The sequence below is a fragment of the Cibotium barometz genome, chromosome 19, assembly GCF_041138505.1.
Source record: "Cibotium barometz isolate CiBa-2024 chromosome 19, ASM4113850v1, whole genome shotgun sequence".
NCBI classification, from domain to species: Eukaryota; Viridiplantae; Streptophyta; class Polypodiopsida; order Cyatheales; family Cibotiaceae; genus Cibotium; species Cibotium barometz.
Window position 1 is genome coordinate 16,543,604 of NC_141064.1, and position 72,089 is coordinate 16,615,692.

General features: G+C 39.9%; 1 protein-coding gene and 1 pseudogene across 1 annotated transcript; both read right to left on the minus strand.

Moving 5' to 3' along the window:
* Nucleotides 1–28,241: 28,241 nt before the first annotated feature.
* On the minus strand, nt 28,242–32,485 carry LOC147628272 (uncharacterized). The gene is made up of 2 exons (XM_086813344.1): nt 29,188–32,485; nt 28,242–28,959 (listed from the first exon to the last, which is right to left on the minus strand). The coding sequence occupies exons 1-2, from the start codon at nt 31,811–31,813 to the stop codon at nt 28,559–28,561; spliced, it is 3,027 nt and encodes a 1,008-aa protein (XP_086669470.1). The 5' UTR covers nt 31,814–32,485; the 3' UTR covers nt 28,242–28,558.
* A 39,480-nt stretch (nt 32,486–71,965) lies between these two features.
* The window catches only part of LOC147628273 (PTI1-like tyrosine-protein kinase At3g15890), a 7,773-nt pseudogene continuing 7,649 nt past the window's right edge, over nt 71,966–72,089 (minus strand).

The window sequence follows — 72,089 nt, forward strand, 5'->3', positions numbered from 1 at the left end:
AAGGATTTCACTCCTGCTCTGCAGACAACCTCAGTCCCGACAGCAGAAGATAGAAGGGGCAATGGTTCGGAGGAGAAGGATCACCAGAGGAGTCGAAGGTTTCCAGGTTCAATATTTGGAAGGGAATCTTTCTAGGTAGTCTAAGTCAATTACCTATTTTACTCGCAAAATGTGTTACTTGTTGGTAGAAGTCCAACTAGCCCTCTAATAGTGAATATATTCTAAATGTGTGTGCATGTGTGCATTGTGTGTGTGTGTGTGTGTGTGTGTGTGTGTGTGTGCATATGTGCATCGTGTGTGTTATTATGTGTGCATGTGTGTGTTATGTGTTATGTGTGTGTGTCCTCGCACGTGCGTGCGTGTGCACTGTGTGTTGTGTATGTGTGTGTGAATTGTGCGTTGTGTTGTGTTGTGTGTGGTGTTATGTTGTGTGCATGCATACGTGTGAAGTCTAGGGTGCTTCTTTCTTTCTTTTTCTTTTTCTTTTTCTTTTTCTGTGTTGTGTTGTGCGTATATGTACGTGTGAAGACAAAGGGTCTTCTTTCTTTCTTTTTATTTTTCTCTTTTTCTTAATTTAAAAAAAAAATCATAAATCATTCCCACGTATATATCAATAGAATTGATCAAGGTTGTTATGTTATATATGTACAAATAAGAATAATGCTCCCATGCTTACCTTGCGAGCTCATTGAGTAAATGTGGAAAATCTCTTGCTCATCCATGACCAAAGCTCGGAACACTACCACCCATTGACTTTGCTAGTGTGTGGTGCCTAATTGAGCCTTAGTCTTTCGGCTACTACTGGCAACAAGTTGGTGTTATAGCATGATGCTTGGGGGGGTAGTATGGGACCTTGGTGATTTCTTTGAGCCTTAGGATTGCTTGGCAGTGCCAATGGATTTTGTGCACGATTCTCTTAGGTATTCGTGACACGGGTAGCTCTACTTTGATGAAAGTAGAGATTGGTAGTTCCTCTTGAAACATGAGCCTTGGGATTGCTTAGTGGTGCCAATGGAGTTTGTGCGCGAATCTCTTGGGTTTTCATGACACGGGTAGCTCTACTTTGATAAAAGTGCAGATGGGTAGTTCCTCTTGAAACATAATGGTGCTTAGTGTGGCAATTACAGGTCCAACCATGGAGCTATGGAGGATGGAATCTCTCCATGGTTGAGGAGGAAGTACTCTTATCTTTATGTTATGTTGGTTGAGTAGAGAAGAAGAAGATAGAAGAAGTACTCTTATCTTTATGTTATGTTGGTTGAGTAGAGAAGAAGAAGATAGAAGAAAATTCAGCTATCCATCTCTCTTATGTCTTGCTCTCTCTTGTGTGTGTGTGTTTGCTTGCTAGGGTTTGAAGCTCTCCCTCTCCCCCACATTCTCTTTATGGTATCAGAGCCTGGTTTGTGTGAGAGCTAAGAAGGCAAGAAAAAGCAAAGAAGGAAGCGGTACTACATAGGTAAGAGCACCATCATCTCTTTCCCCTTCTTGGTTTAGGTACAACACCCCCTCAGTAGCTCTGGGAGCTACACATCTCCGATTGAGGAGCTATCTCGCGCGGGAGAAAGAGCGGAGCTACAGGGAAGGTATGATTTGCATTTTGGGTGTGTTACAGGCCCCGTTTTGTCAATGCAGGGTATTTTTGAAAGTTTTCTGGAAGTTCTGGTATGGAGAACTGTTTCTGCTCAAAAAGTTTAAGGTTGACGGTATGCATAAGGTATGTGAAGCATGCCAACTTGGTAAGCAGGCCAAACATGCTTTCTCACATGAAAAGCATGTCAGTGCAAGGCCATTGGATGTCATACATTTAGATGTATGGGGACCGACCAAGACTGCAATAATTGTAGGTTGCAGGTACTATGTTACATTCATTAATGATCACACTAGGAAAGTGTGGGTTTATTTCATGAAGGGAAAAAGTGAGGTGTTTGCTCACTTTCAGAGATTTAAAGCCTTGGTCGAGAAGGAAAAAGGCATGCAAATAAAATGCCTAAGATCAGATGGTGGGGGAGAATATTTCTCTAATGAGTTCAGTGATTTCCTAAGAAAGCAAGGAATCAAAGAGGTAGTTTACGTGTAGGTACACTCCATAACAGAATGGTGTAGGTACACTCCGTAACAGAATGGTGTTACAAAAAGGAAAAACATGCACATTTTAGAAGTGGCTCGTGCCTTGATAGTTGAAAAGAATATGCCACATTAATTTTGGGAAGAAGCAGTAGAGTAATTGCTATGTACATTATGAACAGGACACTCACTACATGTGTTCATGGTATGACTCCTGAATAGAAGTTTACAGGCATAAGACCGGATGTGTCACTTGAAAGTGTTTGGGTGTATTGTTGAGAGATGTAATTGTGGTGTTGTGTGTATGTGGGAAAGCACCCTAGAGGTGCAAGATATTGTGGCAAGATAAGAATGCCACATGTAATATTGTATGGTGTGTGAGTGTTGACCAAAAGAGTGGAAAAGGGAGTGTCACATGGATGATGATGTGTAAAGTGGGATAAGGCTAGAAAGCCTATATCATTGTATGGTTCATTTTGAGATATGCAATAGAATTAAGTGTTGAGTGTGCAATCTCTCTCTTTCTCTCATGGAGTTCTTAGTGTGGTTTAATCTACCTTAATTATGTTGCTTAATCTATGTCTATCACCATGATCAATCCCATTTTAGGATTGTTTAACTGTTAAACAATCCTAAAATGGGATTGATCATGTGATAGACATAGATTAAGCAATATAATTAAGGTAGATTAAACCACACTAAGAACTCCATAAGAGAGAGAGAGAGAGAGAGAGATTGCACACTCAACACTCAATTCTATTGCATATCTCAAAAAGTGAACCATACAATGATATAGGCTTTCTAGCCTTATCCCACTTTACACATCATCATCCATGTGGCACTCCCTTTTCCACTCTTTTGGTCAACACTCACACACCATTCAATATTACATATGGCATTCTCATCTTACCACAATCTCTTGCACCTTTAGGGTGCTTTCCCACATATACACAACACCACGATTACATCTCTCAACACCCTCTCTTAATCGAGGTATTCCACAACTCATCCATCATCCATCACCCATATCAATGTAGCATTGCACAAACGCAATCTCTACCTCTCAACACTCCCCTCAATGATACATTGGAGTGTCCACCATCAACCAATCATGTGTGCATGTGTCTACCATCTTTGACACCAAGTCCATTTTGAGCCAACTCGCTCACAGTGGAACCACTGAGTCCAATTTGAACGTAGAAGTTCGGGTGGGAACCAACCCATGGGAATGCACTTCACATGTGCATCGGTCATGCACATATCACAATAACCATTTCGAACTTCTCGCGGTGAGCTCGGGCATGTTGAAAGAACGGTAGAAGGGGAGGAGACACACACACAGGAGGTAATGTATATTGCAAACCCTAACCATAGAGGGAAGCCATGTCCACTCTCACACAATGCATAATGCACTAATCCATAATCCACACAACACACTATGAGTTGTGTCCACACTCTACTAACCCTAGCTAATGTCCACACACTATGACCAGCTGGACACGCGGTCATTTATGTCTCACACATGTTCCTACCTAATCTGCCAGCACATAGCATAGCTGGCTCACACTGACATCGAGCTTGAATCTCAACAGCCCCTCTCAAGCTCATGATGTACTGCCGATGAAGATGTAGATGAGCTTGGGATATCAAGACAGAACGGTAGAAGGGGAGGAGACACACACACAGGAGCAAACCCTAATGTATATTGCAAACCCTAACCATAGAGGGAAGCCATGTCCACTCTCACACAATGCATAATGCACTAATCCATAATCCACACAACACACTATGAGTTGTGTCCACACTCTACTAACCCTAGCTAATGTCCACACACTATGACCAGCTGGACACGCGGTCATTTATTTCTCACACATGTTCCTACCTAATTTGCCAGCACATAGCATAGCTGGCTCACACTGACATCGAGCTTGAATCTCAACAGCCCCTCTCAAGCTCATGATGTACTGCCGATGAAGATGTAGATGAGCTTGGGATATCAAGACTCTCAACACTCCCCCTCAAGCTCATCCCATGTACTCCCAACATAGTCCGGAAGTACTCAAACTTCTCCCTGCTAAGTGGCTTCGTAAAGATGTCTGCCACCTGCTCATCAGTCTTCACATACTGAAGATCAACTGTACCATCCAGCACCTTTTCTCTGACAAAGTGATAATGGACCTCTATGTGTTTGGTCCTCGCATGAAACACTGGATTCTTTGCCAACTGTATACTGCTCATGTTGTCACAATGAATGACAACTTTGCCATCAAGAGGCTCACATAAATCTGCCAAGAGACTCTTTAGCCAAACTGCCTCACAAGTAGCAATGGCTGCACCCCTGTACTCAGCCTTTGTACTGGATAAAGCAACTGTAGGTTGCTTCTTGCTACTCCAACTCATCACGGCACTTCCAAGTGTAAAAGCATATCCACTAGTAGACCTCCTGTCATATGCGCTACCTGCCCAATCAGCATCTGTGTAGCCATGTATGTCCAAGCTTTTACCACTCTCATAAAATAAACCATAATGTGCTGTGGTCTTCACATATCTCATGATGCGTCTCACTGCATCCAAATGTGGTTTCCTGGGGCTCTGCATAAACTGGCTGACTAGCCCCACAGCATAACTCAAATCCGGGCGTGTGATAGTCATGTATATGAGACTACCAACCATCTTCCTGTACATAGAAGGATCATCTAATTCCTCGCCATAATCAGCCCGCAACTTCACATTTTGCTCCAATGGTGTATTCATAGGCTTACACCCTGTCATGCCATACTTTGCCAACATATCCAATGCATATTGGCGCTGTACTAACCAAGTACCTGCATGATCTTTGACCACTTCAATTCCAAGAAAGTATCTCAACTCACCAAGGTCTTTCATGTCAAATTGCCCACTCAAAGCTTTCTTGACATGCATCACATCTGCACCATGATCACCTGTGATAATCAAGTCATCCACATAGATGACTAGTAAAACAATCCCATGCTCTGTCTTCTTCACATAGAGTGAAGAATCTGCTGTAGAAATCTGAAAACCAAGTGAGATAAGATATCTGCTCATCTTATCACTCCAAGCACGAGGTGCTTGCTTTAGACCATACAATGCCTTTTTCAATCTGCATACGTGAGTGGGATATCTAGGGTGTACATACCCTTCTGGCTGTGCCATATAAACCTCTTCTTGTAAGTCACCATTCAAAAATGCATTTTTAACATCCATCTGATGCATTTTTAACATCCATCTGATGCATTTCCCAGCCATTAGCTGCAGCCATAGCAATGACTGCTCTTACTGTGCCCATCTTAGCCACTGGACTAAACGTCTCATCATAGTCCAATCCTTGGGTCTGTGCATAACCCTTTGCTACCAATCTTGCTTTATGTCTTTCAATAGAACCATCAGATTTGCACTTCACTTTTGTAAACCCATTTATATCCAATAACATTTTTGTCTTTTGGTAGTGCAACCAAGTCCCATGTATCATTATGGACCAATGCATCCATCTCTACATCCATTGCTTTCTCCCATACATGCTCTCCAATAGCCTCTATATAGCATGTAGGTTCCACATGCTTCACCATAGATGTCATATATGCATAGTGCATAGCAAAATCTCTATATGTCAATCTGTCAACTGGATATCTGACTCTCTGGGATCTCCGCAATGCATGCGGGTCACTCTGTACACCTATAACTCTAGCATGTGGTGGCACATATCTATCCTGTCTAGCACCAGGTGTGCGTAAAACAGGTATGCCAAGCTCCTCATCCAAACTCTCAGAACTAGATGACTCATAACCTGTGATTCCAATTCCTTCGACCTTCTTCTTTCCTTTATCCATAGCACTACTCCCAGTGCTCACACTCTCATGCCTCAAACATCCTGACCATGGACGTACACTGCTACTCTCAGCTTCTGCTCTGCTTGCTCTGCTGGCCCAGACATAGTAGTAGAACTAGAACTTGCTTGTGGTGGCAAGTTCATAGGCACATCAGCCTCAAGTGACTCAATGACTCCCTCATCTTTTGCTTTGTACCAACTAGCAAGCTCATCAAACACCACATCTCGTGAGATGACCACTTGTCTAGTTTGTGGATTATAACATTTGTATGCCTTTCGATCCTGTGCATATCCAACAAATACACATTTCTCTGCCTTAGGATCCAACTTCCTTCTTCTTTCATCAGGCACATGTACATAAGCTATGCATCCAAAAACTTTGAGATGTCCAATGTCTGGCCTGTAACCTGTAAGCCGCATCTCTGGCGTGCTTCCATGAATGGCTGCTGTAGGTGTTTTGTTCAATATATACACTGCAGTAGCACATGCTTTTGCCCAATAGTAATCTGGCATGCTCTTTTCATTGAGCATCGCCCTTGCCACTTCACATATGACCCTATTCTTTCTCTCAGCCGCCACACCATTCTGCTGAGGTGTATACCTGCAAGTCAATTGTCTTCTTATTCCATGCTTCCTCAAGAAATGCTCAAAAGCCTTTGAGGTGTATTCACCACCTCCATCTGTTCTCAAACATTTAATCCAACAGCCATACTGCTTTTCTGCAAAAGCTTTGAAATCCATGAATTTTTCCAACACTTCACTCTTCTCTTTCAGAAAGTATATCCATGTCATCCTGCTAAAGTCATCAATGAATGTCACATAGTATAGTTTGCCTTTGATAGATGGGTTTTGTGCAGGATCCCATACATCACTATGTACGATCTCAAGTGGCCTGTCACTCATATTTCCTTCTCTAGGAAACCTCAACCTTGCCTACTTTCCAAACTGACAGGCTTCACAAACATGCATATGTCCATCATATTTGAACCTAGGCAATCCATTGACAATGCCTCTTGTTTGCATGTTCTTTAATCTCTGTATATTGACATGTCCAATCCTCTTATGCCACATATCTATGTCCTGTACTACATTTTTACTTTTGGAGAACATGGCTGATTTTAGCTCAGGAATTCCAGCATCCAGCTTAAACAATCTGCCTTCTTTCTTGCCTTTAGCAATCACTCTACATCCATGTTTGAAATCTTCAACGAAGCATCCATGCTCGTTGAAACGAACCTGTAATCCCTGTTCCACCATTTGACCAACTGAGGCCAAGCTCTTTGTGATAGAAGGCACGTACAATACATCAGACATGGACTTTGTTTGACCATTGTGCATGACCAATGGTACACTTCCAACATGTGTAATGACATGCTGGGTATCATCACCTGTTTTCACATAGCCTTTTACATCCATAGGCTTCATATGCTCAAACCATTCACCATGACATGTCATATGGTTTGATGCTCCTGAGTCCATATACCATGTGTCATCATTCTCAGCATTTGTCATCATAGAACCCACAACATGCTTCATGGCAAACAAATGATTTGCAGTACCATCATTGCTACTTGATGCATAATTTCCACCACCATGTTGTGCATAGTTTCCACCATAATGACCACCACGTTGTGCTCTACCCCCTCTCAAATCATTCTGTTTGCAGAAACAATCTCTCGCCATATGACCATATTTGCCACAATAATGGCATTCAACATCTTGCATAGAATTTTGTTAGCCTTGCCAACGTCCTCTTCCACGGGGGTTACCACGACCTCTTTGAGGTGCATATCCACGACCACCTCGAGCACCATATGAAGGCTGAAAATTCTGTTGTGGAGGCCTGTCCTGCCATCCACGACCATTACCACCACGTCCACGTGATGCGAATCTCCCCCTGCCTCTAAAACCTCTCTGCGAGTAAAAAGCCTGATTTCTGCCATCATCATGGCTAGTAGATGCATCCAGAAATGAATCACTGAGCTTGATTTCCTCAACCAACAAGAGTGAAACCAACTCATCAAAGTCGGGTAGACCTGTACTCCGAACTGAGATAGATGTATCAAAAGATTTGTATTCCTTGCCAAGACCACGCAAGGTAATATCCACCAAATCATCATCAGGCATGGGGGCATTTATTGTGGCCAATGCATCTGCAAACTTCTTTATTTCTTGCACATAGTCATGTATGCTCCTTTTATTCCTTTTCACATTATGTATCTGCTGTCGCAACTGAGACTTGCGAGCACTCATATCTGTATCAAACATCTTGACCAAAGTATCCCATGCATCTTTGGGATTCTCAGCATCCTGTATGTGTATGAGCATAGCATCAGAAATACATATAGACAGATAATGCAGCACTTTGAATGCTCTCTCTGACCATTGCTTATGAGCAATAAGCTGCTGCTGTGTAGGTTGTCGAGGTAGCTCAGGCTCTGGCTCAGCACCTGTAATGAGATTCCAAAATCCTTTTCCTTTCAAGAAACTCTTTATCCTGTACTTCCATGCCTGGAAGTTCTTCCTATCCAGCTTTTCACCAACAATCTGAACTGGATTATCCGACATGTTTGCTCAATGCATACACCTTCCGCACACTTCAAATCTATAAATGAGCCTTCCTCAGATACTCCAAGATAGCCAACAAACTCCAAATTTGATGTAGAAAATCAACCTGTAATCATCCAAGATGAACTGTCTCACGCAGTCCGGGATACCTTGTTTTGACACACCTTCCAAGGCTCCAAATCACAATGTAATGGTGCAATCAAGTATGGGCAACTTGCATTGTCACCTAATCAACCTCAATGTAGAGTGTCAACACCATCTGACATGTGTACATATCAATTTTTGAAAACCCCTTTCTCTGTTTTGGGAAAAACCAGAAAAACCAGTAGAAAATTTGCTCTAATTCCTTCAATATTTGTCCAAATTGAGCAACCAGGCATTCATTAGCTTAGCAATAGTGTCCATCAACTCCATGTAAGAGGAATTTGTCCAATTGTAAAAGACCAAATATTAATTGCTCAATTAAAATGCTCTGTTTCTCTGCAACCAGTGGACAGCCTGTTTTAATCAGCTCATTCCCAGCTCAATTAGGCATAATTGACCAAAAAAATCACATAGCCCTCTTCTCCAAAGTGTAAAGCATTCAATTGCTAAAGCAATTGTGAAAGATATCAAGTACCCAATGAGAAATCGATCTCCTCGTAGCCAAAAAGTATAAAATCTGCTCTGTTTCTCTGTTGCTGGCTGCGCCGCCTGCTGTAGGGGGGTTTAGGAGAGTTTGTGTCGATAATTGATGATGGTAATAAGTCCCCAAGATACCTAGGTACATGTGCAATCCACCAATGGTCAGATTTTAGCCAAAATCACACTCCAAATGCATCAATTTTGGGCTTCCTTCTCTCTGTTTTGTGAGAGCTCAAAAACCAGAGATTTTCATACATCAAAATGCTTCCAAAATTTGTTCAAGGCTTGCATATGGGTTGCCAATACATCCCTCTTTGTCAAATACATATGTCCTTTGCCAGATTTACATGTATTTCCACCATACATCAATGTTACCAAGCTTTAATGGAGAGCTTCCAAAAACCAAAATTTTTCTTTGCTTTGATTTGCTTTGATTTGCTTTGTTTTTGCCTGTATCACCTGCAATCCGCTCAAGGATGTTTAGAAGACCTTACCCGGTAGGCCAAGCTCTCAGATCTGATAGTAGTTGGTGTGCTCCAAGCTTCACAGCTCCAATGGCAAGCTTCACAGCTTCTCTTCACAGCTTCTTCTCCCTCTTCACTCACTCACTCATAAACCCTAATAAACAGCACAAGGCTCTGATACCATGTTGAAAGAACGGTAGAAGGGGAGGAGACACACACACAAGAGCAAACCCTAATGTATATTGCAAACCCTAACCATAGAGGGAAGCCATGTCCACTCTCACACAATGCATAATGCACTAATCCATAATCCACACAACACACTATGAGTTGTGTCCACACTCTACTAACCCTAGCTAATGTCCACACACTATGACCAGCTGGACACGCGGTCATTTATGTCTCACACATGTTCCTACCTAATCTGCCAGCACATAGCATAGCTGGCTCACACTGACATCGAGCTTGAATCTCAACAGCCCCTCTCAAGCTCATGATGTACTGCCGATGAAGATGTTGAAAGAACGGTAGAAGGGGAGGAGACACACACACAGGAGCAAACCCTAATGTATATTGCAAACCCTAACCATAGAGGGAAGCCATGTCCACTCTCACACAATGCATAATGCACTAATCCATAATCCACACAACACACTATGAGTTGTGTCCACACTCTACTAACCCTAGCTAATGTCCACACACTATGACCAGCTGGACACGCGGTCATTTATGTCTCACACATGTTCCTACCTAATCTGCCAGCACAGCATAGCTGGCTCACACTGACATCGAGCTTGAATCTCAACAGGGCAAGGCGACCCTCATACCAACGCGGGTGATTACAAAATATTCTTGTTTTGAGCACGTAGGCTCGGGGACGATTGCCAATCATCAATTGTGGGTGAAAATAAAAATTATACAAACCATTTTGGTCACAACCGGGCAGGGGACCCTCGATGTGTGTGTGAACATCTTCTTAAAAGCTTTGAAAATTGGTGTCTTCTCATATAATGCCTTTTAAAGGCATGTGAACAAGGCATATACCTTGGTGGTGTGAATGCACCCTTAATGAAGTGATTTCTAAAGGTATTTAAAAGACTTTTAAGAAAATATTATTTATTTATTTAAGAAAATATTATTTATTTATTTACTACGCTCAGTATGTGCTGCCTCCTCTGAAAACTGCGCTACTGTGCTTGGCGATTGCCAGACTTGCACATTGAAAGCACCTACCAACGCCATGCTGCTTTTGGGACCCGCATCACTCTTCTTCTTCACAAGCTTCTTACGCTACCAATTGTTGCAGCTCCCATGGCGACCTTACATGCAGCCGCCTTCTTCCAGGGCACCAAACTGCATCTGCTCTCTCTCTGTGTGTGTGTGTGTGTGTGTGTGTGTGTGTGTGTTCGGGCCATACCTACTTCTCCTTTAGGTTTGGGCCATGGTGGGTGGCCTGAACCACACCCACATATTTAGGGTGCTTTCCCACATACACACAACACCACGATTACATCTCTCAACACCCCCTCTTAATCGAGGTGTTCCAAAACTCACCCATCATCCATCACCCATATCAATGTAGCATTGCACAAATGCAATCGCTACCTCTCTCAACAGATTAAGCATTATAATTAATGTGGATTAAATCACACTAAGAACTTTATGAGAGAGAGAGAGAGAGAGAGAGATTGCACACTCAACACTAAGTAGCATCACAACCTTATGTGCATATGGTGATAATAGTAAAGAGCTCTCTGTGAACTACAGTAATGGCGATGAAGAGAGAAACGTACAGAGTAGTAAGGGAGGTGATATGAGGAGCATTTGAAGAAATCAGCTCATGTGCGATGAAGAAACAATGGAAATGGTTGGCCAAGCAGAAGGTTTTTGAACAACAGCGAAGTCCCACTACTCAAGACGGCATCAAAAGAGACGATAACGCCATGGAAGCTGCAAAAGAAGCAAGAAGCCATTGGCAACATTAAAGGTAAGCAAGGAAAACGCAGCACAAAGTTGGATCTGGGAAGAAAAGAATATAGCTTGCAGAGCAGGAGCCCAATTTGGTGATATCAGCGATTCTGTAAGAGATCATGTGTGCGAGTTATCCCAGCATTGCAAAGTTTAAGGAGCAACAGACAAAATTGGACAGGGTCTGCTGCAGTGCATTCAATGCATAGCAACGTGCACCGTGCAGGGCATTTCACAGAAAGAAAGAAAGAAAAAGTTTTTTTTTAAATCTAAGGTTCTTTAACCCTTAGAATTGAGGTTCATTCACACACATGCTTCTTTTGAAAGCCTTGTCCGCATGGTGTAAGGAGTTATAAATTTGGATTGGTTTTTGTTTTATGATGTAACAATAAAAGTTGCTTCACACGTGGGTCCGCTACCCGGTTTTGGCCAAAAAGGCTTTGTAATTTTTATTTTCACCCTCCATAAATAATGATGGGGAAATCGTCCCCGAGCCTGCGTGCTCAAAACGAAAAATTTTGTAATCACCCACTAGTATGAGGGTTGCTCTGCCCGAGCTCACCCCGAGAAGCTCGAAATGGTTGTCATGTCATGTGCGATGCACGTGTGAGGTGCATGCACATGGGTTGGTTCCCACCCGAACTTCTATGTTCAAATTGGACTCAGTGGTTCCGCTGTGAGCGAGTTGGCTCAAAATGGACTTGGTGTCTAAGATGGTAGACACGCGCACACATGATTGGTTGATGACTCCAATGTATCATTGAGGGGGAGTGTTGAGAGGTAGCAATTGCGTTTGTGCAATGCTAAATTGATATGGGTGATGGATGATGGGTGAGTTGTGGAACACCTCAATTAAGAAGGGGTGTATTTTTGAGTCCTTTTAAGAAGAGAGAAATTAATCGACTTTGGGCGGGCTTCTCATCTTCTGGGCAACGATTAATGTACTGCTTCATTCTATTTACACAATCTCTAACACTTTCATTCTCGCCTTGCTTGAAAGAGTAGATGTGTGCTACCGTGTCATGTTGAATTCCCATCAAGGAAAAAGCAGCAATGAATCTCTCTTCCAAAACTCGTAAAGAAGATTTGTCTGAAGCCTCTAATGCCTGAAACCAAGCAAGGGCCTTTCCCTCAAGAGTGAGTCCAAATCCTTCAATTTGAGTATGCTTATCAGCCACTTGCTCAGCTCGAACTGCTTGCCTAAATGCTGCTACATGGTCGTATGGATCTCCCAACCCTTCATACTTCTTTACCAGTTTCTGAAGAGTTGATGGCCTTACTTGTCTTGAATACTCATCATAGGGCCTACGGCCTCTCACTCTCAGTGGGAATTGTTCCTCTCTTTGGTAAGATGGTCCACATGCATCCAAAATTGGTGTGGGTCCCCTATTACCAGCCTCACCAAACCCCTCCAAAGATCTTGTCACCCGCATTTCAGGAGGTGCATTAATGGGAGGCCGAGTTGGCTCCCCTCTCCTCCGATTGTTTTAGTGAGAAAGATGTTGTGTGGTGTGACCTGTGGGTCACACATTTGGTGTAGGACGATATCTTGGTGCTAGAGTTGGGCTACTAGCAGTGGTCCACTTTGATGTTGAGGGTCCCTCCCTAGTGAACTCTCGTAGGGGAGGAGCAACAGTTTCTCCAAGAAAGGCTGTCTCTCCTGGTTTGGCTGTATTTGTCGAGAACACTTCCATGAATAATGGTTGTCTTTTCCACGTGAGTTCCCGAATCTCTTTCTAATCTAAGGTTCGGTATTCATTGGCCCATTTATCAATTATTCTGTTCATGTGTCCTGCAAGCTTCGCAACTACCACCACATGAGCTAGAGGAAGATCTAGCTGCGGCAATTTAGTTGTGGCATAATATCCCTCTAACGAGTCCTTATAGACCTCTTGAAGTGGGTCATCCTGTAAGACCTTTGTCACTGGAATTTGTCGTACAAACTCCCATTGGTTCTCAGCCCCCTGATCCATTTTGCTCTTGCCTTTCCTATCCCTTTCCAAATTTAGATCTACAAGAAGTAAATCATCTATGGATGGCTTTGAGGATTGGGCATTGGATGGTCCAGGCATGTCCGGCTCAATGAGCCAATCATCTCTAGACTCCCTTGCTCTGGAAAGTTTTGATAAGTCAAAGAACTCGATTTTAGAGAGCTCCCCTAATTTGTCTACATTTTCTGGATGGTAGGTGACTTCGTAGCGAACACCATCTCCACCCATGTACATGTTACCCTGGTCATTGACTAGAGGTGCTCTATCAAGTTCTGAGAAAATGTCTGCGATCTTAACAAGATACCGTTGTTGTGGATCCCTAAAGATCTCAGCTCCTTGAGCATTTGTGTAGACATATTGGAGTCTCACATTAAGTGTTAACCCCATGGTGTCGGCTTCAAATGGATTAAAAGATCTTGCGGGTGTCCTATTTGGGGCTACGGACTGACTATTTGACGGCCCTAGATTGTCCATGGACAATGAACTACTTGTTCTGGAGGAAAGGGTATCGGATTGGGATTCAGAAAGGATTTCAGCAATATCTGCCAAATTTCCTACTGATTGGGTCCCACTTTCCTGCGTAGGTACTCTAGAAGGTGCCCTAGGCCCTATGGCAGAATCTATAAGACGTCCCAACCGCAAGTGCATAACGTCAAATTTTTTTGGTTTTTTATGTGTTTTTGTTTTGTTTTGTTTTTGTTTTTGTTTTTGTTTTTGTTATATAAATATATATATATATATATATTTTTTAACCTACCTAATCACTAAATGCAACTAAAATGAGTATGTGTGGCGTAACTATCTATCCTATTTTTTATTATTATTTTTTTAATATGATTTTATGTTTTTACTTTTTTTTAAAATTACAAAAATTATGAATCACGCTAAAAAATACTAATTATGCACAATGTTACAAAAATTAAAAAAATGCAAGTTACACTAATTATGCAAAAAATTAAAAAAATGAAGAATTACAAAATATGCAAAAAAGTAGACTCCTAAAAAACACTTAATTTATAGATTTTTTTAATTTTTTTATATTTATATTTCTTTTCTTTTATTTTCTTTTATTTTCTTCTCCTTTTGTTGTTGTTGTTTTTTTTTCTTTTGTTTGTTTGTTTTTTTTTAAACTAATAAATTTCGTGCGAATTACAAAAAATATGAATCTACTAATTATGCACGCAATTACAAAAATTCTAAAAAAATAAAAATAAAAAATACAAGCTACTTTAATTATGCAAGATTTTACAAAAATTTAAAAAATGAACAACAGATTCAAAATACAAAAATAAAAATTGTTTTTCTTCTTTTTTTTCTCTTTTTCTCTTTTTTTTAAAATAAATTTAATTATTTTTCTTTTTTTTTCTTTTTCTTTTTTCTTCTTTTTTCTTTCTTTTTTTTTCTATCTCTTTTTCTCTTTTTTTTAAAAAAAGAAAAAATATTTTTTGTTGTTTTTTATATTTATTATTATTATTATTTATTTAAAAATACAAAAAACATGAAAAATTAATAAAAAATTAAAAATTAAAAAAATTAAAAATGCACTTACCTTATCCGCCGCCTCGCCGACTCCCGGATTCTTCGCTGGCGCGCACAGTCGTTTTCAATGCACCGCCTCTGCTTCACGTTCCCACCTTCTCTTCGGATGAGGCGCCTCCTCTTTATTCTTCACTCGCCTTGCTCCTTCGCCAGCTCATCCGCAGCGAGGCTCTCCACATCGGCCAACTTCACGCTGCCGCTCGCCTGCTGACTTCTTCCACTCCAACTGCCGACGCCCCCCACTGTGGCGCTTCTACAGCTACTGCTCTCTGTCGCCTTCCACTCCAACAGCACTCCGTCGCCTTCCTCTCTATGCCGACGCCCCAACAGTCCTTCCACTCCCTTCAGCTGCCGACGCCCCAACTTCCGCCTCCAGCAACGCTGGCCGCCCACAGCTGCAACACCTTCGCTCGGCCACCTTTCAGTCGGCCGCCCCCACTTTCGTCTCCAGCAACGCTGTCTGCTCCTTCTACCCGCTTTCTGCACTTCCAGCGCTCGATGCAGCCAACGCCACCCTCTGCAGCAGGCTGCTCACGTCAGTATATAAAATATATATATATTTATATATATATATTTCTTTAAAAGCCGCCTTCACTGCGTTTTCAACTGGCCGCCTACACCTTCGATGCAGCGCTCAATGCAGCCTTCGCTTTCACAAGGCCGCCCACAGTTTCGCCTCAGTGCTGCCACGTCAGTATAAAAAAAATATATTTATATATATATATATTTTTTAAAAGCCGCCTTCACTGCACTGGCCACCTTACAGTTTCATGTATATATATATATATATATATATATATATATATATATATATATATATATATATATATATATATATATATATCTCTATTTATCTTTGCTGCAGACGCCTCCCCACCAAACAACAAAACAACAAAACAATAAAAAAAAGGCCGCTTCCACTACTTCCTACCTACCTCTCGCCAACCTTGTCAAAATACAAAAACAGAAAGTACTTAAATCTGATTAGTGGGCGGGATTTCTCTACCGCAATGAGGTTTTAATTAATTTTTTTTTGCTTCTAATCAAAAAACCGAAAACACACAAGGCGCCCTTGAGATCACACACTCAATGCCCTTGCAAACTCTACTCTAATATACCCTAATCCACGATGCAATGGAGCACTTAGTAAGAAGTAATGGTTAACACCCTTCACTAACTTAGGTGTGCGTTCCCCGGCAGCAGTAGCGGCGCCATTGTTTGGGACATCATAGCATAGCGGAGGCTACACTCCAACCCACACACTTTGTCAATCCGTGAATGCAAGCAATCAATCATTGATTCCTTCTCAATCTAACATAATCAACGCATCAAGATTAGGCTACACTTAAGCACAAAAATGCAACTTATGCAAAGAACCTAACATGCAAAGAGCTATCACACAAGCCTCAACTACACATCATTTCATGCACAAGCTTCATCACATGCACTCTACAATTCACAAATCAAAACATCATTAAGAAATCTAGATTAGCAAGTGTGTAGACCATAACCTCATATCATTGAAAATGTAGAGAATAGAGAGTACAAGATTGAAGCATGAATGGAGATGGAGAGCCTTGGGAGAGCACATGAGAAGGAGCTATGGAGCAAGCTCTCTCTATGAGCCTCTCAACCAAATGGCGTCACTGCCGGGGAACGCACACCTAAGTTAGTGAAGGGTGTTAACCATTACTTCATACTAAGTGCTCCATTGATTGCAAAATCGTGGATTAGGATAGATTAGAGTAGAGTTTGCAAGGGCATTGAGTGTGTGATCTCAAGGGCGCCTTGTGTGTTTTCTGTTTTTTTATTAGAAGCAAAAAAAAATTAAAACCCCATTACGGTAGAGAAATCCTGCCATTATTCAGATTTAAGTACTTTCTGTTTTTGCATCTTTGACGGGGTTGGCGAGAGGTAGGTAGGAAGTGTTGGAGGCGACCTTTTTTTTATTGTTTTGTGGTTTTGTTATTGTGTGGGGAGGCGTCTCCATCAAGCGCAGCAAAGACAAATAGATAGATATATATATATATATATATATATATATATATATATATATATATATATATATATATATATATATATATATATTTACGTGCAACTGTTGGTCGGCAGCTGAGTGTGGGTGGCCGAGCGAAGAAGGTAAGGCGTATCTGTGGTGGGCGGCGTTGTGGAAGCGAAGCTGTGGGCAGCAGCCGGCAGAAAGCACAGAGGAAGGCGTTGGCAGTTGGAGTGGAAGGCGACGGAGAGCACAGTGGGTGGCGTCAGCAGAGCGCTGTGCAGTAGCTGTGTGAAGCGCCACAGTGGAAGACGTCGAGCTGTGTGAGGCGGAAGACGTCGAGCTGTGTGACGTCAGCTGAGTGTAGGCATTGCATAAGGCTGGCAGAGCATTGTGTGGGGGCGTCTGTAACTGATGCGACCGGCGTGGAGAAGCCATCGTGGAAGAAGGTCCGTGTAGAGGAGTAGCAGCAAGCGGTGGCCGCAAAAAAGAAAAAAAAGAAGAAAGGAAGCTAACTACAGAAGGTCTGCGTGGAGAGTGATTGCAGTTATGGAGGCGACCGGCAGCAGCTGAGGCCGGCGAAGAAGAAAGAGGAGGCGCCTCATCTGAAGAGAAGGTGGGAACGCGAAGCAGAGGCGGTGCATTGAAGACGACTGTGCGCGCCAGCGAAAAATCCGGGAGGCGGCAAAGCGTTGAAAGATAAGGTTGGTGCTTTTTAAATTTTTTATTTTTTTATTAATTTTTCATGTTTTTTGTATTTTTAAATAATAATAATAATAATAAATATAAAAAAACAACAAAAAAAATATTTTTTCTGTTTTAAAAAAAAAGAAAAAAAAAGAAAAAGAAAGAAAAAAAACCATAAAACAATAAATTTATTTAAAAAAAGGAGAAAAAAAAAGAAAAACAATTTTTCTTTTTGTGTTTTGAGTCCATTGTTCATTTTTTTAATTTTTGTAAAATTTTGCATAATTAAAGTAGCTTGCATTTTTTATTTTTATTTTTTAGAATTTTGGTAATTGCGTGCATAATTAGTAGATTCATATTTTTTGTAATTGGTACGAAATTTATTGGTTTTTTTAAAAAAAACAAACAAACAAACAAAAAAAACAACAAAAGGAGAAGAAAACAAAAAAAACAAAAGAAAAGAAATAGAAATTAAATAAAATAAAAAAAATAAAAATAATAATAATAATTCTATAAATTAAGTGTTTTTTAGGACTCTACTTTTTTGCATATTTTGTAATTCTTTATTTTTTTAAATTTTTTGCATAATTAGGGTAACTTGCATTGTTTTAAAATTTCTGTAATTGTGTGCATAATTAGTGTTTTGTTTAGCGTGATTCATATTTTTTTGTAATTAGAAAAAAATAAAATAAAATAAAATAAAAAAATAAAATAAAAAGATAGATAGTTACACACGTACTCATTTTAGTTGCATTTAGTGATTAGGTAGGGTAAAAAATATATATATATTTATATACATATATATATATATATATCTTTTTTTTAAAAGAACAAAAAAAAAAAAAAACAAAGACAAAACAAAAAAAAAACACATAAAAAACCAAAAAATTTTGACCTTATGCACTTGCGGTCGGACGTCTTATAGATTCTGCCATAGGGCCTAGGGCACCTTCTAGAGTACCTACGCAGGAAAGTGGGACCCAATCGGTAGGAAATTTGGCAGATATTGCTGAAACCCTTTTTGAATCCCAATCCGATACCCTTTCCTCCAGAACAACTAGTTCATTGTCCATGGACAATCTAGGGCCGACAAATAGTCATCCCTTAGCCCCAAATAGAACACCCACAAGATCCTTTAATCCATTTGAAGCCGACACCATGGGGTTAACACTTAATGTGAGACTCCAATATGTCTACACAAATGCTCAAGGAGCTGAGATCTTTAGGGACCCACAACAACGGTATCTTGTTAAGATCGCAGACATTTTCTCAGAACTTGATAGAGCACCTCTAGTCAATCACCAGGGTAACATGTACATGGGTGGAGATGGTGTTCGCTACGAAGTCACCTACCATCCAGAAAATGTAGACAAATTAGGAGAGCTCTCTAAAACCGAGTTTTTAGACTTATCAAAACTTTCCAGAGCAAGGGAGTCTAGAGATGATTGGCTCATCGAGCCGGACATGCCTGGACCCTCCAATGCCCAGTCCTCAAAGCCATCCATGGATGATTTACTTCTTGTAGATCTAAATTAGGAAAGGGATAGGAAAGGCAAGAGTAGAATGGATCAGGGGGCTGAGAACCAATGGGAGTTTGTACGACAAATTCCAGTGACAAAGGTCTTACAGGATGACCCACTTCAAGAGGTCTATAAGGACTCGTTAGAGGGATATTATGCCACAACTAGATTGCCACAGCTAGATCTTCCTCTAGCTCTTGTGGTGGTAGTTGAGAAGCTTGCAGGACACATGAACCGAATAATTGATAAATGGGCCAATGAATACAGAACCTTAGATTGGAAGGAGATTCGGGAACTCACGTGGAAAGGACAACCATTATTCATGGAAGTGTTCTCAACAAATACAGCCAAACCAGGAGAGACAGCCTTTCTTGGAGAAACTGTTGCTCCTCCCCTACGAGAGTTCACTAGAGAGGGACCCTCAACATCTAAGTGGACCACTGCTAGTAGCCTAACTCTAGCACCAAGATATAGTCCTACACCAAATGTGCGACCACAGGTCACACCACAACATCTTTCTCACTATAACAATCGGAGGGTAGGGGAGCCAACTCGGCCTCCCATTAATGCACCTCCTGAAATGCGGGTGACAAGATCTTTGGAGGGGTTTGGTGAGGTTGGTAATAGGGTACCCACACCAATTTTGGATGCATGTGGACCATCTTTCCAAAGAGAGGAATAATTCCCACTGAGAGTGAGAGGCCGTAGGCCCTATGATGAGTATTCAAGACAAGTAAGGCCATCAACTCTTCAGAAACTGGTAAAGAAGTATGAAGGGTCGGGAGATCCATATGACCATGTAGCAGCATTTAGGCAAGCGGTTCGAGCCGAGCAAGCATACTCAAATTGAAGGATTTGGACTCACTCTTGAGGGAAAAGCCCTGGCTTGTGGTTTCAAGCACTAGAGGCTTCAGACAAATCTTCTTTACGAGTTTTGGAAGAGAGATTCATTGCTGCTTTTTCCTTGATGGGAATTCAACATGACACGGTAGCACACATCTACTCTTTCAAGCAAGGTGAGAATGAGAGTGTTAGAGACTGTGTAAATAGAATGAAGCAGTACATTAATCGTTGCCCAGAAGATGAGAAGCCCGCCCAAAGTCGATTAATTTCTCTCTTCTTAAAAGGACTCAAAAATTCAACACTGCATACACATCTCTATGCAAAGAAGCATACAAATTTCAATGAGTGTTGCCATGATGCTATGGATTTCACCGATAACTTCAAATTCCAAGATGGTTCTGGCCCAGAGGTGAAACCTAGAGATCAGTGGGGTGATGACCAAAGTTCAGGGTCTAGCGTGCTAGTAAATCCAGACCAGATAGCTAACCTAGTACTAAGGAGATTGGGACAGACCTATCGTCCACCCATGCAGCCACAACAACAGCAGCAGAGAATGAGGAGTGTACTTCCTACAGGTCCTCATCTTTGTGGAGCATGTGGCGGTAACCATAAAATAGAGGATTGTAATACCTTTTCTCCTCTAGTCTCAAACCAACCCACAAAAAAGTGGTGCCAAGCCTGTGCTTGGAACTTTACCCATACCACACAGGAATGTAATCGCATTGCAAGAATGAGACAGGAGCGTGAGCAGCCAAGGGGTGGAGTGGCTCCACAAATGTATCAACAGTATACTAATTTTGAACGTAAGCCACCGATGGCACAAGAGCAAGCACGACCTGTTCTTGGTGCTCAACCTCCTGCTCCTGGGACTGCTCCTGTGAGGGTTGTTGACTACGACAATTCAAATATATGTAGAGACTTGGTAAACCCAGGCTATGTGGAGGAGGAATACGCATCATATTCATCCAAAGAAAATCTCTTTGAAAGTCCCGCATACCCAAGCCAAGCACTGGGGAGACTCAACCAGGGGAACAAAACTCTTTGATGTTGCTAGGCGGCTACCAACCTAGGACTCCAGGACCCTCAGGTCAATGGCAGCCAAGGAAAGTAGAGGCCAAGCCAATGGGCCCCTGTTATGAGTGCGGAGAACCCCATTGGGCTCGTGATTGTCCACATCGCTCAAGGCAAGCATCTCGATCCAATACAACAGTACAACAGTTTCCACCAATTGAAAGATATTGTCTAGGGTGTTGTGTAGAACACTTCCCAAAAGATTGTCTGCTGAAACCACATGAGGAAGGCACCTCTCAACCAAAGGTCTCACTCAACCTTGTAGGGGCAGTTCCATCACCACCTTCATCTGAGAATGAGGATGTCATGCCACTTAGAGTCATGACTAGATCACAGACACGAAATGCCGAAATACAGACTGATGAGACACCTCGAACTAGGGATGCAAAGACAAATCTAGTGGATAAGACCCTACAGTCCAATAGAAAAAAAACTACTAGGAGGAAGAAGAACCGAAACAAGCAAACTAAAAGTACATCCACTAGTTCTCAAGAAGCCTCTAAACAAAACATGAGGGATCAAACTTTTACATCCCAAGAAGTGCATGAGGAATATCAACCTCAACCTGGGCCTAGTGCTAAACAAGATGAGGCTAGTACGACTGAGGATAGTTCTGGGGGTTCTGTTTTTGTGGATAAAGTGAATGAGACTCTGGATGCCATCATTGATGCTCATAGAAGTCGCATTGCAGCTTTATCTGAGCTACCCAAGAAGCTTCAAGAATACCCAAACCCTCGTGAGGAGAAGATCAATCTAGCTGTACATCAGTAACTCATTAGGGAAGCTCAGTCAATACTTGAGGGACCACCACCACCTATTTCTCGGGGCCCAACCTCTCTTAAGCCAACATTAGAAACCATACCGAAAGTATCATCAAGTCGGGAAATGAAAAGTGAGCTCATTTCACAAGCTCATAGCGAAAGGTCTGCACCAATTGACACCCAATTGAAAGGAGGTATTCTGCCACCACCTAGCCTTGTCTTCCCATGCAATGATGAAGTTATTGATGCTAATGAGGACATGGCAAATGAGATGTGGGCCGCAGTTCATGAGAAAGTTAATGAGAACATGTCTTCTATTAGTTCGCCCCATTCTCTGAGGTGGATTTTACCAGGGGCACGGAAAACAACTTTGGACGTCCAAGCATCCAGGAGGAAGTTCGAACAATTGTTTCTCCTAGAAGTAAGCATACAATGAAAACCTTACCATCATATCTGGGAGAATATGAGAACTGTTCTCAAACCTTGAGGATACCCTCCATGCATAAAAGGTTGACAAAGGAGAAGGATATGAGTATAGTGCAAGCTATTTTGTCAGCACCAGTGGCTTGTACCTTACCATTGCTTGATTTGATAAAAATTCGACCTGAGTTGTGGAATGATATTGCCACATGTTTGTCAGAGCAGGTATTGCTACAAAAGGGTCACCATGAGTGTACTATACACCCCGAGACAAAGCATGTTATGCCAGTTCCTATCAACAAAGTAGGAAAATTTTGTGAGGACGATCAGGAAAATGCTACCCTCCCATTAGAAGTGCGAAAAGTAGCTTCAACTGCAATACTTGATAGTGGTGCAAGAGTGGGCATTATGACAAGGTCCATTTGGGAAAAGTGGGGCAAACCAGCTATTAGGAGTACCAGGATGCGCTTGCAGCTAGCAGATGGAAGCTTAGAACATTCCCTTGGGCTACTTGAGAACATATTGGTCACCACATGTGGGATTGAATATGAGCACACCTTCGTAGTAGTGGATTTTGGAAAACATCCAAACTATGAAGTGATATTGGGTAGACCACTCATGCGACAATTTCAAATGATTCAAGATTGGGGATACAATTATTTGTACCTCCGACATGATTCTGTCATCACAAGGGTCAACCTAAGGAATCACTCATATCGTGATGTAACAAGGTTTCCAATAGATGAGTTTGATTCTGCTTCATCCGAGGGCTCAAGAGTTACATTGTCAGACGGGCGAGAAGATCTGTGGATGTGTGGAGCCTCATGTAGGGATTTCAACACTGAGAGACTTAAGGGTAATCGAAGTGTATCAGATGAGGCATACACTCCACAACCCTTCCCTGAGCATTTAATTGATCCACTAGAATGGAGTCATGTCCTTGCAACATTATCGACATGTGCTTTACCGAAGCCAATTCAATTCTGTGACTCAGATGGATATGACATTATTCCTATACGAATGGTACAACCACGTGATCTTCTAGATGATTTGTACTATAGGGATGCATCAACAACAGCTCTGCATGAAGAGGAAGTCTCTGCTACTACACGAGCTTTATCATGTCAAAAAGGTGGTGTTTCTACCTTACACAACCCACTCTCAAAATCTGCTCTTGAAGCTCCAAAACAAATGATGTGGATAATTGATGAGTACTCAAGTGAGGGCCATGGTGGCTGGCATGTTCCAACTACTGCTCAAAGAAGGCCAGGCAAGAAGGAATTATCAATTTGGCTACCCAAAGATGCGTACAAACTTGTACCATCTAGTCCAGTTGCTAAGCCTCCTAAAAAGCACATCATTTCCAAGCCTAAACCTCGGATTGTTACTCGTTGGGTCCCAAAACATGTTCTTAAAGCATAAGGCTATTATGAGGGTGCAACAGCAATTTGGCTTCCAAAATGCCATGCTTTGCTAGGGGTAAAAGAGTGTTTCGAAAAGATTCCAAAAGCCACCCTTGATTTTCCATATCAGTGGGTGCAAAAGAAATCAACACAAACTCTTCAAGAAAGGAAAGGTGGCTGTGATAGCACCTACAAATCCACTTGTGTTGATCCTCCTAAAACATGTATTGAAACACCAGTTGTCTCAATTTCTCCTTGTTATACAATTCAATCATCAACTGGTGTACCTAAGACACATCCAACTTCACATGAGTCTCATTTGAGCATAGATTCTAGAACTTCAAAGCCTAAATCCTCTTATCTTGCTCAAATTCCAAGACAATTGCTAAAATTCCCACCTCTTAAAAAGGATATACATAAAACCAAAGATAAGGCATTAACACTACAATTGAAGCTCTTTGGTAGATTAATGTTTGCATAGTGTGGTTCCTTATGCCTTTAGAGAATTATGTTCTTTTTGAGATGATCTCCACCACTAGGGCAAGGGTAAGCTCAGCGACTCAACAATAAGATCGACAAGCCAGGGCACTTTTCTCCCACTGGGTTTTTCCCCTCGGCTATATTCGGTGATTGACACCAATGGCAAATTTTATTCTTGTCTTTTCTTTTCTTGTTTGTTAATAACCATTTTGCAGTGATCTCAGCTAAACAAGAGCATCAAACACGCCCCAATAGTCCACCTACCGTGCACACAAATTAGGAAGGGGGGAGACATGCTACGCCTACAAAGATCAAGGAGGAGCAATCTGCACAAAATCAGCAATTCATCAATGCAAACGAACAACATCAACAGGGCACTACAAAAGGTGTATTCAAATCTTAATCTTTATTTCTTTATGTGCTTTTATCTTTTGGATATATGGTTTGCATGTTCACACAATGTTGGCTGGTTTAAGTTTTTGATTAGTTGTTAAAATATGGTGAGTGAATTCTAGATTCTTAGAAGACTTAGTAAAAGATATTTCTATCTAAAGACAGTGTAGGATATATACCAAGGGAGTATGCCAAGTTCTTATGCTTTCAAGATATATTCGTTATCCCTAGTGGTAGCTACCTCTTAGATATGAGATAGGTGCTAGGAGTAATAAAAATTTATAAAAATTATACCCTAAAATTATATATATACAAAGTGAATTGAGACATGACGTGTCTACAGTCATGAGGAATGCTTGGTAGGACCTGGGGTTGTCTTAGCACCTTGGGGCCGATGCCTTGGTTTCCATGGGGTGAACACTGGTGTCTAAAAGCTTCAGAAAAAGACCTTTGAGGAATCTATCGCCTTGATAGATGTTGGTAGGACTCTGGGGTACACTATGGGCCCTCGAGACCGATGCCCTCATCTTCAAGGGGTACTCCTTATGTCATAAAAGAAAGAAAAAGGGTCTATCACCCTTGAGATACTTAGCGGCTTTTAGATTCTCTTGGCGGAGGTCTCTTGGCCATTGCTTGGGTCTCATTGGGATGGAACCTTAATCTTTATCACCTTCTACACACACATCCAAAAAAAAAATACATAAAAATAAAAATAAAGAGTTCCAATCACCTTTGCTCATATTTAGGAGTAGGTTTGCCACTTAGGAATAACTTAAATACTTGTAGGACATTGAGACTGCGGTCATAACCGGTGGTGTACAAGCACACTTGCCTTTGCATAGCACTATCTACCACTTAGTCTCACTTTGACTAGTCTTTACTCACCTATTTTAGTACTCTTTAAAACTTTAATTAGCCTTGCACTTGTATGCTCACGTGTGAAATTATCATTGCTGGTTTTTTTCTTTTCTTTTTTCTCAATAAAAGGCTTTACTTGTATCCATTGTTTTTTGCAGCTCGTGTTCCTACTGCGCTCGAGGACGTGCGCAAAATAAGAAGGGGGGAGTGTTGCGTGACGAATGAAGATCAATGCAAGGATGCAGCAAAAAAAGACACTTAGGGCTCTTGTAAAGAGTTCCAAGTTGTAGATGAATGTGGGAGAGGGCTTGACAATAATCCCACATGGGAACTTTTGGGAGTTCTAGAGTTTTTGTATAAAAGGTGGCCCATTTGAGAGCTAAGGGGACTCTTTGGTCATTTGGTTGAGAGGCTCATAGAGAGAGCTTGCTCCATAGCTCCTTCTCATGTGCTCTCCCAAGGCTCTCCATCTCCATTCTTGCTTCAATCTTGTACTCTCTATTCTCTACGTATTCAATGATTTGAGGTTGCGGTCTACACACTTGCTAATCTAGATTTCGTAATGATGTTTTAATTTGTGAATTGTAGAGTGCATGTGATGAAGCTTGTGCATGAAATGATGTGTAGTTGAGGCTTGTGTGATAGCTCTTTGCATGTTAGATTCTTTGCATAAGTTGCATTTTTGTGCTTAAGTGTAGCCTAATCTTGATGCGTTGATTATGTTAGATTGAGAAGGAATCAACGATTGATTGCTTGGGTGTTGAAGAAGGATTGAGTAGGACTAGAAGTCATTAGTGCTAATCTTCTCCCATTCGGGATAGCCTCTATGCGCTAACCCAGTTGCATTCACGGATTGACAAAGTGTGTGGGTTGGAGTGTAGCCTCCGCTATGCTATGATGTCCCAAACAATCACCCACATAAGAAAAAACACGAGGGTAGAGCATTGAGAAAGTTATTTTCCAATATCTTTTTGCACTCATACAAGGACTAAAAACCCTCATAAGGGGGCCTTACATAATAAAGCACATCCATCACCCCCATAGCAAAAACAACACGAGCATGGAGCATTGAGAAAATCTTTTTCTATTATCTTTTAAACTCATACAAACCTTTGTTAGAAAGGGTAAATTGATACTTTATTTAAGAACCAAAACAATCAAGTTTAGAATGCTAGGAGAGTGCTTCTTTACATGCATCTCTGTGTCCTCTATCTCCTCTCTTAAGAAACATTAGGTTTCACTAATTTCTTCACATGTCTCTTATAAATTATGTATTTGTTATGTGTGCAAAATTAAATGCCATTGAAAGCCATAATGATCTGTCAAAAAATGTTCAACTTTTGGACAATCTCTTCCACTAGTATTCATCAAGGGTCAAAGTAGCAACATGCAAAGAAGTTATCCTCAATCTAAGACTAAATATACAATCACCCTGCCCGCCATCAAAGGGAGTCCATCATTAGGTAATGTTAACCATCTAAACTCTAAATTCACATGGACAAGGAGTAGCTAGAGTTATCTACCCTTGCATTTCATTTTGATAGATTTTCACTAGGGGATTACCTATTTCACTAGGAAGTAGCTAGAGTTATCTACCCTTGCATTTCATTTTGATAGATTTTCACTAGGGATTGCCTATTTCCTTTATTTAAAATTTAGACAGATGGTGTGTCTTAAACACCACAAAATGAGTCTAAAATGGGGTGTGATGGGCATTAAAAGGTAACCTTGTGTGTAACCAATCTCAACAAGTAACCTTGATCGGTTGGGGACATGAGACCAGGCCACCTTGTAATATTACCTATCTAGCTTCTTATTTGTCACATGGATGGGTAAATATCCTCGCACAAATAACCCCCTCTCCATCAAAGTGTCCCATTAAAAGTGAAATAAATGCCCAAGCTTGAAGTCTTTATAAATTTAGAAGTGATGGCTCTTATTGTGAATAACTCAACAAGCGCCTACTTTGGAGTCTTTTTAATGCCTATGTTTGAAAGACACCATTTGCAAATGGCATTTTGCAACTTGTTTTTAGTGGCCTCCTAGGTTGCAGCCTAACAAGAGCACCCTATCACCCCATTCTAATTTTAATAACCCTTTTCTCTGGATGGTAAATGCCATTCTAATTTCAATACCCCTAGTCTCTCGAGAAAAAAATAGATAGACAAACTTGTTTATAGTGGGATTCTTGAGAAAAGCCTTTTATAATTTAACATGGCCACTTTTGTTTTAACAGGAATTGAACCCAAGCGTAGCGTGTAATCGTTTTTCATATGGTATACAACAATTTTTAATCTACGAATTAGAGTATTGAAAGGTTTAGTTTTCTTTGAAAATATGAGGCTCAAAGTGTGACTAAGAGGCATAGCATGGACTCATACCTAAGGACACTTAGTAACGCACTCACACACCGAGTAGGCACATTCGGCCTCCTGGGTTACAAGGTGCCGCGTGCTCAAGGGGATGCCCCTCCCTCCCTTTATGGTGGAAGAATGATGGAAATAATGAAGGTGCAAGGGGACACTAAGCCATGTCTAGCTGATGGGCCGGGCCGTTAGATCATGGAACCGAGATGGATGGAATGACTCGAGCCTACCTTGGCTATGGAGCCGGACCAACCCAATAAGTCAAAACACACAATGACCCGCTCGATGGGCGATGGAGCCGAGATACATGGTGAGATGGGGGTGATGGGTTTGCAGCCCGATGTCCGGGAGCCACGTTTACCGTAAGAAGTCTTAGTCTAAACAATCAAGAAATGCACACCTCTCGTCCTTCTTATTGATGTTTTCTCGTATCAATACCTTTTATACATAGGCATTCATTAAGAAGAACTGCAAAATCCAAGTTTGTGTTTGCAGATCAACCTACGAAGCTTCAAATGCAGAAGCTAAAAAGTTAGTACCTTAATCAGCTTGCTACAGCTTCTTAACTGGTCTGCAAGCAGCAAGGGCCATGTCCTTAGTAGAGATTAATCAATCTAACTCCCAACCATCATAAGGAGCCTATAGAGATTACTTGCCTTACCTCCCAACTTACATTTACATAAGCATAAGCAGATTCAGTTAATTAGTGGCCCAGAGCCATTGCTTTTGGGTAAACTCTTCAAGGATGGAGGCTCCTTGACTGTGCTTTTTCTTCTTGGCTTGGCCTCAGCCAGCATGGTAACCACATCCCTCATAGAAGGGCGGTCCTGTGGCAATTTGCTGGTGCAGAGCAAAGCAATCCTTAATACCAAGAGCATCTCCTCCTGCACTGTGCTGCATGAGGCCCCCACATTGGCATCCAATGCATCCACAATGCCAGTCTTGCTCCTGATCTTGCTCCTCACCCATTCCACTATGTTCACTGCCTCCCCAAATTCTGCATCTATTGGCCGCCTGCCTGTCAATAACTCCAACAACACAACCCCGAAGCTGTAAATGTCGGTCTTCTCGTCCACCTTGAGAGTGTAGGCATACTCTGCACATACATACCCATGCAGAAATTATCCATACCATTATGAACTAAAATAAAGATGTGATCTATGGACCCAAATGCAACATGTGTCTTAAGCATCATGGATGAAACACTATGGTCATGCAAATTGTCAAATATGCCTATGTGATCTAATGTAAACAATATGTGCATATACGCATGTGCAGACATCTATAAATGCAAATATAAGTGCATAAACAAAGGCCGTCTTACCTGGTGCTATGTACCCATAGGAGCCTGCAATCATTGACATGGATTCATTGGTTTCCACCAACTTTGCCACCCCGAAGTCTGCAATCCGGGCCTCCATATTGCAATCCAATAGGATGTTATTGGACTTGACGTCTCGATGCACCACTTGTGGGAAGCAGTCATGGTGCAGATAGCATAGACCTTGTGCAATACCCACTGCTATATTGTACCTTGACACCCAATCAGCTAGGAAGTAAGCCCGGTCTTTGGCATGGAGGGCATCATCCAAGCTTCCATTAGTCATGTATTCATACACAAGCAAAGTATTGACATTGTTGGAACAATAGCCAAGCAACCTGACGATGTTCCGATGCCTTATACTGCCCAAGAGATCTGCCTCTATTTGAAATCCTCGGGACTCTTTGTTGTCGCTGCCCTTATGGCTCATCCAAAGCTTCTTCACTGCCACTATCTCACCACTGGGCATTTCTGCCTTATAAACAGTCCCAGTTGCTCCCTTGCCAACAATGTTTTCATCTTTGAGAGCATCCAGGATGTCATTGCTTGTGAAGGCTAGCCTCTGGAATGCAGTGAGTCTCCATGGCCACTCATCCATGTCTTCAAATGTGTCCTTGCTACACATCTGGGCACCATATTGTTTGAATAAGCAACGGCCACCTGCTATTAGGATCACCAAGGAGATGGCAAAAACACATCCAACCAGCCATAAGAGTCCAGCACTTTTTCCCTTTTTAGAAAGGTAATTAGAATCACCTGAGGCAATGCATGAATGAGGTAGCATGCCTCCACAGAGATTGGGATTACCAATGAAAGAGCTAATGCTAGCTGTTTTGAACATGCCTTCCAAGGGGACTGGGCCTGAAAGATTATTATAAGAGACATTAAATGCTTCCAGAGTAGTGGAGTTTTGGAACTGGAAGGGGATTGCACCAGTGAGATAGTTCTGAGAGACATCAAGAACTGCGAGGACTGGCATGCTTGCAAGCTCGGCAGGGATGCTTCCTGTGAGCTGATTCTGTTGTAGTTGGATGGTGAACAGTTTATGGCAGCTACTGATGCTCACAGGGATCCCCCCTGTGAAGTAATTCTGAGACAATGAGAGCACTGTGAGAGTAGTGCAGGCACCAAAGTCAGTGGGGATGAGGCCTGTGAGGTTGTTGCCGGATGCAGAGAAACTCTGGATGCTGGGCAGACCCCATATGTCCATGGGGAGGCCACCATCAAGGAGGTTGTAGGACACATCGAGGTAACTGAGCTTGGAGGAGTTACTGAGGTCGGGGGGGATGGTGCCAGTGAGCTTGTTGTGCTGGAGCTCGAGGTGAGCGAGCTTTGGGAGGGTACCAAAGCCACGAGGAATGGGGCCACTGAAGAGGTTCTCTTGGATTCGGACACGGAGGAGGGATTGGCAGGCGGCGAGACCGGGCGGGATGGGGCCAGAGAATTGGTTGGAGAAGAGGATGAGCTTAGTGAGGTTAGAGTGCATGCAGAGGTCAGGGGGGATGGGGCCTTGGAAAAAATTGGATGATACATCAAGCCATTGAAGAGGGGAGGTTCTGCCAAGGTGGTCTGGGAGATACCCAGTGAATGAATTGTTCCAGATTAGCAGAGTCAGAAGGTTCTGGAGAAGCCCAATTCCGGCGGGAAGAGATCCATTCAAATTGTTATACATTAAGCTTAAGAGGGTTAGGTTCTGCAGATTGCCATACTCTGCCGGAATGCTGCCAGTCAGATTGTTCACCGACAAATCTAACGACATTAAGGCCGTCATGCCGCCTATCTCTGCCGGAAGATTTCCTGTTAGGCTGTTCCGGTAGAGAAAGAGTGTGTTGACTGATTTCAGCTGGCCTAGCTCCGGTGGGATTTTGCCGGAAAGATTTGTGCAGCAGAGATCCATGTATTGTAATTTGAAGAGATTCCCCAGCTCCGGCGGGATGCTGCCGTTGTACTTGTTGTAGCCGATGACCAGATGCTCGAGCTGAGAGAGAGAACCGAGCTCCGGCGGAATCTTGCCGACAAGGAGGTTGCCGGCCAGACCGAGGTATCTGAGTGAAGAGAGGTTGCCATAAGCTGCCGGAATTGTGCCTTCGAAGTAGCTGCCGCCCAGATCGAGGTGCTGGAGGTTAGAAAGGGCGGAGAAATCCGCCGGAAGCGGACCGGTGAAGTTGTTGCTGAAGGCGGAGAAGAAGGTGAGGGAGGCGAGGTTGGCGACGCCGGACGGAAACTCGCCAACGAAGAAGTTCCGGCTGATGTCGAGGGAGGCGAGATCCGGCAGCGAGGTGAAGAGGGTGGCGGGCAGATTGCCGTTGAAGGCGTTGCAGGAGACGTTGAGGGTGGCGAGTGCGGGCAGGTGGCGGAGAGCCGTGCCGGATAGAGTGCCAGAGAGGTTGAGTTGAGAGATGTCGAGGCCAGTTACGGCGCCGGAGATGTTGCACGTGACGCCCGTCCACGTGCAGGGGAAGGCGTCGCTCGCCAGCCAGTCGGATAGATGGCCGTAAGGGTCCTGCATTGGCCCCTTTAGCGCTAGCAGCCCCGCACCGTCGGAGGAGATCGCGGCCACAGCCGTCACCATTACCGTTACCACGAGCACCGCCGCGGCAACCGTGCATTGGCTCCCCTTCGCCGTCATGCTATCTTGCGGGAGCGTCCAGAACTTCGGCGACTGAACCAACGGAGCCTCTGACGGATCCTCGCGATCACAACCGAATTCCGACGGAGACAAAGATCACAGTGGATTTTCGTCCACTCCTATTGGCCGACGGAGCTGCTGCGGCGCCGATCTCCGATACGTTTGAGTTTGAATTGACCGTCAGACTACACAGAATTGACCTACCAGCAATCACATTCTTGACGACGGAAAAGCGCCGGAGTTGGACCGTGCGCCTGCACTAGAGCGAACGCGACGGAAAAGCTAGCTCTAAGTAGTGGTTGGGTCCTAGAACATGGCGAATTGCGACCAGATTGCGCCAGTAAACTATGACGGAATAGCTGCTAACTTTACAAATTCAGGAGACAGAACAGCTGCTAGAGGTGGCGATACAGACAGAAATCGTTACATACAGACAGAAATCGTTAATGCTAAGATACTGAACAATAGGAATTCGACGGAAGAGCTACGGGCTGTGACGGAATGAGCGGTTGCGCCAGACACAAGTTACGACGGAAAAGCTGAGGATTGCGACGAATTGTGATAAAAGCGGGTGAAAGTGCGACAGAATGAGCAATTGTGGAGAAAAATCGACGACAGGAGAAGGAGGGCGGGAGGGATGGAGTGGTGACGGAATGCGCTCAGATCGCGACGGAGCATTAGCGTTAGAATGCCGGTATAAATACACCTTGGAGAAACGCGACCAACTGTAATATTAAAATGTCCGGCACCAAACTACAAGAAAGGGGCGGAGCGCTGGTCGCCCGCCCGACACGATGATCGCAGGCGAAGGGGGGGCCCGGCCAAGCACTGCCATCATTTTTAAGAAAAAAGCCCTTATTTTTCAATACACAAAGGGACGCTTCCTGGAGGCTGGCAGCAGACGGGATGACGGAAAGCGTCAAAGCCATCGTGACGGAGCCTCGTTCCTAGCGACGGAAATCGCCTTGCATGTGAAACCGGGTTTCCCGAGACCCCCACCTCGCTCATCATCATCCTAACTAGCTTCACATCAACACTTCAACAGAATGTCCGGCCATTGTCCACCCTTGGCCGGACACCTTCTAATCTCCCATAAGGCCCTTTACACATCATCCCCCTCGCAAAACAAGCCCCCCCATCCGTGTACAAGTGTGGTAGCCATGATCACTCGACAAACAAACCGGGGTGCCCATGATCCTCCCTTTCACATGCACATCGTCTATAAAGCCCCTTAATCACCCCTTCACTGCCTTCAGATCAACATTCTGATCAAATATCACATCAACTTTCCTACTGAGGGTGTTTTCACACACTTCCTTACAAGATGAGGAAAGAGTGAGTTACAAGTGCAATGATCCCACAAATTTGGTGACAAGCATCTGTTTACAAACACCCTTATCATATAGTAAACCTACTGATCAACAAGGCACTTACCCACCATCACCAACCTTTTCATTATCTCCATATTACCAAAATTTTCATTACGCACATATTTGACTTCACTAAGCACTAATCAAAAATTAAATAAAACACTTGCTAGAATCCATAACTTACACTCATTGGCCCAATTGGAACTTCTTTAGAATTAAACAAAAAACTTCCTTATCTCAACATATCAAACTCCGTATCATTAGTCCCACACATATTCACCTACATCTCAGCTTTTAACTACTCTTGCAAAGTGCATGCCAAAGTCTCCAAACATCCAATCATCATATTCTAGTCAACTACTATTCCTTGATCCCTCTTCGCTAGTATACGCCTCAATGCTCATTGGCAAAGTATTTTGGCTTGACAAGACCACCAAGGCACCATATTTCTTTTTTCCATAAAGTCTTAATTTCACCAAATGTAAATCACAAGGGTTAAGGGTATCATTACGTAATAATAATATGTGTAGTCATGGCACGAAATCTAGAAATTTATTGATGAGAGCTCACATGGGAGAGAGAGCCTCCTCATCTAAAACAGAGAAAGCTAGTTATTGTCCAGCCCCCTAAGTTGGCACCACTTGTAACTTTTTTCCAACACATCACACAATGCCTCTTACTTCAAGTTTCTAGATTAATTGCTTCGTTTCAACAATGCATAACGTTATGCCAAATGGGAAATGACATCCTGCAATGGTAATCCACCATATATGTATTTAAAGTGTACCATTAAAGGAGGGAAAGAGGGATGTTGCACATGAGTAATTTTTGTGTGTGAGGCAATGCTTACACATAAACTCTTTAACATCATGCACGTCTATTCACAAAAGATAGAGCTCTTACTAGTAGAGACTCGAGCTACTTGATTCTAATTACAATATTTTAAGATAATGCAACTTCAATTTAAAGTAAATCTTAAAGACATGTGCGGTTTTAATCATTTAGTACCTACCACTAGGATTCACCTTCCACCACAAGTAAACATGAAAGGTAGTGGAATTGATGCTTTGCAAAGGCTATGCACGCACCACTATTTGGAATTCACGTATACAAGTTGAATCTATCCATTCACTCATGTAATGTGCATGTAAGATAACCACTTGAGTACATGGTGTGGGTACATGAAATATATATATGTATGTGCGCACATGTGTGTGTACATACATACATACATACATAAATACACACACACACACACACACATACATGCATGCATATATACAATATATGGTTATGTATATATATCTATACATATACATACACACGCGCACGCGCACGCACACACACACACACATATGTATGTATACGTACATGTATATGTATACATATACATACATATCCATATATATATATTTATATATATATACATATATATCTATATGGTTACATATATACATACATACATACACACACACACACATGCATGCATGCATATATACATATATGGTTATGTATATATATCTATACATATACATACACACACGCACGCACGCACACACACACACATATGTATGTATATGTACATGTATATGTATACATATACATACATATCCATATATATATATGTATATATATACATATATATCTATATGGTTATGTGTATATATACACATATATATATCTATATGGTTATATATAGTACATGTATACACACACGCATGCGTGCATATATGTGAGTGAGTGTGTGTGTGTGTGTGTGTACATATATATGCATAATATATATAGATATATGTATATATATATATATATACATATGTAAATACATATACATACATATATACATATGTAAATACATATACATACATATATACATATATACATGCACACATATATATACATATACATATACATATATATATATATACATGTACATATACATATACATACACATATACATATGCATATAGACATATACATATACATACATACATACATACATACATACATACATATACATATACATATACATACATACATGCATACATATATATGTATGCATGTATGTATATGTATGTATGTGTGTATATATATGTGAGTGTGTGTGTGTGTGCATGCATGCACGTGCGCATATGGGTGTGTATGTGGGTGTGGGTGTGGGTGTGCATGTGTGTGCACATGTGCCTATGCATGAGCATGTGCATGTGCGTACATGAACACATGCATGCCTGGGTGCACATGTGTGTGTGTGGCTACGAACACTTGCATAAAGCATACATGTGCACTCACACACATGCTACACGTGTGGATGTGAGTACATATATATATATATATATATATATATATATATATATATATATATATAGAGAGAGAGAGAGAGAGAGAGAGAGAGAGAGAGAGAGAGAGAATACATCAATATGATATGTGAGTGAGTAGTTTTATCAACAAATACAATGTGTGTGTGTGTGTGTGCACGCAAGCACACATGCATGTATTTTCACACACGAGTAAATATGCAAACACATGCATGAATGTATCATATGTGTGTATACATGCTTACGTAAAAGCATGCACACACAAAAGTGCATACTTGAACATGTCCAGGCATAGGTGCGTGTATGTGCATGGGTGTGTGTATGTATACATGCTTATATAAAGCATGCATACGCACTTACTTGCATACGCACTTACTTGCATGGGCATGCACATGCATGCATGTGTGTGTGTATGTGTGGAGAGAGAGAGAGAGAGAGAGAGAGAGAGAGAGAGTGGGGCTATCATTTAGCCTCCTTAAAAATGAAATTACACAACTTAGACAACACTGTTCAAGGTGTGGGTCAAGGAGTGCCATAGATTTTGGAGTGTAAGGAATTGATCTTGACAACTTAAGGGGGAGTTAAAAGTTTGAGACAAGCATTTCCCTTGCCCCAATGAACTCAGGCACTTTTATTTCACTTTTGAGCTAGTTGGCAATGGGTTTTATAATATTAATAAAGGAGAAAGTAAAACACCATGTCAATATGCAATTGCGGATGTGCATGTGGATCTGAATAATGTGAAGCAAGTTTTGCAAATTATTGAGACTCTTTCTTCATTCTTGGTAATTGTGTTTTCCAAATTGTCGTAAAGTTTGAAGTATAATATACCCTTACTATTCTTCTATTCAGCTACCTTATCTTATTCTTTTCACATGGCTTACGGCTAAGCATAAGGTTAGATATTGAAATACAAACATACTACATTGCCTTTTAGAACATGGGTTCATATTAAACACTTTTCATGCTCCTTTTAAGGACATTAAAGTTCAAATGGCTTGTCCTCTAAACATCATTTCATGTGCATAAACATGCAAATACATTTGAGTCAATGTCTTTACATGTGCACCACCATAGGCTCTAGTGTATAGCATGTGTATTGCAATTCGAGAAAAAGTAGCTTTAACATGGACAAGTTACACCTTAGCTCTATGGTCTTCCAAATTGTTACCCTTGTGTGAGGGGGGCAATGGAATCGTTGATAACATTGCATATCCATGAATGCATATCCATAAACTTCTAGGAGTTGGTGAGGTCAAAGATCTCTAAACTTAAACACATTACTGAAAATTTAATAAAATAATGCGTCCACATTAATCAAAAGCAGAGTGTGCATACCATGATAAAACATGCTCTAAGAGAAAAAGTTACTAAGCCTTTTTAAAATTTTAAGTTGTAAAATCAACATAACGCAAATGCTTTTCAATCCTTTTCAAACCTCCACCTGTCCTTGGAACATTTGGGTGCTAAAACCACGGTCTCTTTCATCATTCTGAAGTCTTCAAAAAACAATACCATTATTTAGGGGAAATTGCTATGCCCTTTGGAATCAAGAACTAACTTGATTTTTCTAGGAAAATTTACTCTTTGATATTCAAATGGTTTCCCGTTTGTGTCATCATAGTTTCTTTATATGTTATCCTTGTGTTGCTTGCTTTATATGTCAATAATGTCTAGAATAACACATTCATATTGAAAAAATAAGTGGATATGAGACTACTCTTCTCTATCATTTGTGCTTAATATACATTTAACTCTCTATTAAGTGCATTCTTCTTGGTGCTGTTTTTTGCAAAGAAGAAGCTTACCTTATACATTTTCTTCTAATAGTAGCCATGAGAGTTAACTTCTAGAATTACATATGGGAGTTAACTTCTAGTATTGTTTCTATGATGGTTTCATTATCAAAGAAGCTATCAAAATATTCACAGGAACGAGTAGTTTTGGGGAGTAGGGGTCTCTTGGTTTGTCCCATACAAAATTCAAAATTGAATCTGATAAAGAACAATATGAACAAGTGGTTTGAAAGACTTTAAAAATAAAGAAAAAGTAAAAATATTTAAGCCTCTATTTGACAAGAGTAAGGTTTAAAGTAATGTTAAATTGCTTGCATACATAGGATTTGAGTTTCAACTTAGCCAATATAAAAAGAAACCCTAATCCTAGTCAAAGCTACCATCTCAAGTTAGCATAAAATTCAAATGCAAGAATGAATCTCATGGTATAAGATCTTTCATAATGAGTTTAATGTTTCCTAAATAAAAAGAAACCCTAATCCTAATTAAAGATACCATCTCAAGCTATCTCACAATTTAAATGCAAAATCAATCTTAAGGTATAAGATCTTTCATAATGTAATTAATTTTTCCTAAATCATTTAAGAATTGGATCGTTTGACCAGCACCCTTGATTTTTATAGATTCCAAATTGAATGCCATCCATGAAGGTGTCTTTAAAGAGACACATGGCTTGTGTACATAAGGACTAGATTTTTAACTACAAGATAAAAACTTTAAGCACGTTTTGTGATTTAGTTTTTTAATTGATATCTTCAATCCATATTAGTACTTACTACTATGTGATTAAGTACATTTTGCGATTTAGTTTTTCAATTGAGATTTTCAATCCAGATTTTCAATCCATGGTAGTGCTTACAACTATGTAAGTTAACCTTGAAATATTTCTTTTGGATATCCTAGAGCACCATAAGAGATATTAGATTTTAACAAATGGTTTCCATAATATGGAGAACTAATGTGTTTTGGGATAACATATTTTCCTTTTGTTTTTCATATAAATAAATTGCCAATATTATCCATCTACATTTCATTATAAAGTGTTAACAATGTCTTTGGCTCCACTACGATTATTTTTATAAAAAACACATTTTACATAAAATGATATGGGGAAAAATAATTGCCACCAATTGAAATAAGCAAAACCTATATATTTATGTATAATACATTGAATGAATCCCACCCCCACTAGAAACAAGTAGTTGAAGGCTAAAGTATCCATGTTTAAACATGTAATCTAGTTCTATACTTGGGGTAAGAGCTAAATATTACAGTTTCATATATATGATGAAAGACACAATTTCCACCTAGAATTTAGGAGTTTCCTTCTTGTAAGTAGCTATATTCTCTTCTCTTCATGTTCTTTAGAGAGAGAGAGAGAGAGAGAGAGAGAGAGAGAGAGAGAGAGATTGTTGGCCACCAAGGCATAGAAAATGATTGTGAAATTGAATTTGGGGGTACTTTTTTAAGAACATTATAAAAAAGAGTTGGCTAGCTAACAAATTTTTTAAATGAATTTGAGGTTTCATTGAAGTTACAACAAACAATAAAATTTTCAATCTCTCTAAACACAAATCAACAATTGCTACAAATTTCCCCTCCATGTTTGTAGATAAAAATTCAAAGTCCAATCATAATGATGGGCAAGAAGCCAATAATAACACAATGTTTAAGAAAAAAAAAGGTTCTTCCCTCTTTTAGTCACAATATATTGCCTTCCTCTCCAATATTTCAACCTTATTTTGGGCTCTTTCTAGGATCCTTTCCATCTTTGATGTAGTGTGACATATGGAGGTACCAAGTAATGAATAGAAGAGTTTATCAAGTATGAAGTTTTTTCCTTGGTCAAAATAGAGGGGTAAGAATGTCTAATAAGGTTTTAACATGTGGATTTTTAAGTGGTATACAGCAGATCTAAAAGCAAGGTTTTAACATGTGATTTTAAGTGGTATACATAAGATATAAAAGCCAGGCAAAATACGTTAATGAGCCCTTAAAAATAGCTAAAAGTGAAAGATTATACCATATGCATGGTCAAAGCGGTTTTAGACCTATCTTATGAAGTTGTTACCTAATTCCATACCTTACTAGGCTTATAGGATAAAAGGAAACCCCATATTATTAAAAGGTGGTAAACTTTCTATTTTGGAATAGGAAAAATATTGCTTCTTTACCCTCACATCTGGATATTATTGCATGAAGCTTACCTTTGATGAAGCCATTTAGCTTATTTATAATCCATTTATGTATAAAAGTATCATGCCTTGAGTTTTTCCAATATTTTGTAAAGAACTTGGGAGTATTGGGAGATTTAGTTGAAACTTGTGGGACTAGGGTAGATCATAGCAAGCAATAAACTTCATGATTGAATAATAAGAAAATCACTCAAGTAAGGATTAGCTAAAGTGTAATCAAGAAAATAATTACATTATGATTGCATTAATCAAGCTCCTAAAATGAGCCAAGGATTACATGTTTTATAGCTCTCAAGTTATATGCACCCTTGTGCTATCCATGTGTCAATAAATGCTCACAATCCATGTGCCTCCTTGGATTTCCATGTGCTACCTTTTTTGACTAGTGAATTCACCCTTACACGTAATCATACAAATCAACCTTTGTGTTAGGACCCTTAATATTTCTTCCTTTCTAATGTGAATGCACTCCCCCTTGCATATGTGCATGTGCTAGATGAGATGCGTACTAAGCGGGATCCAAAGGCAGAAAAATGTGTGTTTATTGGGAATTTCCTTGAGAAAAAGGGATATAAATGCTATAATCTTGCTACAAGTGAATTGAGGGTAAGCAAGGATGTTATATTTGATGAGATGGGTAGCTGGTATGCTGCTAAAAAAGATGTTGGGGCTGATGTAAGTGGAAATGTGGTTGCACAGAATGCGATTCAACAATCACAGTCATTGAGTGGACTAGGTGAGTCCTCATCCAACGGTTCTATTGATAGACTATGGAGTGGTAGGCTATGTCATATTACCAATCTTGGAAATGTAGTTGGTATATCACATAAAGAAAAAAGAGAAAGTGGTTGAGCCCCTTGGTATGCCTGATAGAGAGTCTACTAGCTCGAAGATGAGCCTTGATGAGGAGCTTGGGATTCCAGCAATGAGGACACCTGGTGTGAAGAAGGCTATGGAATCCGTGAATGCAAAGTTACGAAGATCTGGAAGATTCAAAAACCATGTGTAGAGGTTGACTTATGATGGTTATGTGGCACATCACTATGCTTATATGGCAAAAGTTGTGCAGGTTGTAGAACCCACATGTTTTGATGAGGCTATTGGAAATGTGTGTTGGGAGAAAGCTATGGACGAGGAGATGGATGCATTGCATGGAAATGAGACTTGGGATTTGGCACCATTGCCTGAAGGCAAGAAAGCTATTGGTTGTAAGTGACTGTATAAGGTGAAACATAACAGTGATGGTAGCATAATGAGGCACAAGGCTAGATTGGTAGCCAAAGGATATGCGTAGACACATGGGATTGATTATGAGGAGACATTTGCCCCAGTTGCAAAGATGGCAACTGTGAGAGTTGTGATTATGGTGGCTACTACTAAAGGTTGGTTTTTGCATCAGATGGGTGTAAAAAATGTGTTCTTGCATGGTGGCTTGCAAGAAGAAGTGTATATGGATCAGCCACCTAGTTTTTGAGGATACAGGTCACTCGGAGTATGTATATAAGCTTTGTAAGGCTTTATTTGGGCTGAAGCAAGCTCCACGAGCATGGCATGACAAGATTGCTAAGTATCTTGTCACTATCGATTTTCATATGGCAGATGCAAATCACTCTTTGTATGTGCGCAAGAGTGATAAGGGTATTGTGAGATGATCTTATTGTTGGGGGTGACAACTTGGATGAGATTGAGCATGTGAAAAGTCTTCTCAAAAGGAAGTTTAAGATGAAGGATTTGGAAGATGTGTGCTACTTTTTGGGAATTGAGGTCATTTGCACACATGATGGTATTTAGCTGTCATAGAAATAGTATGTATTGGACATGTTGTCCGAGTATGGGATGGCTGATTATAAGTTAATATCGATGCCATTAGATCAAAATGGCAACCTTAGTGCGAATGCAGGTTATGTGTTGGAGGATCCCATTATGTATAGGAAGATTGTGGGGAGTTTGATCTATGTCACAATCAGCTGGCCAGATTTGAATTACACTGTTGGCTTAGAGAGCCAGTTTATGTAGGTTCTACACAAACCACATCTTGATAGTGTGCGATGCACGCTTTGGTATTTGGGGGCCACTGTTGATTATGCATTGTTTTATGTGGCAGGTGTACCATTGGAGCTATATGGGTACACAGATATACAGATTGGGCAGGTAGCATCTTAGATAGGAGATCTACTAGTAGATTTATGTTTTCATTGGGGAGTGCTCTTGTGACATGGAGCAGCAAGAAGAAACCCACTTTTACCTTATCGAGTACAGAGGTAAAGTACAGAGGAGCTACGATGGCAGCGTGTGAGGTAGCTTGGTTACACAAGCTACTTGATTTGGGGTTGCATGTGGAGAGAAATGTTGTCATATATTGTGACAACCTTAGCGGCCCCAAGAACCCAGCTTTTAATGTGCAAACAAAACACATTGAATTACATTACCACCTCATCAAGGGAGAGATTCTTGGTAGGCAACATCGAATTGGCCTACATCAGCACATAGGATCAGGTGGTGTCACTGACATCTTCACAAAGGCCTTAGGAGCTGAGAAGCTCTGCAAATTTCAAGATATGCTTAGAAATCATGATTTGGAATTTAGCTTGAGGAGGAGTGTTGAGATGTCAAGCTAAACATGAGCTGACACTCACGAGGCACCTACATGACCGTTCGACATTTACGTCACTGGCAAGTTTGACATTTACATCACTGTCACCGACATCTTCTCCAAAGATTCTACAGCTGGACTACATCAACTAGTCCACACCTACCCGCTCCACTTAGCGTGTTCACATTATGGACCACTTGTATATACTCTATTATGTGTGTTAGTCACTTTATCTTCTTTGTAGACCTCTTTTGTTGTGTGAAGAAGAAGAAAAATTTTCAGCCTCTCACCTTGTGTGTTCTCTTCTAGCGTTTGTGTGAGTGTGTGTGTGCTTGCAAGAGCTCAAGCTCTCTTCTCCCCTGCATCTTTTCACACCAAACCTAGAATTTCTTTGGGTATTGACCATCTTTAGAATCTTCACCTTCTTCTTTCACATCTAGATCTCATCATAGGCATTATTATTGGTGGGGAGCCGAGGTCTAATGGAAGGAATCATATGTAGTAGAAGCAATGAACAATAGAAAATGTAGAGCTTCTTCATAAATTATAACATAATCCCTCATATTCATTAGTGACTTTGAAATAAAGTAAGGTAGAGAGGAGAAGAGTGAAAGTATTAGAAGCTTCTATAACTATTGCACCGATATGACCAGAGAGAAAGACAAGGGAAGAGGACCCATGTAGACACAAAGGCAATCCTTTTCTTTGTGGTTAAAAAGAAAACCCTACAAGATAACCTTATAACTCAATTTGGTGTAAAGGGGTCTACTCTAAGTGGGTGTACATGGGCATGCTTATGCATATAATTTTTAAGTGCTTTTGTACCGCAGATGCCATCCACTTTATTTGGGCATCATTTACTTCTCCATTGGTATTTATTTTAGGATCAACAAAAGCCTTTGTAATATCATTAAATCATCAACATTTTCCTTTGCAAATAGCTTACTTGTAAGCTTTATAAATGCTGCTAATATGAGCATGCAAATCCTTGACCATGAGTCAAAAAAAGATGTTATCTTTGAGGTAACATTTCCAAATGAGCATGCATAGAATGCGTGTGAGTATGCATAGTTATTTTGTTGCACTATTCCATTTCGTATGTACACTGCTTCTTATGCTTCTTATATAGTAATCTGCATGCACATGTCCAAGCTTACCATAGTAAAAACAGCCTTGTGTATCATTATGCTGCCTTTACCAATTACCACAACCTCTTTGACTCCCCCTGCCTCTAAACTGGCCTCTTCCACCTGTGTGTTGTTGTGAATCCTAGGAGTGTTACTGTTTGCTGACCATAATTCTGATTACCTGTTCGGCCACCACCTTGGCCACGTCCACGACCTCTACCTCTTCCTCTACCTGAACTTGTGTAGAAGGCCTACTGCTCTGAACTATTTTTGTTTTATGAAGAATCTTGATCTTCACCCAAATTCTTCTCTTCAATAATTAGCATTGACACCAAATCTTTAAAGTTGGGAATGTTTTCCCAAGTTTTAATATATGGCTTGAACACCTTGTATTGTGGCCCAAGACCATGTAGACACACTTCCACCTTATCATCATCATCAACAAAAACACCAATTGATGAAAGGGATTCCACAATGCTCTTGATCTTCAAGGCATAATCATTCACAAACATATTTTTCTTCTCCACAATATGAAGCTCATTCTTTAACTGAATCTTTCGTGCCTTGGTGTTGGTTTCATATAGCTTCACCAAGGTGACCCATTCCTCCTTAGGTGACTTGGCATCTTGTATATGCCTAATCATGGTGTCATGTATACTAATAGAAAGCCAATACATGACCTTCCTTGCTCCTTGATTCCAATCCTTGAATTCTTTTACATCTGCAGCAGTTGCATTAATCTTCGGTATCTCCTCCTCATGTTCACCTTCAATGTAGTCCCAGCAGTAACCTTTTCCCATCAGGAAATTTGTCAATCTAAACCTCCAAGCATGGAAGTTATTCTTGTCAGATTCTTTGCAACAATCTGATTTATTTCATCATTTGACATCTTGTCTGCAGCACAAATTTACCAAAAACAGCACTCTTGTTTGACCTGCACAAACTGTTGTATTCTCTGCAAAGTGATACTATACTGCACCCAAACTGTCACAAACAGTGACCTCAATTTGCATACATACACCCAATGGAAACTTTGAGACCTCTTTGTAGTACACACAATGTCTACACAACCAACTGCCCTTCTTGCAGTTCCAAAAATAAGAGTTCTATAGAGAATCGAAACTTACCCGTGCAGTGCTCGTGAACGCCTGCGAGACGAACGAAAAAATGAAGGTCCAAACGCGCCCGAAACGCATTTATACCTCAAAAAATGTTGTCCAACGGATGGTATAGTTGCCCTATAGCTTTGCTCCCATGAAGAAAGCTCCTCCATTGGAGTTCTTTTGCTTCTGCCGAGGCTTCCCGAAGAGCTCCCGACAAGGGTGTAGTAGCCAACACAAAGGGGAAAGAGTAGATGAAGCTCTTACCCTCGTACCATTTCCTATGCTTCTCTTGCTTGCTGCTCAACCCTTATCATGAACCAGTATTTGATACCATGAAAAGATGCAGGGAAGAATAGAGCTTGAGCTCTTGCAAAGCACACACACACTCACACAAACCCTAGAAGAGAACACACAAGGTGAGAGGCTGAAAATTCTTCTCCTTCTTCACACAACAAAAGAGGTCTACAAAGAAGATAAAGTGACTAACACACATAATAGAGTATATACAAACAGTCCATAATGTGAATACGCTAAGTGGAGTGGGTAGGTGTGGACTAGTCGGTGTAGTCCAGGTGTAGAATTTGTGATGATATATCGGTGCCAGCCACCAAACCCACCAGTGATGTAAATGTCAAATGGTTATGCAGGCGCCTCGTGAGTGTCAGCTCATGTTCAACTTGACATCTCAACATGGTGGATCTTCTAATTGGGGTGAATCAGAGAGTGGGAAAATGATAGCTCTTTGCAGTTCTTAGTTTCTCTTTGAAATTGCCGCGCTCGGCTTTTACTATTGTTGGAACTAGAGATTTTGCTTATTAAAGAGATTTCACTTGGAAAAGATGCATGTGGGAAAAACTAACTTGCACCTGCTGTAGAACTGATTCAACTATTGAGGTTGAGACATTGCTCCCAAATAGTACTCTAAATCTACCTTGTGAGTTGCTCTAATGGAGCTTATGCCTTTCAATAGTGCTAGTAGTCGACTTGCCCTAAGATGCACCTTTATGCTACTTAGAATGGTTTCTCTCTCTGTGAAGAAGTCTATTTGTGAAGATTAGGTCGTTTAAATGTGGTGGTACTAAGCTGTGAAGGAGGCACCACTAAAGCTCTGGCTGAGATTAGGATTCAACACATCTAAAGATGTAACAATGCTATTTGTAGTACTTGAGATAGCTCAGAAAAGAGATGCAACTATTGTTGCTTATAAGTAAAGGGATGTTGTGCTTAGTGATGATGAGGTACAGATGCTTGTCTTGGTGTTGATGAGAGCAAGCTTGTCCTTTTGTCAAGAATGGAGCCTACAAGTGCCTATCTCTCTCTCTCTCTCTCTCTCTCTCTCTCTCTCTCTCTCTACCAAGACTATCTTAGATCTTTGCTAAAGAAAAACACTTAAAGAAATGAAAGAAGCTTCTCTAATCATACTTACCTGGAAAGAAGCTTCTCTAATCATACTTATCCCCCTTGTTTGGCAAGCAGGAGAGAAATGCTAATAGAACAAGGCAACCATGCAAACCCTAATGGTGGAAGACAAGAAGACCCTAGATGAAAACCCTAATGGTGGAAGACAAGAATCCCCTAGATGAATTCTAATCAACTTAAAGCACTTGCTAATGACCAGCCCTAGAAGGCTCTCATACCAAGTTAAAATTTATGGTACTAGCATGGATCATAGCAAGTAAAATAATCTTCATGATTAAGAAATAAAATAAGCACTCAAATAAGGAATAACTAAAATGTAATCAAGACACTTATCACATAATGATTAAGAAATAAAATAAGCACTCAAATAAGGAATAACTAAAATGTAGTCAAGACACTTATCACATAATGATTGCATTAATCAAGCTCCTAAAATGAGCTAAGGATTACATGTTTTTATAGCTCTCAAGGACAAGTTATGCACCCTTGTGTTCACACTCCATGTCCCTCTTGTGCTTTCTATGTGCTACGTTGTTGACCATTGACTTCACATTTTACATGTAACCATATAAATCAACATTTGAGTTAGGACCCTTAGTCTTTCTTCCTTTCTAATGTGCATGCTCTTCCCCTTGATCTACTCGTGTTATACTCTCACACATTGCTATTTTAACAAATTTATCTCACCATTCTACAAAGGTATGGTTTTTATAGCTCTTAAGAATAAGTTACATGCGCCCTTGTGCTCACACTCTATGTCTCTCCTTGTGCTTTCTATATACTACCTTTTTGACCATTGACTTCACATTTTACATGTAACCATACAAATCAACATTTGAGTTAGGACCCTTAGTCTTTCTTCCTTTCTAATGCGCATGCTCTCCCCCTTGCTCTACTCAAGTTACACCCTCACAAACTACTATTTCAATAGATTTACCCATGATGTGTAATGGTACACACGAAGGAAGAAATTGACGGTTGGCCAACATATATGTCATCAAGCATGCTTTCTAGAGCCGCTAGAATCCGTAGAGGCACACTCATCTACATGGGCCTACGAAAGCTTTGGCATGCTACTAAGGTAGGTCCCCACTCTGTATAACCAGCCCTCCAATCTTCCACAAAATACAAGCTTGTGGAGTTGAATATAGGAGGGGTCCTTTTGGACTATATATAGCCTTGCACCTATCCTTGCATGTGGGATTACTTGGAATCCCTTTTCCCATCTTGTAATCCCCACTAACATTACGAGATTTGCATCTCCAACATTATGACTTTGTTCAAATTGTAACCAAGGAAACGTCCTATAGAGAATGGGTGTTCTGAATGGATTTGATGGTGGATTGGAAAAAAGGGACCTTCAAGATTTTAGTATCAATGTGGAACCATGAAACTTTAAGTTCATTGCATTTAAAGAGAAAGGTGGCAATGATAATACATGAGACTAAAGAATGAATGAAAGAATTTATTTTTTGTCTTGATAAAAACAATTAGGCAAATTAAAATCTATCAAGTCTAAGACTAGGTTTGCATATTTATTTTCCAAATTGCATGTTGCTCTTGACTCAATAGATTTTTCTTTATAAACAATGTATCAAGTCTGGATATGCATAATCATTTTCCAAATTGCATGTTGTTCCAATTGAACTTTTTTGAGTAAGAATTATCGAAGTGACCTTTGAGTCTAAATAGGAAAATCTTCTCAACTACTTTTAGTCTAAGTATCTATTAAATAGTAGCGACCTTTGAGTCTAAATAAGAAAATCTTCTCAACTACTTTTAGTCTAAGAATCTACTTTTAGTCTAAGTATCTATTAAATAGTAGTGACCTTTGAGTCTAAATAAGAAAATCTTCCTAGCTCATTTGATAACTTTACTCAATTGGAGATATCCATCTGACATAAATTTAACAATGTCAAGTTCATGCCCCACCATTAGCTGTACAATAATGTAGCAAGAGAACCCTAGAGGAGAGGTCTAGTGGATAGAGCACATGTAGCATAAACATGGGCAGGAGAGATGGGGGTGTTGAGCTAGATGGGTGTCAACTTGCAAACATCAATTGTGGGAGTGTCAATTGGTCTTTCCCCATCTATGATTCATTTAAAGTCTTATGGTTACTAAGGGCAATACCACCTTTATGGTTAGAATGACTTAGTGATGAATAAGAGAATTGAAAGAGAGATATTTCGAAACCTTTTCATGAGGTAATCACCTCCAATTTTAACTTAGTGGAGGGATATGAATGGAATTCCCCCCCCCCCCCCCAAAATGTGGTCTTTTCCCATCTCTTATTCATTTAAGGTCTTATGGTTAATAAGAGCAATACTCGCTTTATGGTTAGAATTAGAATGGGTTAGTGATTAAGAGATTTAAAAGAGATGATATTTTGAAACCTTTGCATAAGATAATATTGCCAATATTCCCCTTTAATGGTATACCTTATTCAAAATTATCCTTTGTGCATTACTCTTTACATGTAAAATCTAAACTTTGGCCATACATTGAGTAGCCTTTCAGAACTTCCTAGTATCAAATGTGACAAGTTAAAGGTAAAATATTGGTCATCCTATGCTCAATCTCAATTGGCATGTATAGGCATGTATATTCTTCAAGATCATGCTACATGTCTCATTGCTTGCAAGAGTTTTTAAGAATATTTTTTTTGGAAAGATATGCAAGTTCAAAAGCTTATACTTTGTGATCTACCACATTACTTTACACATATTTTACTACCATGGGAACATCAACACAAGTGACAAAAGTGAGAGAATATCTTTTGTCAATTACAAAAACTATTTTATGCCATGCTTCCTCTTTGATTTATAGAGGTGGTTTGGAATAATTAGTCATTGTCTTACTAACTCAAATTAAAGGTATGTCTCATACCTTTGTCAATAACAAAAATAAATTTATGCCATGCCTTCTCTTTGATGTACAGAGGTGGTTTTGAATAATCATTCACTATCTCTTATTAACTCAAATTAAAGGTATATCACATACACAAGGGCAATGTTTGACTACCTAACCTCAAGGAAAATATGAATGATCATAAAATGTTTGGATTTTCTTTGAAACTAGTGGAAATAAAGTGGGTGAGCTTCTTATTTTCTAAAAATGCTATAGCAAAACACAATTAAGTGCACATCAACTGAAATTCAGTATTCAAACTCAAGCACGCATGTGTACATTCTCCACATGTATACATTCTTCACATCAAGATAATCAAGCACGCATGTATACATTCTTCACATCAAGATAATCAAGCTGATAAAAAGGAGTGACCACCCACAAAACCACTACATCAAAAAGACAAACAATAAACATTTTTTATCTTTGAAATAAAGATGATCACTTTAGCTTATGTATTTTCGTTATTTGACAAAGACAAGAGACACAATAGTCAAAGTAAGCTTGAGTGTTTTCATATTCTATGAGTCATGAGAAGGACTTTTGAAAAAGCCAAAATGAAAGGCCTATTTGAGAAAGGAAGACACGTGATATGGTCACTGGTGTAGCTTTTAAATAAATTTGTATCATATGCACTCTTGTGCGGATGAATTATTATCTTTAGTAGTAGTGTAAAAATGTGCACTTGTATACATGTGCCGTGAAATATGATTATGGGCCATTATTCCTAGAAAAATTCAAGCTCTCTCTCCAGACACTCTACACAGACGCGCGCGCACACACACACACATGCCCAAGCTCTCTTTCTCTGGGTGTGTGTTTGTGTGTGTGTGTGTGGACACTACGTACACACACATATGCATACATATGCTTGTGTGTGTGTGTGTGTGTGTGTGTGTTTGCATATATACATACACACACACGTGTGTATTTATGCATGTATGCATATTTGTGTAAATGCATTTACACAAATATGCATGCATGTGTGTGTGCATATATACATACACCACACACTGTGTGTATTTATGCATGTACGCATATGCACACACACACACACACACATGTGTGTGTGTATGCATTTACACAAATACGCACACACACACACACACAAGTATATGTATGCATATGTGTGTGTGTGTGTGTGTGTAGTGTCGAGAGAGAGAGAGAGAGAGAGGATGTCTGTGTGTGCTCGCGTGTATATACGCACTCACACATGGATGTGTGCATGCATGTGTATGCATGCAAGCACGCAAACATGTATGTATGCGCATGAGCATGTATGTATGTGTATGAGTGTGCGTACGGACATATATTATCCGTTTTTATGAGTAAACGGATTTCTCTATATAATAGCATAGTGTCGCGTTATGTCCCACTCATCAAAACGTACTAGTGGTGGACTTGAGTGGTGGACTAGCGTTGAAGGGGGCGCTATGTGGCCGTCTCTTGAATTATGATAAAAAAGGGAGTTTTCAAAGGAACAAAAATGGCAGCGGAGTCCAAGCTGAGTGAGTGAGTGAGTGAGTGAGTGATGTGTGGGTGCCTCTCATCCCGCACTCTCACAAATATTGGAGGGCCAGCCTTGTGGCCAATCAACCTCCTCTGCTCTGCTTCTGGTTTGAGAAGAATCGCCACCAACAAGGAGAGCTTGATGAATGAATGAGAGAGATGGTGAGGTGAGCCTTTGAGTAGTGCACAGAAAATTCGGCCCTGAATCCCATGCTTGCTTTTTGATAGAAAATATAAGCTTTTTGTTTCCCTTGTATGTGTCATCTCTTCCCAAACTCATGGTTTTGTGGGCTCCCTATCTTAGGTGCTCAGGAGGCCCATAGCTTAGTGCATCCCTTAGGATTAGCACCATGTTCAATTAAAATGAGAAGGATATCATGTTCCCCTTGGGCCCTTTTTGTGACCCATGGTTGGTCTTCCTAGATAGATCCCTCCCCACGCGTGCTAGCACCTTTGGGTTTTTTTAAACTTCTGGTCCCACCTCACACTACCTTGTAAAAGAGTCAGAACAAGAAGAAAGTGCCCCTAAGCCTTCCTTCATTGTGTCCTCATGCCAAAAATCAAATTATGCTTTCAACACTTTATTTGACCACCATCAATCTTCATTGCACACTCGATTGCAGAAAAATCAACTTCTTCTTTTTTTTTTGGACGCATAATTTCTTATGTATCAAACCTAAATGATGCAATGCTTGACTTCTACCAAGAACATAATAAGCTAGTGTATGCTTTTCTACAACATTGCCTTTAACTTGAGGAGGTGTGTGTATTTTTTTTTATAAAAAAAACTCAAAGGCTTCAAGACACTTGAGGTTGGTTGCACTAGTTTGAGAAGAAAATAGAAAGGTCCTCAATTGTTTTTTCCCCTTAAAAACCACAACTCCATGTACACAACATCTCATCTTTATTTTATTTTTTTAATACGTGATTTTTTAAACAAGTGTATTGTCCTCTACACATACTTCTTATGAGCTTGAAATGACTTATATCAATAAAACAAATCATAGCAGTCACAACAGTGTCTCACTCCTAGCCTAGTGTTATAAAGATGGTCTAGTTAAAAATATTAATTCCTTGTTTGAATTGTTCCTCCCAACTATTATTTTGGGATGGTACAAACATAATGCCAGTAATTTGGTGGATGCAATCATACATGAGCATCCTTCTCAAGGGACTACAATATAATCAAATCCTTGTAAAATATTTCCTATACATTATGGATTTCATTTGCTAGACATTAATATCGGATGTTTTTAAAGTCTAGAGCACTTTGTAAGATTGTAGAACTAAGAAGGAAGGCTAGACATAGTAACAAAACAAATAAAGATGCCATTGGAGAACCGAAAGTTTGCTAACGAAATCTTCTTAGAGAAAACTCAAAGTTTTGTTCTCATTTTAAGAGCTCCTTTTGAAGTCCGAAGATGTTGATTTTTAGAATTTCACTACTAACTCAAGACCTTTTTTAAAAAAATCACCAAAGAAATAGAGTATGTTATCTTGAAAAAAGGAGGTTTAAGTACTAACTCAAGCCCCTCTTCAAGATTTTATATTATAAGATCACTCACACATCTTCAAGGAGACATTCTATTTTCATAAAGCTACATTATGTGCAACTTATATGCTACATGTAATATAAAGTGCCATCAGACATATATGAGCTAGGCTGTGTAGACATGGATTAGAAAAATATTTTAATGAAGACTCATTGCCTCTTGTATTTTAAATTGATATGAGATCTTTGCAAAATTAAGGTAAATTAAATTCATAAGATTTAAGATTTAAGATTTAAGGTTGGCAAAGAATATGTAAAAATATAAAATCTATAAAGTGTATTATCATTATATATATGGGCATGATAAATATACATGTATATATCATCATTGTAAGTAAGCTAGCTATAGAAAACACGAATAAATTATTGTGTAACATACAAACATGTGTTTACATATGTTTTTATGTTTGTATGTATGTGCATGCACATGTGTGTGTGTGTGTGTGTGTAGGTGCATTTGCACGCATGCATGCATGTGTGTTAGAATAACAACAAAACCACCACCAACATATCTATATATGAGATTTAGAGGAAAAAGATGTATTAATAGATACATTTTTAGAATATTTATAATGAAACAAAGGTTTTATCATGAAAGATACTAGAGCAAATCATGACGGAGTTCAAACTTGAACCAAGATATAAAAGTAACAAATAGAAAATCTTCTTAAGTGAGCAAATTGAATCCATCACACACCAAAATAAGTGAAGGTGTAGAATTGGTTCCTCCTACCATCTACACAAGAAGAAAATAGTTATTATTATTAAAAATATGGGGGCTAGGTAGGATTAAAGCATGTGATCGAATCCATTCATAATAATCAAACTAATAAAGAAATGTATAAAGCAAAGAAAACAAGATAGTAAATTAAAAATCACACCAAACCTACTCATAAAAATCTCTCCTCACTCATGAGAAAGGTGAGGCCAAGTACAACATAGATACCCACAAAGTCTCATCTCAACACCCTTACTTGTACTCTACTTGTATCACTTAATTGACCTATCCCTTATATTAGTAGCATCACCAGTGATACATGCTAACTAGCATGTATCATCTCACAATCCTTATTACTTGCATCACTTAATTAACATATCCCTTATATTAGTAGCACGTTAAATAGTCTAGCATGTACCCATGATACATGATAATTAGCATGGTAAATAGTTTAATGAGGCATACCCAACTAAATCTACCATTACAGATACTAAATGAGTATCCGTCATAGTAGATAACTCACAAGTATAGCATGTATCCCCAATACATTCTAACTAGCATGGTAAATAGTTTAGCGAGGCATCCCCAACAACTAAACCAACCATTGCAAATACTAAATGAGTATCCACCATCACAAATAACTCACAAGTGTCCCCATTAACTCATGACATTATATGAGGCTTGTATATAAGACAATTTGAAATGATGAGAAAGGATGCAATCCCTTTTAAGGCAATTTATGTGATGATGATAAGAAAGAACATAATCCTATTTGAGGCAATTTGAGTTTTAGGTTTCCTTGCTTTCTTTTTTCTTGTATGCTTTGCTTTTCTTACTTGTACTGTGCACATGAGTAGGGTTTGTACAAACATCACATGAGTAGGGATTGTACTAACACCACATGAGTAGGGTTTGTACGCAATTCCATTTTCTTCTTTATATTCTTCTCTCATCTATTTTCATCTCTAGATCAAGAGAGAGAGAGAGAGAGAGAGAGAGAGAGAGAGAGAGAGAGAGAGAGAGAGAGAGAGAGAGAGAGAGAGAGAGAGGATAACTAAGTTGATGAGATCTTTTCATAGCTCTACTCCTTGGTTGCTCCACACCTATTGAAGATATAATCTTCAATGTGTAACAACTTAGGAGGTGCACTTGAGTATTTTAGCCATCCACCTTCATAGAGGTTGGGTGGCTGGCCAGCCAATAAGGCTACATGGTAGTGAGTCCCAAAATGACCTTCTTGAACTTCTTTAGATTTCTCCCATTCCCCCAAGTTAGGATTCCCATTTAATGAGCACTTAAGAGAGGGTAGCTAAGTTGAGGAGAACTTTCCATAGCGTCACTCCTTGGTTTCTCCACACCTATTGAAGATCATCTCGCTAGTAGTTTTCTTTACATTATGACAATGTAGGAATACATGTGCCACCATGGAGGTGGTGGCTTGATAAGGTTGCATGGTGAGTCATACCAATGACTTTGTACTTCTTTTCTTCTCTCATACCCTCATGCACCTTATTAGGAGGTTCACTTAATTAGTCTAGCCATTTGCCACCATGGAAGCTTCTTTGATAAGGCTGCATGGTGAGTACTAGTGCCCTTACACGTGTTTTCTTCTCTCATCCTCTCATGAGTCCCAATGACCATGGGGAAGTGGCCCCATTGATAAGATTTCATGGTGAGTCCTTTGACACCTTGCATAATTTTCATGAGGGGATGAGAGAAGAAAACAAGTGCAAGGTTATAGGGATGAGTGACCATGCAACCTTATTAAGGGCCACCATAAATTGCACATGAGGTGGTGAGAGTAGAAAAGAAGTACAAGGTCATTGGGACTCATCATGAAGCCTTATAAATGGACACCTCCTGATAGATGGCTAGACTACTTAAGTTCACGTTCTACAATAAATTATAGGGACTCACCATGTAACCTTACACAAGGTGATGAGAGTAGAAAAGAAGTACAAGGTCATAATTTGGGACTCATCATGAAGCCTTATCAATGGCTCATGATTGGTGGATGGCTAGACTACTCAAGTTCACATCCTACATCCTCACACAGTTAGAGAAATATTTAATATGTGTGGAGCAACCACTAAGTAGAGTGATGGGAAATGAGAGAAGAAAAGAAATACAAGGTGTAAGAAGTGGAGTTGGTCTTGCCTTCCTAGAAAAGAAATAGTTACTATAGCGAGCTTCATACTAGGAACTCCAATAACTCAAGATTGCTTCTTCTACACCTAACCACTTTGAATCACCTTCCTATCACTCAAGACTGCTTCTTCTACAAATGACCACTTGAAATCACCTTCCTATCACTCCCATCAATGAGTAAAAATGGTGGGTCCAAGACAACAATTTACTAAGGAACAAGAAGTCTAGTCTAGGAGTTCTCAGCTATTTTCTGTCCTAAACTTCTAATTGGATCACCATTCTACGAGATTCATTGAGTATACTCTACTTAAAATGCAAGGTCAATAAAAGGTAATCAATAGATTCAGGTTGGAGCTAGGCTACGACTTATATTTAGGATGTTTATTTACATAAACTATATAAATGAGTTGTGAACCTTATTTATTTATTATATTACATCATGCTACCTGTCATGCTTGTAAAAGTGTCAAAATCAAGTTCAATTTTCATTTGTGAAAAACAGATTGGTTTTTCACGCCATGAAAAACATGGGATTTTCATGCCACAAATTAACTTGATTTTTTTAACATCACATCTTGCTCCTTATCAGGTACTAATATCATCTAACCATTAGGCAAGCAAGAGCTGGAGTGAGGTGGTCACTGAATCCCAATCGATTCAACATTTATTCTGCCCCATCCACCCCCTTCCAAGGAGGGCTTGTTTGTGCATGGTTTCCTATAGGCATTGCATAAAACCTCCCTTCCAAGGGATTATTTCCCATGCGGAATAATGTAGAGAAAAATTTGAGACAAGCAACTTTATGTGAATCTATAGCTGTAACCTATACTATAGGGAAAACTCCTAGACATGAAACTTTATGCAACTCTATAGTTCTTTTTCGTAGGGTGATTGTCCAATCTAAGTGAACATTAAGTGTTGTATATGAGACATAAGGTTGTGGCTAGCACTTATATCTACTAAGTCTAGCTTCCATTCAAATGTGGTCTATATGGTCATGCTTAGCTAGCTTTACTTCCCTTTCTTTTTCTTTTAAGTGAAAATTACATGGGCCATGTTTACAAGGATGCGACGCTTTTATAGAACCTATTTCCTTGCTTTGGCTTCTCACTAGTGTCCCTTTTTACCTCAGCTTTCTCGTTTCTTGTGTTCTTTCTTTTCATAGATGGCCCTTAGGGTATTCTAAGTTAAAGGCTTGTAATAGCAGTGGAGCTTGCTACCATTAAAAAAGCCTTTCATCTGGACACCATCACAATCCCTATGGGGTCATCTCACTCTCACAAATAAGAAATGGCCCCATTCCCTTGTACTTAAGCTTACACATGGTTCGTCACGTTGTATATAAGGACCATACCATCAACCTATGATGTCTTTGTCTTTGAGCTTATTGTTGTCAAACCATACCACCAACCTCTAACATGCTTATCTTTGAGCTTATCGCGTCAAAGCATACCACCAACCTCTAGCATGCTTATCTTTGAGATTCTCAAATCATCAAACTATTGCTTATAATGTAGTTTCTCAAAAATTCTCTCGCCAAAAAAAATATACCACCAACCTCTAATGTCTTTGTCTTTGAGATTGTCTTTGAGCTTATCATCATCAAACCATTGCTTATAATGTAGTTTCTAAAAAATGCTCGCAAAAAAATACCCTAACATGATTATTGAGATTAGAATAGGCTCGAATGTGCATAATTTGGCCTCTTCTGGTGGCAAGCCATGGTTGTAAAGGCAAATTTCTTTGGTTTCATGGTAGACAATAACTGGAATGCAGTTGACATGTGTTCAATGGTGGGAAAAATAATGTCTTGATTGATAGGGAGATGTCTTGCCTATTTCATTGGAAGTAGAGCATAGTTTCTCACACAACAAAGTATGTGTGCATTATGTCTCTAGGAGAGAACAAAGCAATGTGCGAGAAGTGGTGCATGGCTCCTAACCTACCAGTGAAGCCACATCAGTAGGCTCGATTGATATGTCAATGGTGGCACAATGGTCATGTGTGTTGAGATATCGATGAAAGATATCTGCCCCCTCCGCGCAACGAATTCGGAGGTGCTAGCAGCGGAAGTAGCACTTCCTGTTCACAAGATAGAGTCTCCCACTTGAGGCCTCGCCCATGAATATCTAACAAGAGACTAATCTCTCGGTTCTTCCAAAACCGAACCCAAAAAAAATTCCCTCACCCAGAAGGCATAGGCGATTCCTCCAGGAAAAATTATTCTAACGTAGTCAAGAGCTTTAAATTACCCTTTTTCATTCTGACCAAACTTGCAGGTCACATGGCCGGGTCAAGGGAGGAACTTGCACTTGGATCATAGAGACCAACGCCTTTTTCCCTATCAAGAGGCACATCCGTTGATTCTTCTCCATAGAACAAGGAGTATCCGTGATTTACTTCAACTATCGTAACTTAAACAGAAATGAGTCTTGTTTTAGGGATCCATCAGTCTAGCCTAACCCCATCCAATCCCATAGGTTAGCCAACCGCCCAACCATTGTATTGATAGGATCCATTTTGAAATTTGGTTATGTTTTGTCTCGGGTACCAGGGAAAAGAGTTCCCAGGCCCCCTAGCCGGCGCTTCAAGCAAAATTCAAGATAGTCACACCACTTACACACCCAATATGAAATTGCTTTTTTCACAGATTCAGCTGTCTTTAAAACAATCTTTTAATGAAACCATAGTATCATTGATCATAATCCTCCAAAATATCTAGCTTGAAATCCAATTTCCAATCATTCCTTCATCGGTGTTCCTATGGCATCATTGGAAACCAGAACACCCACCACCTGCTCACTCAGGGGCCTTTTCAATAGTTCCTAGCTCATAGTACCCGAGAATATAATCACATAAGAAAATCCAGATGGACTCTTCGTTGAAGATCAGCAAGATCAACCAACAAGATCCATATAAAATAGCCATGGACTCATCCGTTTTGAAGACCAGCAAAGCCAATCAACTAGATCCATGCTCGTGGTCAAAAAATAACTCCAACTCATTTTTCTTCCCTGATGCATGTGTGGGTATCTTTGACGACCTAGAGCTCGAGTACCGTATGGTTAGCACCCTCTAGGCTCCTTCGCAGGTCACCTAGCGCTTCACTCATAGGCTGCTTCCTTGGTCCCTCATCCACCGTACCAGAAGCTCACCATTTTAATCGCACCGAGGCTAGTCAAGACCTCGGCCTAGTGTGCCATGCGAGACGTCCTTCATTGACTCTCCGTCAGCTGGTTGCAACCTTATCACATAGGTCCTCATCACACGACCTTAATCTACAAGATAGTCAAAATGCTTCCTTGCATTCTTGACATAAAATAGTCTTTTAAAAACATGTTTCATATAAAATTACAGTTTCCAACAACTCCCATCTTTCCACATCGTTCCCACGTCATTTCTCATTATTCCACATTCTTCTACATTAATTCATCGCACATTCCACATCCATTTATATCCATTCCCATTATCCTACATCCATTCTCATCCATTTATATCCACTCATATCATATCACATCCATTCAGATCCATTCATCTCACATCACATCTATTCACATCCATTCAGATCCATTCACCTCACATCACATCCACTCCCATCATATCACATCCATTCAGATCCATTTATCTCACATCACATCTATTCACATCCATTCAGATCCATTCACCTCACATCACATCTATTCACATCCATTCAGATCTATTCACATCACATCACGTCCATTCACATCCATCCATTCAGATCTATTCACATCACATCATGTCCATTCACATCCATTCAAATCTATTCACATCACATCACATCACGTCCACATCACATCACATCCATTCACATCCATCCATCTCATCACATCCATCCACATCACATCACATCCATCCATATCTCATCACATCCATTCACATACATCCACATCATATAACATCCATTCACATCACATCACATCCATTCATATCCATCCACATCCATTCACATCCATCCACATCACATCACATCACATCTATTCACATCCATCCACATCTCATCACATCCATTCATATCACATCACATCCATATCCATCCACATCACATCACGTCCATTCACATCCATCAACATCTCATCATTCACATCCATCCACATCACATCACATCCATTCACATCCATCAACATCTCATCATTCACATCCATCCACATCTCATCACGTCCATTCACATCCAACCACATCTCATCATTCACATCCATCCACATCTGATCACATCCATTTATATCTATCCAGATCCACATCACATCACATCCATTTACATCTATTCAGATCCACATCACATCACATCCATTTACATCTATTCAAATCCACATCACATCACATCCATTTAGTACGGTTACTCTACTTTCGATATACTGATAGAACTTTTCTAAGCTAAGTTTCTGCCAATTGCTTGGCTTAGTTGAAGGTAGCTTTTTTCTTGATCCCATTAAATCTACGTATCAGAGTGTTATTAAAGGTTTAAAAAAGAAAAATGAACTTTATCAGAAATTTATAGTAAAAACTCAGAAAGAGCATTTACGTATTGTATTTTCATTCCTTAAGATTCATTAATGAAACTAAATCTAAATTTTCGTTTACTTGTCGGATCTTTGATCCTCCCAGGATTCTAGATTCCCTTTTTTTGATTAAGAATTATCCAAGTTTTCTCGATGGATATTTTCACATTCTTTCTCAAATTTCTCAAAATAAGATATATTCAATATTCTTCTTTTTGAATAAAAGATTCATCGGATTTACAAAATCAATTCTATCCATATTTCTTAATAAAAATGATAATACTCAGAACTCCACTTTGATAAATACGGATATTTTGAATTATGCCAAAAATTCCTCTTTTAACACTTAATTGTTTGGATCTTGAATATCATGGGAATTCCTCTTTTTACATTAAAATTCTTATGCATAAAAATTAATTTATAAAAAATCTCTCTTTTTTATTAATTAAATATTTATGCATAAATACTAAAAATGTATTTTTCCATGAATATGATAAAAATCATTCTTTTTGCATAAAATATCTAAACCTAGAATATGGTAGGAATTCCTCTTTTAGCATTACGCATAAAAATAAGATATATTTTTTTAAGAAAATTTGCCATAGCTTCGCTGCTATTACTGATAATTTTCAATTTTCTAATTGAATGAAAACTTGTAATGAAAATATGATAGAAACTCTTCTTTTAAGCTTAAAATTAAACTATAATTATAAGCATAATTATGATTATTTTCCTTGATTAAACTAAATTTACCATTCCTCATTTCCAAAATTGTTAGTGTAATCCTCTTCCAATTTAGAATGAGTTAAAGTAAATTTTTCTACTCATAATCGATCTAAAAAGAATTAACAATCACTTTTACTAATTTAAAATCATGAAAATATCAATTCTCATTCTCTAGCTCATCAAGCCTAGAGTTTAGATTTGAAACAAGAGATTATTATTGAAAATCATCCTTTTACTAAGAATCTAGCCATAAAGATGATCAATCTTTTCAAGAGAGAAATTTTCTTAAAGAAAACATTATAATTAAGCCTAAAGATTAACATAATTCTAATTAGACATTATGAATCTTTGGAAAGCTTTATTTGAAGAAAGAACCATTACTTTGAAAGCTTCTCAAGCTTGAGAGGGTTGAGAAGAAGAAAATCATTGAGATAATTGAAAAAAAAACCATTAAAATAGGATTACCTTTAAGTTTGGCTTGATTCTTTGGCTATAAGTGAAGACCCCAAGCAAGTCCTTGGCCACCAAGAGAGAGAGAGAGAGAGAGCAATCTCAAAGAGAGGTTGGAGGAGAGAGAAGCTCCAAAGCTCCCAAGAGAAGAGGAAAAATAAAGGGATAATAGAAATATAAGAGGTAGAGGCCATGGTCGAGGCCAAGGTGGCCGACAAGGAAATCAAAATTCTAGACAACAACAGTCAAATGATTCACACAGCAGCAATCATACACAGGTGGAAGAGGCCAGTCTAGAGGCAGGAGGAGCCAAAGAGGCCGAGGTGGTTGGAAAAAAAATAAAAATGCAAATAGCATAGAGTGCTATTACTATGGCAAACCAGGACACATGGCAAAGCACTGCTACAAAAAGCAGAACGACATTAAAAGTGGGAAGTTGAAACAAGGCAACTATGCATCATCTAGTAAACATGGAGGTGATGAAGTGAGTAGTTGTTTGTGATGCAGCACATGCTTAGTTCCATATCAGGGGATGTGTCAGGATCTCAAGATATATGGTATGTGGATTCTGGCGCCTCTAACCACATGACCAGTTATGCTGAGTGGTTTAGAGATATGCAGAAAATGGAAAAACTAGGTAATGTAGAAACACGTGTGATGATATTGCGCATCCCATTGCACATGTTGGTAAAGTGCCATTGTCTATGCAAGATGGCAAAATGAAGTCCTTGGCTAATGTACTTCATGTTTTGAATATTACGAACCTAGTTTTTGTTAGACAGATGGTTGAGGAGGGTCTGCAAGTGAGGTTTAATCCTCAAGAGTGTTTTGTGGAAGACTTCAAAAATAAGTGTCGCTTGGTTGCAAAGGGTAACAGAAATGGCAGGATGTTTACTTTGGATGTGAATGGCAAAGGGTAACAGAAATGGCAGGATGTTTACTTTGGATGTGAATGGCAAAGGGTAACAGAAATGGCAGGATGTTTACTTTGGATGTGAACATGCCTGAAATAAAGGCAGCCATGTTTGCGCATGGAAGAACAGGTGTCATTGCAGATGTTGACATATGGCACAAGCGCATTGGTCATGTGAATGTGAAGTCTATGCAGGCCCAAAATATTGTTGCACGTTTGCCAAAGTTTAAGGTTGACGGTATGCATAAGGTATGTGAAGCATGCCAACTTGGTAAGCAAGCCAAACATGCTTTCCCACATGAAAAGCATGTCAGTGCAAGGCCATTGGATGTCATACATTTAGATGTATGGGGACCGACCAAGACTACAACAATTGCAGGTTGCAGGTACTATGTTACATTCATTGATGACCACACTAGGAAAGTGTGGGTTTATTTCATGAAGGAGAAAAGTGAGGTGTTTCCTCACTTTCAGAGATTTAAAGCCTTGGTCGAGAAGGGAAAAGGCATGCAAATAAAATGCCTAAGATCAGATGGTGGGGGAGAATATTTCTCCAATGAGTTCAGTAATTTCATGAGAACGCAGGGAATCAAGAGGCAGTTTACGTGCATGTAGACTCTGTAACAGAATGGTGTTGTAGAAAGGAAAAACAGGCACATTGCAAAAGTGGCATGTGCCTTGATGAGAATATGCCACATTACTTTTGGGCAGAAGCAGTAGCAACTACTGTGTACATTATGAAACAGGACACCCACTGCAGCTGTTCATGGTATGACTCTTGAACAGAAGGTTACAGAAACAAGATTGGATGTGTCTCACTTGAAAGTGTTTGGTGTAGTGCATATGTACATATTCCTGATGAAGTGAGAACAAAGTTGGATCCAAAGATAGAGAAATGCATCTTCATTGGTTATGCTATGGAGAAAAAAGGTAATAGATACTATAACCCTACCACTCGTGAGATGCGAGTAAGCAGAGATGTTGTCTCTTCGATGAGATAAGTAGCTGATATATGCACTAGAAGTGAAGGCAACAGAAGATGCAGATGTAAGAAGTGCTGACGTTGCACCACATGTAGAGCAGCAATCACAGGTGGTGCTGAGTGGTCATGGGGAGTCCTCGAGCACTGGATCCAATGTTAGCCCATGGTTAGGCATGTTGAGAAATGATGCAGGTACACATGTATCACAGAAAGGGAAAGAAAAGGTAGATCAACCTTTTGTGCCTGATCTGTCAGCATGTCACTCATATGTGGATGGTGATTCTGGTGGCTCTGAGCAGAGCCTTGATGAGAAGCTTGGCATTCCATATGTGGTTACTCCTGGTGTAAGGAGAACCAGGGCTATTTTGAGGACAACTGGAAGTGATCTAGGTGTACGCAGGTCTATGAGGGTTAGATACCCTGTTTTGATACATGCCTGTTGATACATGTTGATATATGATGGATATACAGCGTATCATTATGCTTACATGGTAAAAGAAATGTAGAAGGTTGAGCCCACTTGCTTTGAGCAGGCAATTGGAAATAAGAAATGGGAAGATACCATGGAGGATGAGGAGATGGCAGCATTGGCAACATGGGAGTTAGTGCCTTTGCCTAAGGAAAATAAGGCAAGTGGATGTATAAAAAAAGCACAATGCTAATGGTTCACTGAGCATGTACAAGGCAAGATTGGTTACCAAGGGCTATATGTAGACTTATGGCATAGACTATGAGGAGACATTCATCCCGGTTGCAAGAATGGTAACCGCCGTAAGAGCTGTCATTACTATGGCTGGAGCAAAGGGTTGGTCTTTACATCAAATGGATGTAAAGAATGCTTTCTTGCATGGTGATTTGCAAGAAGAAGTGTATATGATACAGCCACCAGGTTATGAGAGTGATGCACATCCAAATTTTGTGTGCAGGTTACGCCACAAAGCCTTGTATGGCTTGAAGCAGGCACCCAGAGCATGGTCAAACAAGATCGGGGAGTATCTTGTTACCATTGGATTTCAGATATCTAATGTAGATTTTTCACTATATGTGAAAAAGACAGATAGAGAGATCATGCTATTATCCATCTATGTGGATGACTTGATTATCATTGGTGATAATGTTGTAGACATACATGATGTGAGGATGCTTTTGAAGCAGGAGTTTGAGATGAAGGATTTGGGTGAGCTATGGTATTTCTTGGGCATAGAGGTGGTGAGATCACCTCATGGTATTTTGCTATTGCAAAGGCAATATGGCTTGGACATGTTGTCCAAGTATGGTATGACAGGTTGCAAGCCTATTTCAGTGCCATTGGAGTAGAACACAAAGATACAGGTGAGATTTTGGAGGACCCCACTACATACAGGTGAGATTTTGGAGGACCCCACTACATACAGGTGCATAGCAGGTAGTTTGATCTACATGACCATTACAAGGCCAGACTTGAGCTATGATGTTGGACTTGTGAGCCAGTTTATGCAAGCCCCTAGGAAGCCACACTTGGATGCGGCTAAACGGATCCTCAGGTACATAAAGTCCACAGTTGATTATGGACTTTTCTATAAAGCTGGTATAGAGATACAGTTGCATGGGTACACAGATGCTGATTGGGCTGGTAGTATCGCAAATAGGAGATCTACTATTGGTTTTATGTTCTCATTTGGGAGTGCTGCTATGAGTTGGAGTAGTAAGAAGCAGCCAACAATTGCCTTGTCAAGTATAGAGGCAGAGTACAGGGGTGCTGCTATGGCAGCTTGTGAGGTAGCTTGGTTTCAGAAGCTACTTGGTGACATGGGAGAGCCCATGGGATAGGGCAGTTGTCATATATTAAGACAACATGAGTAGCATACATTTGGCCAGTAACCTGGTATAACATGCTAGAACGAAGCACATTGAGGTGCATTATCACATTTTGTGAGGGAGAAGGTTCTAGCAAGAGATGTAGATCTGGTATATGTTAGCACAGAGGATCAGGGTGGCTGGCATCTTCACGAAGGCATTGGGCACATAGAAGCTCCAGAGGTTTAGGAGCTTACTTGGAGTGCAGTGTGTGGAGTTAAGCTCGAGGGGGAGTGTTGAGATATTGAGCTCAACTAGTGCTACGATGGACATTAATGGCCCGCCTGGGTGGATAGCTTCCGCATCTACACCACTGGCATGGTTGGTGAGATTATGGGTGATATGCGGCCAATGGGATGACAAGCTGTGTGACAGCCATTTAGATTACTAGAGACTGGCATAGTTATAGCACCAGCTCATTTAGTCGGGTTCACATTATGGACCGACTCTTGTATGTTGTAGTAGTTGAGTACTAACCCATACAGTGTGTGTCTCTCTATTCATGAAGGGGGGAGGGTATCTTTTTGGAATGTGCTCGCCCGATTCACAAAAAGCGTTTGCTAGAAAATGTTCGCCCAAAAAAATGCCCCATCATGTTATATATATTGTGCACGGTATACACAACAGTATAATAATCATATTGTGCACAATATAATAATCATGTTGTATATATTGTGCGCAATATAATCATGTCATATACTATGCACATTATGACCAATGTAGTTATGGGACCAATGAAGTTTCTCATAACTACAATGTAGTCTCATAACTTCATTGGTCCCATAATGTTTCTCATCAATTTTGAACCGATTGGTGTTAATTGGCACCTTGTAGGTGGTGTAGTAAGCCCATAGGGTTGATGGAAATTTATTTTCTTACATCTAACCTCTACTATAGTCTTGGTCATGATAGCACATATGATCTTGTTAGTTTTCTGGCCTTGCCATTTCCCTATGCATTAACAGGGAAAAGATTTGTAGTCTATGACCATAAATTCCTTGAGTAGGAACTTAATCACTTCATTGTTGATAAAATGTGTTCCTTGATTGCTTTTATTAGTTTGAGTGGACACCTAAATAATTGGGAGATTATGTTCTCATATAGGAACTTAGTTGTGGATCTTGTATCAACACCTTCTTGGTCACATGTTCTTCCACCTACTTTGTGCACAATAGTGTGTGGTAGCATAACTACATTGCTCCCATAAGCTTGATTAAGTTGTCCCTTATCTTTCCTATATTCGAGCTGCACCATCTCCCTTGAAGTAAGCACCACTTGGCCCCTTTTGCACTTTCTTCTACATGACTACTTTTGGCCTCCACATGGGCTAGCGCCAGCTCATTTAGTCGGGTTCACATTATGGACCGACTCTTGTATGTTGTAGTAGTTGAGTACTAACCCATACAGTGTGTGTCTCTCTATTCATGAAGGGGGGAGGGTATCTTTTCGGAATGTGCTCGCCCGATTCACAAAAAGCGTTTGCTAGAAAATGTTTGCCCAAAAAAATGCCCCATCATGTTATATATATTGTGCACGGTATACACAACAGTATAATAATCATATTGTGCACAATATAATAATCATGTTGTATATATTGTGCGCAATATAATCATGTCATATACTACGCACATTATGACCAATGTAGTTATGGGACCAATGAAGTTTCTCATAACTACAATGTAGTCTCGTAACTTCATTGGTCCCATAATGTTTCTCATCAATTTTGAACCGAGTGGTGTTAATTGGCACCTTGTAGGTGGTGTAGTAAGCCCATAGGGTTGATGGAAATTTATTTTCTTACATCTAACCTCTACTATAGTCTTGGTCATGATAGCACATATGATCTTGTTAGTTTTCTGGCCTTGCCATTTCCCTATGCATTAACAGGGAAAAGATTTGTAGTCTATGACCATAAATTCCTTGAGTAGGAACTTAATCACTTCATTGTTGATAAAATGTGTTCCTTGATTGCTTTTATTAGTTTGAGTGGACACCTAAATAATTGGGAGATTATGTTCTCATATAGGAACTTAGTTGTGGATCTTGTATCAACACCTTCTTGGTCACATGTTCTTCCACCTACTTTGTGCACAATAGTGTGTGGTAGCATAACTACATTGCTCCCATAAGCTTGATTAAGTTGTCGCTTATCTTTCCTATATTTGAGCTGCACCATCTCCCTTGAAGTAAGCACCACTTGGCCCCTTTTGCACTTTCTTCTACATGACTACTTTTGGCCTCCACATGGGCTAACCAACCCTTATATTTGGGATCCCTTTTTTGAACCTTTGAACCATGATCTATGACTTATGTAACTGATACAAATGTTTGAGGGTTACATACCACTTCCCCTTGTTAAAATTCATGGATCAAGCTCCCTAATCAACTACCTAATAGGATCCTAATCCTACACTAATGACAACACTAATCTAAGGTGGATAAAAATGAACAATACTCATGGTGATGAGTGTGTGCTAATTAAGTTTAGACTCAAGTTTAGTTAGGTTACAAGATGGAAACTTGTACTCATAGTAGAAAGACTTGAGATGTTGTGCTTATATTCCAATGCTTCAAATGTCCTCCTTTATATGAGGAAAGTACAACAAAGCTATGATAGCTCATGCGGGATAAAATTGGCTAGGTGACTTGGCACTCTAGCATCACTCATTTCAACACCCCCCCCTTGATGCTAGATTGGGTACAATTTTTAGGCTTTCACTCTTCCTCTCTCTCCCCTTGTGCTAGACTACTTTGGCCTTTATGCTACTTTGGCATTATAGCTACTTTGGCTATGAATTTTAGCTTGAGTGCATCATATGGCCTCAGAGGCTGATTACATCACACTTTTTGTAGGGATAAGAGGGGTGAGAAAAATACAATGGTTCTTTCTCTAGAAGAGTGTGTCTTCAGTTGGGGTAGCTTTGACCTCGATGTAGTTTTCCTGCTTCTTTTTGTGATTACAATCTTCTTCTAGGTGACCAATTTTTCCACCACAATAGTCACAAAAAAGCTTTGGTTTATCTTTATTATGATATTCATTCTTGGTATGACCAAGTTTTCCACAATGATAGCATCTTGGAAGTTGAGATGTTGATTGATTTGTCCTTTGAAATCTCTGACCCTTTGTGTACAGTGCTTTCTCACTTGAATGTGATTTGAATGACTCTTTATTTTTTAATTTGGATTCTTGTTCAAGTAGAGATGATTCTACATCTTGAAGTTTAGTGTTAGGCACATTTTTAAGTGTAGCAACAATTGATTCATAAGGTTCTTTGTCAACACTTTTTAGCAATACAGCAATAGATTCATCTTCCTCAATGACTTTCTTTAAAGCACTAAGTTGTTCTTTGATACCTTTGAATTTACTAATGTGTTGTGCCATGGTCTCTATCTCCTTCTTGTCGAACTTGTAGAACTGCATGAGGAGGTTGATCTTTGAGCTCTTTGAGTCGGTGCTGAAAATCTTGTTAATTTCTTACCATGCCAACTTGGCATCCTTCATGCTAGCAATGTGACTAATCACATCATCACCAAGATTTTGAGCGATGAGGCCCAATTCTTTGTTGTTTTGAAGTGGCTCAGCTTCCACTTCTTCATCCTCAATAAGGTGCCAAAGCCCCTTACACATAAGTAAGTACATGGTCTTGCTTTACCATGTAAAAAAACCATCACCGTTAAATCTTGAGACGACTTCTATATGCTCCTTGATTGGAAGGGGGTATTACCTTGAGCCTTGATTTTAGTTCTCAGGCAGTGTCTAACCCTTTTACAAGTGATTGCAAACTTGATGTAGAGATAACCTCAATGCGGTGAAAAAATCACTTAAGTTGAGCAATGCAAGTGGTTAAGATGGATTTTGATACAACAGAGAGTTTTCTACAATGGAATATCACTCTAATTTCCCAATTTTGAATTTTGGTTGGCCAAATTTCTGTTAATATTACACTAATGATAGTGATTAGTGCTTAATCACAATGATTAAGAGAGCTTAAATTTGGAGACTTCAATGGAAATTTAGCTCAAATACTTGAAAAATTTAGCTCAAATACTTGAAAAAACGACTGCACTCTGCAGATTTAAGGCAACTTGTTTTTGGTCGTAGCCAATTAACTTAACCATTAGGCATAATATTTGATTTGTAGATGCCTTAGGGTATGTGGAAGACACACCTAATGGAGCTTGGCCTATTATCAAGTGTACGTGGAGAATGAACACAAAAACAGCTCACAGAAATGCACTAATTTCGGCCTGATTAGGGTGAAATCAATGAAACCCTCCTGGTTGTGGTTTAAACTTAATTTGAGCAAGACTCTCCTAAGAGGACTTGGCTAATGCTTGAGAGATATACCCTGCAACACAAACCCATTCAAAGTGAGCATTTCTATCTCCTGGGGTTGAAGAGATGTACCCTCTTACATTAGCTAAACTCCGAGAGTGGGTCCTGGCGTCCCAATAACTTGATTCTCATCGACAATCCAAGAATGCTATGGTGTAATGTTACAAAATCACAGAAATCCTCCCACCGTTCCACTAGGGTATTGTCGATGCCCCCAAAAATAAGGTGCAGGAGCTCTTACATATATCTTCCACATCTTGCATTATGTCTAGGTGGAATCCCAAAGCACATCATTTCTTTCCTTGGCCTAGCTTGACGAATTACCCACATTGTCTTTGCCACTTTGGCTTCAACACCAGTCTGGTTCTGTCCTCCTTTCTCCTCTTTTGATCTAACTCTACTTCTGTCATTAATGAGTGTCACATACTTAGGTCTATGGCTATCATCTTCCAAATCCACACATGGGTCTGCCCCAAAGGCGGTCGCTTTCTACAAACACTCCTTTTTCTTGCATGGTCTCTATGCATTTCTAGAGAATGCACCCCCATCTCCTGCATGGAAGAGTGAGTGAGATCAACATGTCATTTAGCAGTTGACTTACTTGAACATTTTTTACTTTGAAATCTGTCCATCTTGCATGCTTGGTCCAGTCCCCATGAGTGCCTTTCAAGTATGCATTGTACTTGACACCTTGTAGTACTGCCATTGACATGTCTACAGCTATTACATCAAAGAGGGAGATTCTTGACTTGCAAGCCACACTAGCACGCATGCTTGCATGCTTTCTCTCAAACAAATTTGTTTTTGGCACAAATACACCAGAGTCATCTCCTGTGTTACAAACCAGGCACCCCAGTGAAACTCTTTAACCTCCCACCAAGTTAACCATGTTTTCGATGAAGGTATCTCATCTTTTTTTTGCATGATTTGCATGCCAAAACTTGCAAATCTCATGCTTGCATTGTTCTATTGTAGTCTCTGATGGAGCACTTCTCCATTTGTGACACAATAATTTATGCTCCTCCTTGAAAGCCGGCCTAATAGAATTCATTGTATGTCAGGCCATACTCTCCTCCCAATGGAATACACATGACCTCTCCTTCTATAGCATTTTTTGCTTTGCCCCTCCAAAGTAAATAGTGCGAACTGCAATTCAGTTGGCATTGGCTTCATCTACCATGAAACCTCTAAATTCTGGTTTTGCAAACCCATTGTCCTCCATAATCTTACTTGGGCATTCCTATCCTCAACCCTAAATTCACAAGTGGAAATGGTAAGAAGCTCCCTCACAGATGGATCGTACATGAAGGCTGACATGGTTGGCCAACCTTGCACTCTATGCACATGGTAAAAAAGAATCCACATGCTCTCTAAATTTCCACCTGGTCGCATCCTGTTAACCAAGTCAAGCCCACTTTCAAGGCCCATAGTTAACATTTTGAACACATGGGGTTCATGTTTAGGGCCCAGCTGACCAGGAAACGGGACACTATGAATGAATGGAAACCTGCATTTTGTTTTCAAGTGAAGGACAGCCTCTAGGCCATAACCATGGCCATACTTCCCCTTCCTTGCATCTTCCAAACACCGCTCAATCCTTTTTCTATTTGAAATTGGAGTCACACTATCCAGAAGCTCCGCATACTCCTCCTCCCCAATACCTATCCAATACCTATAGAGGCTCCAACCTTCTCATCAACAAGCATATTGAATATCACATCCTTAGTCACATTTGTCTCCATCTGTTTGATTGTAGTAAATGGGTTGAAGTTTGCCTTTAATGAAACCATGTCTTCAATGCTTTACTGTAGTTGTCTACGTTGTCCTTCCTCATATGGATGACTGTGATGACCCAAGTGTATTGCACATCTACTAGTACCCTTATGGTCTCTGGGTAAATAGTAATATATCATAGCATGGCACAAGGCCACACATTCTGGCTGGTCACAATGTCTGCAAAGAAGGTTTCCGTACTCAGTTATGAGAAAACTCTTTTTAAATCTACCCTTCCACTGTGTTTCATTGTGATAACCAAAGCCCAGAGTAATAAGGACAATTAATGTTCACATGAAGTTCGGTTCACACATGAAGAGTTTTTTACGACGTGAAACAGTAGTTCACATGGGTGAAAAAAATAAAAAAATAAAAATTTAATCCTCACATGAAGTCTGGTTCATGCATGAAGAGTTCTTCATGGCATGAAACAGAAGTTCACGTAGATTTAAAAAAATTAAAAATTAAAAATTAAAAAAAATCAAAATTTAATTTTTCTGTGAAGTCCAGTTTACGCGTGAAGAGTTCTTCACTGCGTGAAGAAACAAAAGTTCACGTAGCGGCAAAAAAAAAGATTCAAAATTTAATCCTGACGTGAAGTCCGATTCACGCGTGAAGAGTTCTTCACGGCGTGAAACTGTAGTTCTCATGGGCCAAAAAAAAAAGAATCAAAATTTAATCCTCACGTGAAGTCTGGTTCACGTGTGAAGAGTTCTTCATGGGGGCATAAAATAGCAGTTCATGCAGACTAGAAAATAGTCACTTGAACATGTATTATATTCAACTCACTGATGACAATCAAACTTCTGTTCCATCTACTGAACCGAACTTGTCCCGAGAAATAGTCACTTGAACATGTATTATATTCAACTCACTGATGACAATCAAACTTCTGTTCCATCTAGTGAACCGAACTTGTCCCGAGAAATAGTCACTTGAACATGTATTATATTCAACTCACTGATGACAATCAAACTTCTGTTCCATCCCATGCATTACTGCCTTCTCCAAACATGGAGGTAGTTCAAATGCTACATACCCATCATAGACCCTAGGCAGCTCGTCCACTTGCTTAACTTCTTCAACACTATGCAAAGCTACATGTAAACTACTGTTTAGAGGTAATGCTCTTATTAAATCTTGAACACTATTTATGTTACCTCTACAGTTGTTCACCTTATCTAGATTAACATGCTCCTCATTGTTTACCTTAATAGTCACTACAACCACTTTATAAAACCGGTGCTACATGGCATCTAGACTAAACCCCTCTTCTCTAGACTAAACCCCTCTTCTCTATTTGAAAGTAAAATAGGGAGTTCATCCTCATCTTCTCAAACAGGCCCAAGACTACTAGAGACTGTCTTCTCTAGTGCACACAATTTTGGACCATCCACAAGTCACTTACACAAATAGTGAACCATCGTTTTCGAACAACAGTTTTGAGTATTTATAATTGCACCTCTGCCAGTTTATGTGATTCACCACTACTTGGATCACGTCAGGTAAATCTCACATAAAACTGCTGCTCAAATGCAATTGAATGTTGCCTCAAACCACGCTTGTATTTCTTCATGACAGCAATTTTATCATGCACAAATAGTTTAAAAACAGGTCATAGCCAAGCACAAATTACTTGGATGCTACCACTATCAGTAAATTGCAAACACTGATATAAAAAAACCATATACCTGTTTGCAACAAATGATAGCCAACACTACAAACAGGGGTGTCAATACAAAGTTTATCTTAAAAGGTACAAAAGGGGAATAGATGATAGCTGCCTGAAAACACAACAGGTGCATAATTGAATAATTCACTAAATAGGGATCCAGCTATGCATCCAGAAGTTTTGAACCTTGTTGGATGCATTGCACAAAAGGATGATATGGGATCCTTAAAACTTCATATTGCACAATTGAACAATACTTCTTAACAAACACGATGATCAAAACGCCAGGCATCAGATTGTTATTGCTGCAAACATTGTT

Coding starts and splice junctions, on each gene's coding strand:
- LOC147628272 (XM_086813344.1), bottom strand. CDS start 31,813: ATGACGGCGAAGGGGAGCCAATGCACGGTTGCCGCGGCGGTGCTCGTG. Junction 28,960..29,187: donor CTATGGGTACATAGCACCAG/GTAAGACGGCCT, acceptor ATGTATGTGCAG/AGTATGCCTACACTCTCAAG.